Below are 72089 nucleotides of genomic sequence, written 5' to 3' on the forward strand. Positions count from 1 at the left end.
TTAGATTCTTTAGATTCTTTAGATTCTTTAGATTCTTTAGATTCTTTAGATTCCTTAGATTCTTTAGATTCTTTAGATTCTTTAGATTCTTTAGATTCTTTAGATTCTTTAGATTCTTTAGATTCTTTAGATTCTTTAGATTCTTTAGATTCTTTAGATTCTTTATATTCTTTAGATTCTTTAGATTCTTTAGATTCTTTAGATTCTTTAGATTCTTTAGATTCTTTAGATTCTTTAGATTCTTTAGATTCTTTAGATTCTTTAGATTCTTTAGATTCTTTAGATTCTTTAGATTCTTTAGATACTTTAGATTCTTTAGATTCTTTAGATTCTTTAGATTCTTTAGATTCTTTAGTTTCTTTAGATTTTTTAGATTCTTTAGATTCTTTAGATTCTTTATATTCTTTAGATTCTTTAGATTCTTTAGATTTTTTAGATTCTTTAGATTCTTTAGATTCTTTAGATTCTTTAGATTCTTTAGATTCTTTAGAATCTTTAGATTCTTTAAAATCTTTAGATTCTCTAGATTCTTTAGATTCTTTAGATCCTTTAGATTCTTTAGATTCTTTAGATTCTTTAGATTCTTTAGATTCTTTAGATTCTTTAGATTCTTTAGATTCTTTAAATTCTTTAGATTCTTTATATTCTTTAGATTCTTTAGATTCTTTAGATTCTTTAGATTCTTTAGATTCTTTAGATTCTTTAGATTCTTTAGATTCTTTAGATTCTTTAGATTCTTTAGATTCTTTAGATTCTTTAGATCCTTTAGATTTTTTAGATTCTTTAGATTCTTTAGATTCTTTAGATTCTCTAGATACTTTAGATTCTTTAGATCCTTTAGATTCTTTAGATTCTTTATATTCTTTAGATTCTTTAGATTCTTTAGATTCTTTAGATTCTTTAGATTCTTTAGATACTTTAGATTCTTTAGATTCTTTAGATTCTTTAGATTCTTTAGATTCTTTAGTTTCTTTAGATTTTTTAGATTCTTTAGATTCTTTAGATTCTTTAGATTCTTTAGAATCTTTAGATTCTTTAGATTCGTTAGATTTTTTAGATTTTTTAAATACTTTATATTCTTTAGATTTTTTAGATTCTTTAGATTCTTCAGATTCTTTAGATTGTTTAGATTCTTTAGATTTTTTAGATTATTTAGATTCTTTAGATTATTTAGATTCTTTAGATTCTTTAGATTTTTTAGATTCTTTAGATTCTTTAGATTTTTAGATTCTTCAGATACTTTAGATTTTTTAGATTCTTTAGATTCTTTAGATTCTTTAGATTCTTGAGATTCTTTAGATTCTTTAGATTCTTTAGATTCTTTAGATTCTTTAGATTCTTTAGATTCTTTAGATTCTTTAGATTCTTTAGATTCTTTAGATTATTTAGATTCTTTAGATTATTTAGATTCTTTAGATTCTTTAAATTCTTTAGATTCTTTAGATTCTTTAGATTCTTTAGATTTTTTAGATTCTTTAGATTCTTTAGATTCTTTAGATTCTTTAGATTCTTTAGATTCTTTGGATTCTTTAGATTCTTTAGATTCTTTAGATTCTTTAGATTCTTTAGATTCTTTAGATTCTTTAGATTCTTTAGATTCTTTAGATTCTTTAGATTCTTTAGATTCTTTAGATTCTTTAGATTCTTTAGATTCTTTAGATTCTTTAGATTCTTTAGATTCTTTAGATTCTTTAGATTCTTTAGATTCTTTAGATTCTTTAGATTCTTTAGATCCTTTAGATTCTTTAGATTCTTTAGATTCTTTAGATTCTTTAGATTCTTTAGATTCTTTAGATTCTTTAGATTCTTTAGATTCTTTAGATTCTTTAGATTCTTTAGATTCTTTAGATTCTTTAGATTCTTTAGATTCTTTAGATTCTTTAGATTCTTTAGACTCTTTAGATTCTTTATATTCTTTAGATTTTTTAGATTCTTTAGATTCTTTAGATTCTTTAGATTCTTTAGATTCTTTAGATTCTTTAGATTCTTTAGATTCTTTAGATTCTTTAGATTCTTTAGATTCTTTAGATTCTTTAGATTCTTTAGATTCTTTAGATTCTTTAGATTCTTTAGATTCTTTAGATACTTTAGATTCTTTAGATTCTTTAGATTCTTTAGATTCTTTAGATTCTTTAGTTTCTTTAGATTTTTTAGATTCTTTAGATTCTTTAGATTCTTTAGATTCTTTAGATTCTTTAGATTCTTTAGATTCTTTAGATTTTTTAGATTCTTTAGATTCTTTAGATTCTTTAGAATCTTTAGATTCTTTAAAATCTTTAGATTCTCTAGATTCTTTAGATTCTTTAGATCCTTTAGATTCTTTAGATTCTTTAGATTCTTTAGATTCTTTAGATTCTTTAGATTCTTTAGATTCTTTAGATTCTTTAGATTCTTTAGATTCTTTAGATTCGTTAGATTCTTTAGATTCTTTAGATTCTTTATATTCTTTAGATTCTTTAGATTCTTTAGATTCTTTAGATTCTTTAGATTCTTTAGATTCTTTAGATTCTTTAGATTCTTTAGATTCTTTAGATTCTTTAGATTCTTTAGATCCTTTAGATTTTTTAGATTCTTTAGATTCTTTAGATTCTTTAGATTCTCTAGATACTTTAGATTCTTTAGATCCTTTAGATTCTATAGATTCTTTAAATTCTTTAGATTCTTTAGATTCTTTAGATATTTTAGATTCTTTAGATTCTTTAGATTCTTTAGATTCTTTAGATTCTTTAGATTCTTTAGATTCTTTAGATTCTTTGGATTCTCTATATTCTTTAGATTCTTTAGATTCTTTTGATTCTTTAGATTTCTTTAGATTCTTTAGATTCTTTAGATTCTTTAGATTCTTTAGATTCTTTAGATTCTTTAGATTCTTTAGATTCTTTAGATTCTTTAGATTCTTTAGATTCTTTAGATTCTTTAGATTCTTTAGATTCTTTAGATTCTTTAGATTCTTTAGATTCTTTAGATTCTTTAGATTCTTTAGATTCTTTAGATTCTTTAGATTCTTTAGATTCTTTAGATTCTTTAGATTCTTTAGATTCTTTAGATTCTTTAGATTCTTTAGATTCTTTAGATTTTTTAGATTCTTTAGATTCTTTAGATTCTTTAGATTCTTTAGATTCTTTAGATTCTTTAGATTCTTTAGATTCTTTAGATTCTTTAGATTTTTTAGATTCTTTAGATTCTTTAGATTCTTTAGATTTTTTCGATTCTTTAGATTCTTTAGATTCTTTAGATTCTTTAGATTCTTTAGATTCTTTAGATTCTTTAGATTCTTTAGATTCTTTAGATTCTTTAGATTCTTGAGATTCTTTAGATTCTTTAGATTCTTTAGATTCTTTAGATTCTTTAGATTCTTTAGATTATTTAGATTTTTTAGATTATTTAGATTTTTTAGATTATTTAGATTATTTAGATTCTTTAGATTCTTTAGATTCTTTAGATTCTTTAGATTCTTTAGATTCTTTAGATTCTTTAGATTCTTTAGATTCTTTAGATTCTTTAGATTCTTTAGATTCTTTAGATTCTTTAGATTCTTTAGATTCTTTAGATTCTTTAGATTCTTTAGATTCTTTAGATTCTTTAGATTCTTTAGATTCTTTAGATTCTTTAGATTCTTTAGATTCTTTAGATTCTTTAGATTCTTAAATTCTTTAGATTCTTTAAATTCTTTAGATTCTTTAGATTCTTTAGATTCTTTAGATTCTTTAGATTCTTTAGATTCTTTAGATTCTTTAGATTCTTTAGATTCTTTAGATTCTTTAGATTCTTTAGATTATTTAGATTCTTTAGATTCTTTAGATTCTTTAGATTCTTTAGATTCTTTAGATTCTTTAGATTCTTTAGATTTTTTATATTCTTTAGATTCTTTATATTCTTTAGATTCTTCAGATTCTTTAGTTTCTTTAGATTCTTTAGATTCTTTAAATGCTTTAGATTCTTTAGATTCTTTAGATTCTTTAGATTCTTTAGAATCTTTAGATTCTTTAGATTCGTTAGATTTTTTAGATTTTTTAAATACTTTAAATTCTTTAGATTTTATAGATTCTTTAGATTCTTCAGATTCTTTAGATTGTTTAGATTCTTTAGATTTTTTAGATTATTTAGATTCTTTAGATTATTTAGATTCTTTAGATTCTTTAGATTTTTTAGATTCTTTAGATTCTTTAGATTTTTAGATTCTTCAGATACTTTAGATTTTTTAGATTCTTTAGGTTCTTTAGATTCTTGAGATTTTTTAGATTCTTTAGATTCTTTAGATTCTTTAGATTCTTTAGATTCTTTAGATTCTTTAGATTCTTTAGATTCTTTAGATTCTTTAGATTCTTTAGATTCTTTAGATTCTTTAGATTCTTTAGATTCTTTAGATTATTTAGATTCTTTAGATTATTTAGATTCTTTAGATTCTTTAAATTCTTTAGTTTCTTTAGATTCTTTAGATTCTTTAGATTCTTTAGATTCTTTAGATTCTTTAGATTCTTTAGATTCTTTAGATTCTTTAGATTCTTTAGATTCTTTCTTTAGATTCTTTAGATTCTTTAGATTCTTTAGATTCATTAGATTCATTAGATTCTTTAGATTCTTTAGATTCTTTAGATTCTTTAGATTCTTTAGATTCTTTAGATTCTTTAGATTCTTTAGATTCTTTAGATTCTTTAGATTCTTTAGATTCTTTAGATTCTTTAGATTCTTTAGATTCTTTAGATTCTTTAGATTCTTTAGATTCTTTAGATTCTTTAGATACTTTAGATTCTTTAGATTCTTTAGATTCTTTAGATTCTTTAGATTCTTTAGATTCTTTAAATGCTTTAGATTCTTTAGATTCTTTAGATTATTTAGATTCTTTAGATTCTTTAGATTCGTTAGATTTTTTAGATTTTTTAAATACTTTAAATTCTTTAGATTTTTTAGATTCTTTAGATTATTTAGATTCTTTAGATTATTTAGATTCTTTAGATTCTTTAAATTCTTTAGATTCTTTAGATTCTTTAGATTCTTTAGATTCTTTAGATTCTTTAGAATCTTTAGATTCTTCAAAATTCTTTAGATTCTTTAGATTCTTTAGATTCTTTAGATTTTTTAGATTATTTAGATTCTTTAGATTATTTAGATTCTTTAGATTCTTTAGATTTTTTAGATTCTTTAGATTCTTTAGATTTTTAGATTCTTCAGATACTTTAGATTTTTTAGATTCTTTAGATTCTTTAGATTCTTTAGATTCTTGAGATTTTTTAGATTCTTTAGATTCTTTAGATTCTTTAGATTCTTTAGATTATTTAGATTCTTTAGATTCTTTAGATTCTTTAGATTCTTTAGATTCTTTAGATTCTTTAGATTCTTTAGATTCTTTAGATTCTTTAGATTCTTTAGATTCTTTAGATTCTTTAGATTCTTTAGATTCTTTAGATTCTTTAGATTCTTTAGATTCTTTAGATTCTTTAGATTCTTTAGATTCTTTAGATTCTTTAGATTCTTTAGATTCTTTAGATTCTTTAGATTCTTTAGATTCTTTAGATTCTTTAGATTCTTTAGATTCTTTAGATTCTTTAGATTATTTAGATTCTTTAGATTATTTAGATTCTTTAGATTCTTTAAATTCTTTAGATTCTTTAGATTCTTTAGATTCTTTAGATTCTATAGATTCTTTAGATTTTTTAGATTCTTTAGATTCTTTAGATTCTTTAGATTCTTTAGATTCTTTAGATTCTTTAGATTCTTTAGATTCTTTAGATTCTTTAGATTCTTTAGATTCTTTAGATTCTTTAGATTCTTTAGATTCTTTAGATTCTTTAGATCCTTTAGATTCTTTAGATCCTTTAGATTTTTTAGATTCTTTAGATTCTTTAGATTCTTTAGATTCTTTAGATTCTCTAGATACTTTAGATTCTTTAGATCCTTTAGATTCTTTAGATTCTTTAAATTCTTTAGATTCTTTAGATTTTTTAGATTCTTTAGAGTCTTTAGTTTCTTTAGATTTTATAGATTCTTTAGATTATTTAGATTCTTTAGATTCTTTAGATTCTTTAGATTCTTTAGATTCTTTGGATTCTTTAGGTTCTTTAGATTCTTTAGATTCTTTAGATTTTTTAGATTCTTTAGATTCTTTAGATTTTTTAGATTCTTTAGATTCTTTAGATTCTTTAGATTCTTTAGATTCTTTAGATTCTTTAGATTCTTTAGATTCTTTAGATTCTTTAGATTCTTTAGATTCTTTAGATTCTTTAGATTCTTTAGATTCTTTAGATTCTTTAGATTCTTTAGATTCTTTAGATCCTTTAAATTTTTTAGATTCTTTAGATACTTTAGATTCTTTAGATTCTTTAGATATTTTAGATTCTTTAGATTCTTTAGATTCTTAAGATTCTTTAGATTCTTTAGATTCTTTAGATTCTTTATATTCTTTAGATCCGTTAGATTCTTTAGATTCTTTAGATTCTTTAGATTCTTTAGATTCTTTAGATCCTTTAGATTCTTTAGATCATTTAGATTTTTTAGATTCTTTAGATTCTTTAGATTCTTTAGATTCTCTAGATACTTTAGATTCTTTAGATCCTTTAGATTCTTTAGATTCTTTAAATTCTTTAGATTCTTTAGATTTTTTAGATTCTTTAGAGTCTTTAGTTTCTTTAGATTTTTTAGATTCTTTAGATTATTTAGATTCTTTAGATTCTTTAGATTCTTTAGATTCTTTAGATTCTTTGGATTCTTTAGATTCTTTAGATTCTTTAGATACTTTAGATTCTTTAGATTCTTTAGATTCTTTAGATTGTTTAGATTCTTTAGATTTTTTAGATTATTTAGATTCTTTAGATTATTTAGATTCTTTAGATTCTTTAGATTTTTTAGATTCTTTAGATTCTTTAGATTTTTAGATTCTTCAGATACTTTAGATTTTTTAGATTCTTTAGATTCTTTAGATTCTTTAGATTCTTGAGATTTTTTAGATTCTTTAGATTCTTTAGATTCTTTAGATTCTTTAGATTCTTTAGATTCTTTAGATTCTTTAGATTCTTTAGATTCTTTAGATTCTTTAGATTCTTTAGATTCTTTAGATTCTTTAGATTCTTTAGATTATTTAGATTCTTTAGATTCTTTAGATTCTTTAGATTCTTTAAATTCTTTAGTTTCTTTAGATTCTTTAGATTCTTTAGATTCTTTAGATTCTTTAGATTCTTTAGATTCTTTAGATTCTTTAGATTCTTTAGATTCTTTCTTTAGATTCTTTAGATTCTTTAGATTCTTTAGATTCTTTAGATTCTTTAGATTCTTTAGATTCTTTAGATTCTTTAGATTCTTTAGATTCTTTAGATTCTTTAGATTCTTTAGATTCTTTAGATTCTTTAGATTCTTTAGATTCTTTAGATTCTTTAGATTCTTTAGATTCTTTAGATTCTTTAGATTCTTTAGATATTTTAGATTCTTTAGATTCTTTAGATTCTTTAGATTCTTTAGATTCTTTAAATGCTTTAGATTCTTTAGATTCTTTAGATTATTTAGATTCTTTAGATTCTTTAGATTCGTTAGATTTTTTAGATTTTTTAAATACTTTAAATTCTTTAGATTTTTTAGATTCTTTAGATTCTTCAGATTCTTTAGATTGTTTAGATTCTTTAGATTTTTTAGATTATTTAGATTCTTTAGATTATTTAGATTCTTTAGATTCTTTAGATTTTTTAGATTCTTTAGATTCTTTAGATTTTTAGATTCTTCAGATACTTTAGATTTTTTAGATTCTTTAGATTCTTTAGATTCTTTAGATTCTTGAGATTTTTTAGATTCTTTAGATTCTTTAGATTCTTTAGATTCTTTAGATTATTTAGATTCTTTAGATTCTTTAGATTCTTTAGATTCTTTAGATTCTTTAGATTCTTTAGATTCTTTAGATTCTTTAGATTCCTTAGATTCTTTAGATTCTTTAGGTTCTTTAGATTCTTTAGATTCTTTAGATTATTTAGATTCTTTAGATTATTTAGATTCTTTAGATTCTTTAAATTCTTTAGATTCTTTAGATTCTTTAGATTCTTTAGATTCTTTAGATTCTTTAGATTCTTTAGAATCTTTAGATTCTTCAAAATTCTTTAGATTCTTTAGATTCTTTAGATTCTTTAGATTTTTTAGATTTTTTAGATTCTTTAGATTCTTTAGATTCTCTAGATTCTTTTGATTTTTCAAATTCTTTATATTCTTTAGATTCTTTAGATTCTTTAGATTCTTTAGATTCTTTAGATTTTTTAGATTCTTTAGATTCTTTAGATTCTTTAGATTCTTTAGATTCTTTAGATTCTTTAGATTCTCTAGATTCTTTAGATTCTTTAGATTCTTTATATTCTTTAGATTCTTTAGATTCTTTAGATTCTTTAGATTCTTTAGATTCTTAAGATTCTTTAGATTCTTTAGATTCTTTAGATTCTTTAGATTCTTTAGATTCCTTAGATCCTTTAGATTCTTTAGATATTTAGATTCTTTAGATTATTTAGATTCTTTAGATTCTTTAGATTTTTTAGATTCTTTAGATTCTTTAGATTTTTAGATTCTTCAGATACTTTAGATTTTTTAGATTCTTTAGATTCTTTAGATTCTTTAGATTCTTGAGATTTTTTAGATTCTTTAGATTCTTTAGATTCTTTAGATTCTTTAGATTATTTAGATTCTTTAGATTCTTTAGATTCTTTAGATTCTTTAGATTCTTTAGATTCTTTAGATTCTTTAGATTCTTTAGATTCCTTAGATTCTTTAGATTCTTTAGATTCTTTAGATTCTTTAGATTCTTTAGATTCTTTAGATTATTTAGATTCTTTAGATTATTTAGATTCTTTAGATTCTTTAAATTCTTTAGATTCTTTAGATTCTTTAGATTCTTTAGATTCTTTAGATTCTTTAGATTCTTTAGAATCTTTAGATTCTTCAAAATTCTTTAGATTCTTTAGATTCTTTAGATTCTTTAGATTTTTTAGATTTTTTAGATTCTTTAGATTCTTTAGATTCTCTAGATTCTTTTGATTTTTCAAATTCTTTATATTCTTTAGATTCTTTAGATTCTTTAGATTCTTTAGATTCTTTAGATTTTTTAGATTCTTTAGATTCTTTAGATTCTTTAGATTCTTTAGATTCTTTAGATTCTTTAGATTCTTTAGATTCTTTAGATTCTTTAGATTCTTTATATTCTTTAGATTCTTTAGATTCTTTAGATTCTTTAGATTCTTTAGATTCTTAAGATTCTTTAGATTCTTTAGATTCTTTAGATTCTTTAGATTCTTTAGATTCCTTAGATCCTTTAGATTCTTTAGATATTTAGATTCTTTTAATACTATAGATTCTTTAGTTACTTTAGAATATTTAGATTCCTTAGACTTTTTATATTCTTCAGATCCTTTAGATTCTTTAGATTCTTTAAATTCATTAGATTCTTTAGATTCTTTATATACTTTAGATTCTTTAGATTCGTTAGATTCTTTAGATTCTTTAGATTCTTTAGATTCTTTAGATTCTTTAGATTCTTTAGAATCTTTAGATTCTTTAGATTCTTTAGATTCTTTATATTCTTTAGATTCTTTAGATTCTTTAGATTCTTTAGATTCTTTAGATTCTTAAGATTCTTTAGATTCTTTAGATTCTTTAGATTCTTTATATTCTTTAGATCCTTTAGATTCTTTAGATTCTTTAGATTCTTTAGATACTTTAGATTCTTTAGATCCTTTAGATTCTTTAGATCCTTTAGATTTTTTAGATTCTTTAGATTCTTTAGATTCTTTAGATTCTCTAGATACTTTAGATTCTTTAGATCCTTTAGATTCTTTAGATTCTTTAAATTCTTTAGATTCTTTAGATTTTTTAGATTCTTTAGAGTCTTTAGTTTCTTTAGATTTTTTAGATTCTTTAGATTCTTTAGATTTTTTAGATTTTTTAGATTCTTTAGATTCTTTAGATTCTCTAGATTCTTTTGATTTTTCAAATTCTTTATATTCTTTAGATTCTTTTGATTCTTTAGATTCTTTAGATTCTTTAGATTTTTTAGATTCTTTAGATTCTTTAGATTCTTTAGATTCTTTAGATTCTTTAGATTCTTTAGATTCTTTAGATTCTTTAGATTCTTTAGATTCTTTAGATTCTTTATATTCTTTAGATTCTTTAGATTCTATAGATTCTTTAGATTTTTTAGATTCTTTAGATTCTTTAGATTCTTTAGATTCTTTAGATTCTTTAGATTCTTTAGATTCTTTAGATTCTTTAGATTCTTTAGATTCTTTAGATTCTTTAGATTCTTTAGATTCTTTAGATCCTTTAGATTCTTTAGATCCTTTAGATTTTTTAGATTCTTTAGATTCTTTAGATTCTTTAGATTCTTTAGATTCTCTAGATACTTTAGATTCTTTAGATCCTTTAGATTCTTTAGATTCTTTAAATTCTTTAGATTCTTTAGATTTTTTAGATTCTTTAGAGTCTTTAGTTTCTTTAGATTTTATAGATTCTTTAGATTATTTAGATTCTTTAGATTCTTTAGATTCTTTAGATTCTTTAGATTCTTTGGATTCTTTAGGTTCTTTAGATTCTTTAGATTCTTTAGATTTTTTAGATTCTTTAGATTCTTTAGATTTTTTAGATTCTTTAGATTCTTTAGATTCTTTAGATTCTTTAGATTCTTTAGATTCTTTAGATTCTTTAGATTCTTTAGATTCTTTAGATTCTTTAGATTCTTTAGATTCTTTAGATTCTTTAGATTCTTTAGATTCTTTAGATTCTTTAGATTCTTTAGATCCTTTAAATTTTTTAGATTCTTTAGATACTTTAGATTCTTTAGATTCTTTAGATATTTTAGATTCTTTAGATTCTTTAGATTCTTTAGATTCTTTAGATTCTTTAGATTCTTTAGATTCTTTAGATTCTTTAGATTCTTTAGATTCTTTAGATTCTTTAGATTCTTTAGATTCTTTACATTCTTTAGATTCTTTAGATTTTTTAGATTCTTTAGATTCTTTAGATTATTTAGATTCTTTAGATTATTTAGATTCTTTAGATTCTTTAGATTCTTTAGATTCTTTAGATTCTTAAGATTCTTTAGATTCTTTAGATTCTTTAGATTCTTTAGATTCTTTAGATTCTTTAGATTCTTTAGATTCTTTAGATTCTTTAGATTCTTTAGATTCTTTAGATACTTTAGATTCTCTAGATACTTTAGATTTTTTAGATTCTTTAGATTCTTTAGATTCTTTAGATTCTTTAGATTCTTTAGATCCTTTAGATACTTTAAATTCTCTAGATACTTTAGATTCTTTAGATTCTTTAGATTCTTTAGATTCTTTAGATTCTTTAGATTCTTTAGATTCTTTAGATTCTTTAGATTCTTTAGATTCTTTAGATTCTTTAGATTCCTTAGACTTTTTATATTCTTCAGATCCTTTAGATTCTTTAGATTCTTTAAATTCTTTAGATTCTTTAGATTCTTTAGATTCTTTAGATTTTTTAGATTCTTTAGAGTCTTTAGTTTCTTTAGATTTTTTAGATTCTTTAGATTATTTAGATTCTTTAGATTCTTTAGATTCTTTAGATTCTTTAGATTCTTTGGATTCTTTAGATTCTTTAGATTCTTTAGATTCTTTAGATTCTTTAGATTTTTTAGATGCTTTAGATTCTTTAGATTCTTTAGATTCTTTAGATTCTTTAGATTCTTTAGATTCTTTAGATTCTTTTGATTCTTTAGATTCTTTAGATTCTTTAGATTCTTTAGATTCTTTAGATTCTTTAGATTCTTTAGATTCTTTAGATCTTTTAGATTTTTTAGATTCTTTAGATTCTTTAGATTCTTTAGATATTTTAGATTCTTTAGATTCTTTAGATTCTTTAGATTCTTTAGATTCTTTAGATACTTTAGATTCTTTAGATTCTTTAGATTCTTTAGATTCTTTAGATTCTTTAGATTCTTTAGATTCTTTAGATTTTTTAGATTCTTTAGATTTTTTAGATTCTTTAGATTCTTTAGATTCTTTAGATTCTTTAGATTCTTTAGATTCTTTAGATTCTTTAGATTCTTTAGATTCTTTAGATTCTTTAGATTCTTTAGATTGTTTAGATTCTTTAGATTCTTTAGATCCTTTGGATACTTTAAATTCTCTAGATACTTTAGATTCTTTAGATTCTTTAGATTCTTTAGATTCTTTAGATTCTTTAGATTCTTTAGATTCTTTAGATTCTTTAGATTCTTTAGATTCTTTAGATTCTTTAGATTCTTTAGATTCTTTAGATTCTTTAGATTTTTTAGATTCTTTAGATATTTAGATTCTTTAGATACTTTAGATTCTTTAGTTACTTTAGATTATTTAGATTCCTTAGACTTTTTATATTCTTCAGATCCTTTAGATTCTTTAGATTCTTTAAATTCATTAGATTTTTTAGATTCTTTAGATTTTTTAGATTCTTTAGATTCTTTAGATTCTTTAGATTCTTTAGATTCTTTAGATTCTTTAGATTCTTTAGATTCTTTAGTTTCTTTAGATTCTTTAGATTCTTTAGATTTTTTAGATTCTTTTGATATTTCAAATTCTTTACATTCTTTAGATTCTTTAGATTCTTTAGATTCTTTAGATTCTTTAGATTCTTTAGATTTTTTAGATTCTTTAGATTCTTTAGATTCTTTGGATTCTTTAGATTCTTTAGATTCTTTAGATTCTTTAGATTCTTTAGATTCTTTAGATTCTTTAGATTCTTTAGATTCTTTAGATTCTTTAGATTCTTTAGATTCTTTAGATTCTTTAGATTCTTTAGATTCTTTAGATTCTTTAGATTCTTTAGATACTTTAGATTCTTTAGATTCTTTAGATTCTTTAGATTCTTAAGATACTTTAGATTTTTTAGATTCTTTAGATTCTTTAGATTCTTTAGATTCTTTAGATTCTTTAGATACTTTAGATTCCTTAGATCCTTTAGATTCTTTAGATATTTAGATTCTTTAGATACTTTAGATTCTTTAGTTACTTTAGATTATTTAGATTCCTTAGACTTTTTATATTCTTCAGATCCTTTAGATTCTTTAGATTCTTTAAATTCATTAGATTCTTTAGATTATTTAGATACTTTAGATTCTTTAGATTCGTTAGATTCTTTAGATTCTTAAGATTCTTTAGATTCTTTAGATTCTTTAGATTCTTTAGATTCTTTAGATTCTTTAGATTCTTTAGATTCCTTAGATCCTTTAGATTCTTTAGATATTTAGATTCTTTTAATACTATAGATTCTTTAGTTACTTTAGAATATTTAGATTCCTTAGACTTTTTATATTCTTCAGATCCTTTAGATTCTTTAGATTCTTTAAATTCATTAGATTCTTTAGATTCTTTATATACTTTAGATTCTTTAGATTCGTTAGATTCTTTAGATTCTTTAGATTCTTTAGATTCTTTAGATTCTTTAGATTCTTTAGATTCTTTAGATTCTTTAGATTCTTTAGATTCTTTATATTCTTTAGATTCTTTAGATTCTTTAGATTCTTTAGATTCTTTAGATTCTTTAGATTCTTAAGATTCTTTAGATTCTTTAGATTCTTTAGATTCTTTATATTCTTTAGATCCTTTAGATTCTTTAGATTCTTTAGATTCTTTAGATTCTTTAGATTCTTTAGATCCTTTAGATTCTTTAGATCCTTTAGATTTTTTAGATTCTTTAGATTCTTTAGATTCTTTAGATTCTCTAGATACTTTAGATTCTTTAGATCCTTTAGATTTTTTAGATTCTTTAAATTCTTTAGATTCTTTAGATTTTTTAGATTCTTTAGAGTCTTTAGTTTCTTTAGATTTTTTAGATTCTTTAGATTATTTAGATTCTTTAGATTCTTTAGATTCTTTAGATTCTTTAGATTCTTTGGATTCTTTAGATTCTTTAGATTCTTTAGATACTTTAGATTCTTTAGATTCTTTAGATTCTTTAGATTGTTTAGATTCTTTAGATTTTTTAGATTATTTAGATTCTTTAGATTATTTAGATTCTTTAGATTCTTTAGATTTTTTAGATTCTTTAGATTCTTTAGATTTTTAGATTCTTCAGATACTTTAGATTTTTTAGATTCTTTAGATTCTTTAGATTCTTTAGATTCTTGAGATTTTTTAGATTCTTTAGATTCTTTAGATTCTTTAGATTCTTTAGATTCTTTAGATTCTTTAGATTCTTTAGATTCTTTAGATTCTTTAGATTCTTTAGATTCTTTAGATTCTTTAGATTCTTTAGATTCTTTAGATTATTTAGATTCTTTAGATTATTTAGATTCTTTAGATTCTTTAAATTCTTTAGTTTCTTTAGATTCTTTAGATTCTTTAGATTCTTTAGATTCTTTAGATTCTTTAGATTCTTTAGATTCTTTAGATTCTTTAGATTCTTTCTTTAGATTCTTTAGATTCTTTAGATTCTTTAGATTCTTTAGATTCTTTAGATTCTTTAGATTCTTTAGATTCTTTAGATTCTTTAGATTCTTTAGATTCTTTAGATTCTTTAGATTCTTTAGATTCTTTAGATTCTTTAGATTCTTTAGATTCTTTAGATTCTTTAGATTCTTTAGATTCTTTAGATTCTTTAGATTCTTTAGATTCTTTAGATTCTTTAGATTCTTTAGATATTTTAGATTCTTTAGATTCTTTAGATTCTTTAGATTCTTTAGATTCTTTAAATGCTTTAGATTCTTTAGATTCTTTAGATTCTTTAGATTCGTTAGATTTTTTAGATTTTTTAAATACTTTAAATTCTTTAGATTTTTTAGATTCTTTAGATTCTTCAGATTCTTTAGATTGTTTAGATTCTTTAGATTTTTTAGATTATTTAGATTCTTTAGATTATTTAGATTCTTTAGATTCTTTAGATTTTTTAGATTCTTTAGATTCTTTAGATTTTTAGATTCTTCAGATACTTTAGATTTTTTAGATTCTTTAGATTCTTTAGATTCTTTAGATTCTTGAGATTTTTTAGATTCTTTAGATTCTTTAGATTCTTTAGATTCTTTAGATTATTTAGATTCTTTAGATTCTTTAGATTCTTTAGATTCTTTAGATTCTTTAGATTCTTTAGATTCTTTAGATTCTTTAGATTCCTTAGATTCTTTAGATTCTTTAGATTCTTTAGATTCTTTAGATTCTTTAGATTATTTAGATTCTTTAGATTATTTAGATTCTTTAGATTCTTTAAATTCTTTAGATTCTTTAGATTCTTTAGATTCTTTAGATTCTTTAGATTCTTTAGATTCTTTAGAATCTTTAGTTTCTTCAAAATTCTTTAGATTCTTTAGATTCTTTAGATTCTTTAGATTTTTTAGATTTTTTAGATTCTTTAGATTCTTTAGATTCTCTAGATTCTTTTGATTTTTCAAATTCTTTATATTCTTTAGATTTTTTAGATTCTTTAGATTCTTTAGATTTTTTAGATTCTTTAGATTCTTTAGATTCTTTAGATTCTTTAGATTCTTTAGATTCTTTAGATTCTTTAGATTCTTTAGATTCTTTAGATTCTTTATATTCTTTAGATTCTTTAGATTCTTTAGATTCTTTAGATTCTTTAGATTCTTAAGATTCTTTAGATTCTTTAGATTCTTTAGATTCTTTAGATTCTTTAGATTCCTTAGATCCTTTAGATTCTTTAGATATTTAGATTCTTTTAATACTATAGATTCTTTAGTTACTTTAGAATATTTAGATTCCTTAGACTTTTTATATTCTTCAGATCCTTTAGATTCTTTAGATTCTTTAAATTCATTAGATTCTTTAGATTCTTTATATACTTTAGATTCTTTAGATTCGTTAGATTCTTTAGATTCTTTAGATTCTTTAGATTCTTTAGATTCTTTAGATTCTTTAGAATCTTTAGATTCTTTAGATTCTTTAGATTCTTTATATTCTTTAGATTCTTTAGATTCTTTAGATTCTTTAGATTCTTTAGATTCTTAAGATTCTTTAGATTCTTTAGATTCTTTAGATTCTTTATATTCTTTAGATCCTTTAGATTCTTTAGATTCTTTAGATTCTTTAGATACTTTAGATTCTTTAGATCCTTTAGATTCTTTAGATCCTTTAGATTTTTTAGATTCTTTAGATTCTTTAGATTCTTTAGATTCTCTAGATACTTTAGATTCTTTAGATCCTTTAGATTCTTTAGATTCTTTAAATCCTTTAGATTCTTTAGATTTTTTAGATTCTTTAGAGTCTTTAGTTTCTTTAGATTTTTTAGATTCTTTAGATTCTTTAGATTTTTTAGATTCTTTAGATTCTTTAGATTCTTTAGATTCTTTAGATTTTTTAGATTTTTTAGATTCTTTAGATTCTTTAGATTCTCTAGATTCTTTTGATTTTTCAAATTCTTTATATTCTTTAGATTCTTTAGATTCTTTAGATTCTTTAGATTCTTTAGATTTTTTAGATTCTTTAGATTCTTTAGATTCTTTAGATTCTTTAGATTCTTTAGATTCTTTAGATTCTTTAGATTCTTTAGATTCTTTAGATTCTTTAGATTCTTTAGATTCTTTATATTCTTTAGATTCTTTAGATTCTTTAGATTCTTTAGATTTTTTAGATTCTTTAGATTCTTTAGATTCTTTAGATTCTTTAGATTCTTTAGATTCTTTAGATTCTTTAGATTCTTTAGATTCTTTAGATTCTTTAGATTCTTTAGATTCTTTAGATTCTTTAGATCCTTTAGATTCTTTAGATCCTTTAGATTTTTTAGATTCTTTAGATTCTTTAGATTCTTTAGATTCTCTAGATACTTTAGATTCCTTAGATCCTTTAGATTCTTTAGATTCTTTAAATTCTTTAGATTCTTTAGATTTTTTAGATTCTTTAGAGTCTTTAGTTTCTTTAGATTTTATAGATTCTTTAGATTATTTAGATTCTTTAGATTCTTTAGATTCTTTAGATTCTTTAGATTCTTTGGATTCTTTAGGTTCTTTAGATTCTTTAGATTCTTTAGATTCTTTAGATTTTTTAGATTCTTTAGATTCTTTAGATTTTTTAGATTCTTTAGATTCTTTAGATTCTTTAGATTCTTTAGATTCTTTAGATTCTTTAGATTCTTTAGATTCTTTAGATTCTTTAGATTCTTTAGATTCTTTAGATTCTTTAGATTCTTTAGATTCTTTAGATCCTTTAAATTTTTTAGATTCTTTAGATACTTTAGATTCTTTAGATTCTTTAGATATTTTAGATTCTTTAGATTCTTTAGATTCTTTAGATTCTTTAGATTCTTTAGATTCTTTAGATTCTTTAGATTCTTTAGATTCTTTAGATTCTTTAGATTCTTTAGATTCTTTAGATTCTTTAGATTCTTTAGATTCTTTAGATTCTTTAGATTCTTTAGATTCTTTAGATTCTTTAGATTCTTTAGATTCTTTACATTCTTTAGATTCTTTAGATTTTTTAGATTCTTTAGATTCTTTAGATTATTTAGATTCTTTAGATTATTTAGATTCTTTAGATTCTTTAGATTCTTTAGATTCTTTAAATTCTTAAGATTCTTTAGATTCTTTAGATTCTTTAGATTCTTTAGATTCTTTAGATTCTTTAGATTCTTTAGATTCTTTAGATTCTTTAGATTCTTTAGATTCTTTAGATACTTTAGATTCTCTAGATACTTTAGATTCTTTAGATTCTTTAGATTCTTTAGATTCTTTAGATTCTTTAGATTCTTTAGATTCTTTAGATTCTTTAGATTCTTTAGATTCTTTGGATTCTTTAGATTCTTTAGATTCTTTAGATTCTTTAGATTCTTTAGATTCTTTAGATTCTTTAGATTCTTTAGATTCTTTAGATTCTTTAGATTTTTTAGATTCTTTAGATATTTAGATTCTTTAGATACTTTAGATTCTTTAGTTACTTTAGATTATTTAGATTCCTTAGACTTTTTATATTCTTCAGATCCTTTAGATTCTTTAGATTCTTTAAATTCTTTAGATTCTTTAGATTCTTTAGATTCTTTAGATTTTTTAGATTCTTTAGAGTCTTTAGTTTCTTTAGATTTTTTAGATTCTTTAGATTATTTAGATTCTTTAGATTCTTTAGATTCTTTAGATTCTTTAGATTTTTTGGATTCTTTAGATTCTTTAGATTCTTTAGATTCTTTAGATTCTTTAGATTTTTTAGATGCTTTAGATTCTTTAGATTCTTTAGATTCTTTAGATTCTTTAGATTCTTTAGATTCTTTAGATTCTTTTGATTCTTTAGATTCTTTAGATTCTTTAGATTCTTTAGATTCTTTAGATTCTTTAGATTCTTTAGATTCTTTAGATCTTTTAGATTTTTTAGATTCTTTAGATTCTTTAGATTCTTTAGATATTTTAGATTCTTTAGATTCTTTAGATTCTTTAGATTCTTTAGATACTTTAGATTCTTTAGATTCTTTAGATTCTTTAGATTCTTTAGATTCTTTAGATTTTTTAGATTCTTTAGATTTTTTAGATTCTTTAGATTCTTTAGATTCTTTAGATTCTTTAGATTCTTTAGGTTTTTTAGATTCTTTAGATTCTTTAGATTCTTTAGATTCTTTAGATTCTTTAGATTCTTTAGATTCTTTAGATTCTTTAGATCCTTTAGATACTTTAAATTCTCTAGATACTTTAGATTCTTTAGATTCTTTAGATTCTTTAGATTCTTTAGATTCTTTAGATTCTTTAGATTCTTTAGATTCTTTAGATTCTTTAGATTCTTTAGATTCTTTAGATTCTTTAGATTCTTTAGATTCTTTAGATTCTTTAGATTCTTTAGATTCTTTAGATTCTTTAGATTTTTTAGATTCTTTAGATATTTAGATTCTTTAGATACTTTAGATTCTTTAGTTACTTTAGATTATTTAGATTCCTTAGACTTTTTATATTCTTCAGATCCTTTAGATTCTTTAGATTCTTTAAATTAATTAGATTTTTTAGATTCTTTAGATTTTTTAGATTCTTTAGATTCTTTAGATTCTTTAGATTCTTTAGATTCTTTAGATTCTTTAGATTCTTTAGATTCTTTAGATTCTTTAGTTTCTTTAGATTCTTTAGATTCTTTAGATTTTTTAGATTCTTTTGATATTTCAAATTCTTTACATTCTTTAGATTCTTTAGATTCTTTAGATTCTTTAGATTCTTTAGATTTTTTAGATTCTTTAGATTCTTTAGATTCTTTGGATTCTTTAGATTCTTTAGATTCTTTAGATTCTTTAGATTCTTTAGATTCTTTAGATTCTTTAGATTCTTTAGATTCTTTAGATTCTTTAGATTCTTTAGATTCTTTAGATTCTTTAGATTCTTTAGATTCTTTAGATTCTTTAGATTCTTTAGATACTTTAGATTCCTTAGATCCTTTAGATTCTTTAGATATTTAGATTCTTTAGATACTTTAGATTCTTTAGTTACTTTAGATTATTTAGATTCCTTAGACTTTTTATATTCTTCAGATCCTTTAGATTCTTTAGATTCTTTAAATTCATTAGATTCTTTAGATTATTTAGATACTTTAGATTCTTTAGATTCGTTAGATTCTTTAGATTCTTTAGATTCTTTAGATTCTTTAGATTCTTTAGATTCTTTAGATTCTTTAGATTCTTTAGATTCTTTAGATTCTTTAGATTATTTAGATTATTTAGATTTTTTAGATTTTTTAGATTCTTTAGATTCTTTAGATTCTTTAGATTCTTTAGATTCTTTAGATTCTTTAGATTCTTTAGATTCTTTAGATTCTTTAGATTCTTTAGATTCTTTAGATTCTTTAGATTATTTAGATTATTTAGATTCTTTAGATTCTTTAGATTCTTTAGATTCTTTATATTCTTTAGATTCTTTAGATTCTTTAGATTCTTTAGATTCTTTAGATTCTTTAGATTCTTTAGATTCTTTAGATTCTTTAGATTCTTTAGATTCTTTAGATTCTTTAGATTCTTTAGATTCTTTAGATTCTTTAGATTCTTTAGATTCTTTAGATTCTTTAGATTCTTTAGATTCTTTAGATTCTTTAGATTCTTTAGATTCTTTAGATCCTTTAGATTCTTTAGATTCGTTAGATTCTTTAGATTCTTTAGATTCTTTAGATTTTTTAGATTCTTTAGATTCTTTAGATTCTTTAGATTCTCTAGATACTTTAGATTCTTTAGATACTTTAGATTCTTTAGATTCTTTAAATTCTTTAGATTCTTTAGATTCTTTAGATTTTTTAGATTCTTTAGAGTCTTTAGTTTCTTTAGATTTTTTAGATTCTTTAGATTATTTAGATTCTTTAGATTCTTTAGATTCTTTAGATTCTTTGGATTCTTTAGATTCTTTAGATTATTTAGATTCTTTAGATTCTTTAGATTCTTTAGATTCTTTAGATTCTTTAGATTCTTTAGATTCTTTAGATTCTTTAGATTCTTTAGATTCTTTAGATTCTTTAGATTCTTTAGATTCTTTAGATTCTTTAGATTCTTTAGATTCTTTAGATTCTTTAGATTCTTTAGATTCTTTAGATTCTTTAGATTCTTTAGATTCTTTAGATTCTTTAGATTCTTTAGATTCTTTAGATTCTTTAGATTCTTTAGATTCTTTAGATTCTTTAGATTCTTTAGATCCTTTAGATTTTTTAGATTCTTTAGATTCTTTAGATATTTTAGATTCTTTAGATTCTTTAGATTCTTTAGATTCTTTAGATTCTTTAGAATCTTTAGATTTTTTAGATTCTCTAGATTCTTTAGATTCTTTAGATTCTTTAGATTCTTTAGATTCTTTAGATTCTTTAGATTCTTTAGATTCTTTAGATTCTTTAGATTCTTTAGATTCTTTAGATTCTTTAGATTCTTCAGATTCTTTAGATTCTTTAGATTCTTTAGATCCTTTAGATTCTTTAGAATCTTTAGATTCTTTAGATTCGTTAGATTTTTTAGATTTTTTAAATACTTTAAATTCTTTAGATTTTTTAGATTCTTTAGATTCTTCAGATTCTTTAGATTGTTTAGATTCTTTAGATTCTTTAGATTATTTAGATTATTTAGATTCTAGAGATTCTTTAGATTCTTTAGATTCTTTAGATTCTTTAGATTATTTAGATTATTTAGATTATTTAGATTCTTTAGATTATTTAGATTCTTTAGATTCTTTAGATTCTATAGATTCTTTAGATTCTTTAGATTCTTTAGATTCTTTAGATTCTTTAGATTCTTTAGATTCTTTAGATTCTTTAGATTCTTTGGATTCTTTAGATTCTTTAGATTCTTTAGATTCTTTAGATTCTTTAGATTTTTTAGATTCTTTTGATTTTTTAGATTCTTTACATTCTTTAGATTCTTTAGATTCCTTAGATTCTTTAGATTCTTTAGATTTATTAGATTCTTTAGATTCTTTAGATTCTTTAGATTCTTTAGATTCTTTAGATTCTTTAGATTCTTTAGATTCTATAGATTCTTTAGATTCTTTAGATTCTTTAGATTCTTAAGATTATTTAGATTCTTTAGATTCTTTAGATTCGTTAGATTTTTTAGATTTTTTAAATACTTTAAATTCTTTAGATTTTTTAGATTCTTTAGATTCTTCAGATTCTTTAGATTGTTTAGATTCTTTAGATTTTTTAGATTATTTAGATTCTTTAGATTATTTAGATTCTTTAGATTCTTTAGATTTTTTAGATTCTTTAGATTCTTTAGATTTTTAGATTCTTCAGATACTTTAGATTTTTTAGATTCTTTAGATTCTTTAGATTCTTTAGATTCTTGAGATTTTTTAGATTCTTTAGATTCTTTAGATTCTTTAGATTCTTTAGATTATTTAGATTCTTTAGATTCTTTAGATTCTTTAGATTCTTTAGATTCTTTAGATTCTTTAGATTCTTTAGATTCTTTAGATTCTTTAGATTCTTTAGATTCTTTAGATTCTTTAGATTCTTTAGATTCTTTAGATTCTTTAGATTCTTTAGATTCTTTAGATTCTTTAGATTCTTTAGATTATTTAGATTCTTTAGATTATTTAGATTCTTTAGATTCTTTAAATTCTTTAGATTCTTTAGATTCTTTAGATTCTTTAGATTCTTTAGATTCTTTAGAATCTTTAGATTCTTCAAAATTCTTTAGATTCTTTAGATTCTTTAGATTCTTTAGATTTTTTAGATTCTTTAGATTCTTTAGATTCTTTAGATTCTCTAGATTCTTTTGATTTTTCAAATTCTTTACATTCTTTAGATTCTTTAGATTCTTTAGATTCTTTAGATTTTTTAGATTCTTTAGATTCTTTAGATTCTTTAGATTCTTTAGATTCTTTAGATTCTTTAGATTCTTTAGATTCTTTAGATTCTTTAGATTCTTTAGATTCTTTATATTCTTTAGATTCTTTAGATTCTTTAGATTCTTTAGATTCTTAAGATTCTTTAGATTCTTTAGATTCTTTAGATTCTTTAGATTCTTTAGATTCTTTAGATTCTTTAGATTCTTTAGATTCTTTAGATTCTTTAGATTCCTTAGAACCTTTAGATTCTTTAGATATTTAGATTCTTTAGATACTATAGATTCTTTAGTTACTTTAGAATATTTAGATTCCTTAGACTTTTTATATTCTTCAGATCCTTTAGATTTTTTAGATTCTTTAAATTCATTAGATTCTTTAGATTCTTTATATACTTTAGATTCTTTAGATTCGTTAGATTCTTTAGATTCTTTAGATTCTTTAGATTCTTTGGATTCTTTAGATTCTTTAGATTCTTTAGATTCTTTAGATTCTTTAGATTCTTTAGATTCTTTAGATTCTTTAGATTCTTTAGATTCTTTAGATTCTTTAGATTCTTTAGATTCTTTAGATTCTTTAGATTCTTTAGATTCTTTAGATTCTTTAGATTCTTTAGATTCTTTAGATTCTTTAGATTCTTTAGATTCTTTAGATTCTTTAGATTCTTTAGATTCTTTAGATTCTTTAGATTCTTTAGATTCTTTAGATTCTTTAGATTCTTTAGATTCTTTAAATACTTTAGATTCTTTAGATTCTTTAGATTATTTAGATTATTTAGATTCTTTAGATTCTTTAGTTTCTTTAGATTCTTTAGATTCTTTAGATTCTTTAGATTCTTTAGATTCTTTAGATTCTTTGGATTCTTTAGATTCTTTAGATTCTTTATATTCTTTATATCCTTTAGATTCTTTAGATTCTTTAGATTCTTTAGATTCTTTAGATTCTTTAGATCCTTTAGATTCTTTAGATCCTTTAGATTTTTTAGATTCTTTAGATTCTTTAGATTCTTTAGATTCTCTAGATACTTTAGATTCTTTAGATCCTTTAGATTCTTTAGATTCTTTAAATTCTTTAGATTCTTTAGATTTTTTAGATACTTTAGAGTCTTTAGTTTCTTTAGATTTTTTAGATTCTTTAGATTATTTAGATTCTTTAGATTCTTTAGATTCTTTAAATTCTTTAGATTCTTTGGATTCTTTAGATTCTTTAGATTCTTTAGATTCTTTAGATTTTTTAGATTCTTTAGATTCTTTAGATTCTTTAGATTCTTTAGATTCTTTAGATTCTTTAGATTCTTTAGATTCTTTAGATTCTTTAGATTCTTTAGATTCTTTAGATTCTTTAGATTCTTTAGATTTTTTAGATTCTTTAGATCCTTTAGATTCTTTAGATCCTTTAGATTTTTTAGATTCTTTAGATTCTTTAGATTCTTTAGATTCTCTAGATACTTTAGATTCTTTAGATCCTTTAGATTCTTTAGATTCTTTAAATTCTTTAGATTCTTTAGATTTTTTAGATTTTTTAGAGTCTTTAGTTTCTTTAGAATTTATAGATTCTTTAGATTATTTAGATTCTTTAGATTCTTTAGATTCTTTAGATTCTTTAGATTCTTTAGATTCTTTAGATTCTTTAGATTCTTTAGATTCTTTACATTCTTTAGATTCTTTAGATTTTTTAGATTCTTTAGATTATTTAGATTCTTTAGATTCCTTAGACTTTTTATATTCTTCAGATCCTTTAGATTCTTTAGATATTTAGATTCTTTAGATACTTTAGATTCTTTAGTTACTTTAGATTATTTAGATTCCTTAGACTTTTTATATTCTTCAGATCCTTTAGATTCTTTAGATTCTTTAAATTCTTTAGATTCTTTAGATTCTTTAGATTTTTTAGATTCTTTAGAGTCTTTAGTTTCTTTAGATTTTTTAGATTCTTTAGATTATTTAGATTCTTTAGATTCTTTAGATTCTTTAGATTCTTTGGATTCTTTAGATTCTTTAGATTCTTTAGATTCTTTAGATTCTTTAGATGTTTTAGATTCTTTAGATTCTTTAGATTCTTTAGATTCTTTAGATTCTTTAGATTCTTTAGATTCTTTAGATTCTTTAGATTCTTTAGATTCTTTAGATTCTTTAGATTCTTTAGATTCTTTAGATTCTTTAGATTCTTTAGATTCTTTAGATTCTTTAGATTCTTTAGATTCTTTAGATTCTTTAGATTCTTTAGATCTTTTAGATTTTTTAGATTCTTTAGATTCTTTAGATTCTTTAGATATTTTAGATTCTTTAGATTCTTTAGATTCTTTAGATTCTTTAGATTCTTTAGATTCTTTAGATTCTTTAGATTCTTTAGATTCTTTAGATTCTTTAGATTCTTTAGATTCTTTAGATTCTTTAGATTCTTTAGATTCTTTAGATTATTTAGATTATTTAGATTTTTTAGATTTTTTAGATTCTTTAGATTCTTTAGATTCTTTAGATTCTTTAGATTCTTTAGATTCTTTAGATTCTTTAGATTCTTTAGATTCTTTAGATTCTTTAGATTATTTAGATTATTTAGATTCTTTAGATTCTTTAGATTCTTTAGATTCTTTATATTCTTTAGATTCTTTAGATTCTTTAGATTCTTTAGATTCTTTAGATTCTTTAGATTCTTTAGATTCTTTAGATTCTTTAGATTCTTTAGATTCTTTAGATTCTTTAGATTCTTTAGATTCTTTAGATTCTTTAGATTCTTTAGATTCTTTAGATTCTTTAGATTCTTTAGATTCTTTAGATTCTTTAGATTCTTTAGATTCTTTAGATTCTTTAGATTCTTTAGATCCTTTAGATTCTTTAGATTCGTTAGATTCTTTAGATTCTTTAGATTCTTTAGATTTTTTAGATTCTTTAGATTCTTTAGATTCTTTAGATTCTCTAGATACTTTAGATTCTTTAGATACTTTAGATTCTTTAGATTCTTTAAATTCTTTAGATTCTTTAGATTCTTTAGATTTTTTAGATTCTTTAGAGTCTTTAGTTTCTTTAGATTTTTTAGATTCTTTAGATTATTTAGATTCTTTAGATTCTTTAGATTCTTTAGATTCTTTGGATTCTTTAGATTCTTTAGATTATTTAGATTCTTTAGATTCTTTAGATTCTTTAGATTCTTTAGATTTTTTAGATTCTTTAGAGTCTTTAGTTTCTTTAGATTTTTTAGATTCTTTAGATTATTTAGATTCTTTAGATTCTTTAGATTCTTTAGATTCTTTGGATTCTTTAGATTCTTTAGATTATTTAGATTCTTTAGATTCTTTAGATTCTTTAGATTCTTTAGATTCTTTAGATTCTTTAGATTCTTTAGATTCTTTAGATTCTTTAGATTCTTTAGATTCTTTAGATTCTTTAGATTCTTTAGATTCTTTAGATTCTTTAGATTCTTTAGATTCTTTAGATTCTTTAGATTCTTTAGATTCTTTAGATTCTTTAGATTCTTTAGATTCTTTAGATTCTTTAGATTCTTTAGATTCTTTAGATTCTTTAGATTCTTTAGATTCTTTAGATCCTTTAGATTTTTTAGATTCTTTAGATTCTTTAGATATTTTAGATTCTTTAGATTCTTTAGATTCTTTAGATTCTTTAGAATCTTTAGATTTTTTAGATTCTCTAGATTCTTTAGATTCTTTAGATTCTTTAGATTCTTTAGATTCTTTAGATTCTTTAGATTCTTTAGATTCTTTAGATTCTTTAGATTCTTTAGATTCTTTAGATTCTTCAGATTCTTTAGATTCTTTAGATTCTTTAGATCCTTTAGATTCTTTAGAATCTTTAGATTCTTTAGATTCGTTAGATTTTTTAGATTTTTTAAATACTTTAAATTCTTTAGATTTTTTAGATTCTTTAGATTCTTCAGATTCTTTAGATTGTTTAGATTCTTTAGATTCTTTAGATTAATTAGATTATTTAGATTCTAGAGATTCTTTAGATTCTTTAGATTCTTTAGATTCTTTAGATTATTTAGATTATTTAGATTATTTAGATTCTTTAGATTATTTAGATTCTTTAGATTCTTTAGATTCTATAGATTCTTTAGATTCTTTAGATTCTTTAGATTCTTTAGATTCTTTAGATTCTTTAGATTCTTTAGATTCTTTAGATTCTTTGGATTCTTTAGATTCTTTAGATTCTTTAGATTCTTTAGATTCTTTAGATTTTTTAGATTCTTTTGATTTTTTAGATTCTTTACATTCTTTAGATTCTTTAGATTCCTTAGATTCTTTAGATTCTTTAGATTTATTAGATTCTTTAGATTCTTTAGATTCTTTAGATTCTTTAGATTCTTTAGATTCTTTAGATTCTATAGATTCTTTAGATTCTTTAGATTCTTTAGATTCTTAAGATTATTTAGATTCTTTAGATTCTTTAGATTCGTTAGATTTTTTAGATTTTTTAAATACTTTAAATTCTTTAGATTTTTTAGATTCTTTAGATTCTTCAGATTCTTTAGATTGTTTAGATTCTTTAGATTTTTTAGATTATTTAGATTCTTTAGATTATTTAGATTCTTTAGATTCTTTAGATTTTTTAGATTCTTTAGATTCTTTAGATTTTTAGATTCTTCAGATACTTTAGATTTTTTAGATTCTTTAGATTCTTTAGATTCTTTAGATTCTTGAGATTTTTTAGATTCTTTAGATTCTTTAGATTCTTTAGATTCTTTAGATTATTTAGATTCTTTAGATTCTTTAGATTCTTTAGATTCTTTAGATTCTTTAGATTCTTTAGATTCTTTAGATTCTTTAGATTCTTTAGATTCTTTAGATTCTTTAGATTCTTTAGATTCTTTAGATTCTTTAGATTCTTTAGATTCTTTAGATTCTTTAGATTCTTTAGATTATTTAGATTCTTTAGATTATTTAGATTCTTTAGATTCTTTAAATTCTTTAGATTCTTTAGATTCTTTAGATTCTTTAGATTATTTAGATTCTTTAGAATCTTTAGATTCTTCAAAATTCTTTAGATTCTTTAGATTCTTTAGATTCTTTAGATTTTTTAGATTCTTTAGATTCTTTAGATTCTTTAGATTCTCTAGATTCTTTTGATTTTTCAAATTCTTTACATTCTTTAGATTCTTTAGATTCTTTAGATTCTTTAGATTTTTTAGATTCTTTAGATTCTTTAGATTCTTTAGATTCTTTAGATTCTTTAGATTCTTTAGATTCTTTAGATTCTTTAGATTCTTTAGATTCTTTAGATTCTTTATATTCTTTAGATTCTTTAGATTCTTTAGATTCTTTAGATTCTTAAGATTCTTTAGATTCTTTAGATTCTTTAGATTCTTTAGATTCTTTAGATTCTTTAGATTCTTTAGATTCTTTAGATTCTTTAGATTCTTTAGATTCCTTAGAACCTTTAGATTCTTTAGATATTTAGATTCTTTAGATACTATAGATTCTTTAGTTACTTTAGAATATTTAGATTCCTTAGACTTTTTATATTCTTCAGATCCTTTAGATTTTTTAGATTCTTTAAATTCATTAGATTCTTTAGATTCTTTATATACTTTAGATTCTTTAGATTCGTTAGATTCTTTAGATTCTTTAGATTCTTTGGATTCTTTAGATTCTTTAGATTCTTTAGATTCTTTAGATTCTTTAGATTCTTTAGATTCTTTAGATTCTTTAGATTCTTTAGATTCTTTAGATTCTTTAGATTCTTTAGATTCTTTAGATTCTTTAGATTCTTTAGATTCTTTAGATTCTTTAGATTCTTTAGATTCTTTAGATTCTTTAGATTCTTTAGATTCTTTAGATTCTTTAGATTCTTTAGATTCTTTAGATTCTTTAGATTCTTTAGATTCTTTAGATTCTTTAGATTCTTTAGATTATTTAGATTATTTAGATTCTTTAGATTCTTTAGTTTCTTTAGATTCTTTAGATTCTTTAGATTCTTTAGATTCTTTAGATTCTTTAGATTCTTTGGATTCTTTAGATTCTTTAGATTCTTTATATTCTTTATATCCTTTAGATTCTTTAGATTCTTTAGATTCTTTAGATTCTTTAGATTCTTTAGATCCTTTAGATTCTTTAGATCCTTTAGATTTTTTAGATTCTTTAGATTCTTTAGATTCTTTAGATTCTCTAGATACTTTAGATTCTTTAGATCCTTTAGATTCTTTAGATTCTTTAAATTCTTTAGATTCTTTAGATTTTTTAGATACTTTAGAGTCTTTAGTTTCTTTAGATTTTTTAGATTCTTTAGATTATTTAGATTCTTTAGATTCTTTAGATTCTTTAAATTCTTTAGATTCTTTGGATTCTTTAGATTCTTTAGATTCTTTAGATTCTTTAGATTTTTTAGATTCTTTAGATTCTTTAGATTCTTTAGATTCTTTAGATTCTTTAGATTCTTTAGATTCTTTAGATTCTTTAGATTCTTTAGATTCTTTAGATTCTTTAGATTCTTTAGATTCTTTAGATTTTTTAGATTCTTTAGATCCTTTAGATTCTTTAGATCCTTTAGATTTTTTAGATTCTTTAGATTCTTTAGATTCTTTAGATTCTCTAGATACTTTAGATTCTTTAGATCCTTTAGATTCTTTAGATTCTTTAAATTCTTTAGATTCTTTAGATTTTTTAGATTTTTTAGAGTCTTTAGTTTCTTTAGATTTTATAGATTCTTTAGATTATTTAGATTCTTTAGATTCTTTAGATTCTTTAGATTCTTTAGATTCTTTAGATTCTTTAGATTCTTTAGATTCTTTAGATTTTTTAGATTCTTTACATTCTTTAGATTCTTTAGATTTTTTAGATTCTTTAGATTATTTAGATTCTTTAGATTCCTTAGACTTTTTATATTCTTCAGATCCTTTAGATTCTTTAGATATTTAGATTCTTTAGATACTTTAGATTCTTTAGTTACTTTAGATTATTTAGATTCCTTAGACTTTTTATATTCTTCAGATCCTTTAGATTCTTTAGATTCTTTAAATTCTTTAGATTCTTTAGATTCTTTAGATTTTTTAGATTCTTTAGAGTCTTTAGTTTCTTTAGATTTTTTAGATTCTTTAGATTATTTAGATTCTTTAGATTCTTTAGATTCTTTAGATTCTTTGGATTCTTTAGATTCTTTAGATTCTTTAGATTCTTTAGATTCTTTAGATGTTTTAGATTCTTTAGATTCTTTAGATTCTTTAGATTCTTTAGATTCTTTAGATTCTTTAGATTCTTTAGATTCTTTAGATTCTTTAGATTCTTTAGATTCTTTAGATTCTTTAGATTCTTTAGATTCTTTAGATTCTTTAGATTCTTTAGATTCTTTAGATCTTTTAGATTTTTTAGATTCTTTAGATTCTTTAGATAATTTAGATTCTTTAGATTCTTTAGATTCTTTAGATTCTTTAGATTCTTTAGATTCTTTAGATTCTTTAGATTCTTTAGATTCTTTATATTCTTTAGATTCTTTAGATTCTTTAGATTCTTTAGATTCTTTAGATTTTTTAGATTCTTTAGATATTTAGATTCTTTAGATACTTTAGATTCTTTAGTTACTTTAGATTATTTAGATTCCTTAGACTTTTTATATTCTTCAGATCCTTTAGATTCTTTAGATTCTTTAAATTCATTAGATTTTTTAAATTCTTTAGATTTTTTAGATTCTTTAGATTCTTTAGATTCTTTAGATTCTTTAGATTCTTTAGATTCTTTAGATTCTTTAGATGTTTTAGATTCTTTAGATTCTTTAGATTCTTTAGATTCTTTAGATTCTTTAGATCTTTTAGATTTTTTAGATTCTTTAGATTCTTTAGATTCTTTAGATATTTTAGATTCTTTAGATTCTTTAGATTCTTTAGATTCTTTAGATTCTTTAGATTCTTTAGATTCTTTAGATTCTTTAGATTTTTTAGATTCTTTTGATTTTTCAAATTCTTTACATTCTTTAGATTCTTTAGATTCTTTAGATTCTTTAGATTCTTTAGATTCTTTAGATTCTTTAGATTTTTTAGATTCTTTAGATTCTTTAGATTCTTTGGATTCTTTAGATTCTTTAGATTCTTTAGATTCTTTAGATTCTTTAGATTCTTTAGATTCTTTAGATTCTTTAGATTCTTTAGATTCTTTAGGTTCTTTAGATTCTTTAGATTCTTTAGATTCTTTAGATTCTTTAGATTCTTTAGATTCTTTAGATTCTTTAGATTCTTTAGATACTTTAGATTTTTTAGATTCTTTAGATCTTTTAGATTTTTTAGATTCTTTAGATTCTTTAGATTCTTTAGATATTTTAGATTCTTTAGATTCTTTAGATTCTTTAGATTCTTTAGATTCTTTAGATTCTTTAGATTCTTTAGATTCTTTAGATTCTTTAGATTCTTTAGATTTTTTAGATTCTTTAGATATTTAGATTCTTTAGATACTTTAGATTCTTTAGTTACTTTAGATTATTTAGATTCCTTAGACTTTTTATATTCTTCAGATCCTTTAGATTCTTTAGATTCTTTAAATTCATTAGATTTTTTAGATTCTTTAGATTTTTTAGATTCTTTAGATTCTTTAGATTCTTTAGATTCTTTAGATTCTTTAGATTCTTTGGATTCTTTAGATTCTTTAGATTCTTTAGATTCTTTAGATTCTTTAGTTTCTTTAGATTCTTTAGATTCTTTAGATTTTTTAGATTCTTTTGATTTTTCAAATTCTTTACATTCTTTAGATTCTTTAGATTCTTTAGATTCTTTAGATTCTTTAGATTCTTTAGATTTTTTAGATTCTTTAGATTCTTTAGATTCTTTGGATTCTTTAGATTCTTTAGATTCTTTAGATTCTTTGGATTCTTTAGATTCTTTAGATTCTTTAGATTCTTTAGATTCTTTAGATTCTTTAGATTCTTTAGATTCTTTAGATTCTTTAGATTCTTTAGATTCTTTAGATTCTTTAGATTCTTTAGATTCTTTAGATTCTTTAGATTCTTTAGATTCTTTAGATTCTTTAGATTCTTTAGATTCTTTAGATTCTTAAGATTCTTTAGATTTTTTAGATTCTTTAGATTCTTTAGATTCTTTAGATTCTTTAGATTCTTTAGATTCTTTAGATTCTTTAGATTCTTTAGATTCTTTAGATTCTTTAGATTCTTTAGATACTTTAGATTCCTTAGATCCTTTAGATTCTTTAGATATTTAGATTCTTTAGATACTTTAGATTCTTTAGTTACTTTAGATTATTTAGATTCCTTAGACTTTTTATATTCTTCAGATCCTTTAGATTCTTTAGATTCTTTAAATTCATTAGATTCTTTAGATTATTTAGATACTTTAGATTCTTTAGATTCGTTAGATTCTTTAGATTCTTTAGATTCTTTAGATCCTTTAGATTCTTTAGATTCTTTAGATTCTTTAGATTATTTAGATTATTTAGATTTTTTAGATTCTTTAGATTCTTTAGATTTTTTAGATTCTTTGGATTCTTTAGATTCTTTAGATTCTTTAGATTCTTTAGATTCTTTAGATTCTTTAGATTCTTTAGATTCTTTAGATTATTTAGATTATTTAGATTCTTTAGATTCTTTAGATTCTTTAGATTCTTTAGATTCTTTAGATTCTTTAGATTCTTTAGATTCTTTAGATTCTTTAGATTCTTTAGATTCTTTAGATTCTTTAGATTCTTTAGATTCTTTAGATTCTTTAGATTCTTTAGATTCTTTAGATTCTTTAGATTCTTTAGATTCTTTAGAATCTTTAGATTCTTTAGATTCTTTAGATTCTTTAGATTCTTTAGATTCTTTAGATTCTTTAGATTCTTTAGATTCTTTAGATTCTTTAGATTCTTTAGATTCTTTAGATTCTTTAGATCCTTTAGATTCTTTAGATTCTTTAGATTCTTTAGATTCTTTAGATTCTTTAGATTCTTTAGATTTTTTAGATTCTTTAGATTCTTTAGATTCTTTAGATTCTCTAGATACTTTAGATTCTTTAGATCCTTTAGATTCTTTAGATTCTTTAAATTCTTTAGATTCTTTAGATTCTTTAGATTTTTTAGATTCTTTAGAGTCTTTAGTTTCTTTAGATTTTTTAGATTCTTTAGATTATTTAGATTCTTTAGATTCTTTAGATTCTTTAGATTCTTTGGATTCTTTAGATTCTTTAGATTATTTAGATTCTTTAGATTCTTTAGTTTCTTTAGATTCTTTAGATTCTTTAGATTCTTTAGATTCTTTTGATTCTTTAGATTCTTTAGATTCTTTAGATTCTTTAGATTCTTTAGATTCTTTAGATTCTTTAGATTTTTTAGATTCTTTAGATTCTTTAGATTCTTTAGATTCTTTAGATTCTTTAGATTCTTTAGATTCTTTAGATTCTTTAGATTCTTTAGATTCTTTAAATTCTTTAGATTCTTTAGATTCTTTAGATTCTTTAGATCCTTTAGATTTTTTAGATTCTTTAGATTCTTTAGATATTTTAGATTCTTTAGATTCTTTAGATTCTTTAGGTTCTTTAGATTCTTTAGATTCTTTAGATTCTTTAGATTCTTTAGATTCTTTAGATTCTTTAGATTCTTTAGATTCTTTAGATTCTTTAGATTCTTTAGATTCTTTAGATTCTTTAGATTCTTTAGATTCTTTAGATTCTTTAGATTCTTTAGATCCTTTAGATTCTTTAGAATCTTTAGATTCTTTAGATTCGTTAGATTTTTTAGATTTTTTAAATACTTTAAATTCTTTAGATTTTTTTGATTCTTTAGATTCTTCAGATTCTTTAGATTGTTTAGATTCTTTAGATTCTTTAGATTATTTAGATTATTTAGATTCTTGAGATTCTTTAGATTATTTAGATTCTTTAGATTCTTTAGATTATTTAGATTATTTAGATTATTTAGATTCTTTAGATTATTTAGATTCTTTAGATTCTTTAGATTCTATAGATTCTTTAGATTCTTTAGATTCTTTAGATTCTTTAGATTCTTTAGATTCTTTAGATTCTTTGGATTCTTTAGATTCTTTAGATTCTTTAGATTCTTTAGATTCTTTAAATTTTTTAGATTCTTTTGATTTTTTAGATTCTTTACATTCTTTAGATTCTTTAGATTCCTTAGATTCTTTAGATTCTTTAGATTTATTAGATTCTTTAGATTCTTTAGATTCTTTAGATTCTTTAGATTCTTTAGATTCTTTAGATTCTATAGATTCTTTAGATTCTTTAGATTCTTTAGATTCTTTAGATTCTTTAGATTCTTTAGATTCTTTAGATTCTTTAGATTCTTTAGATTCTTTAGAATCTTTAGATTCTTTAGATTCTTTAGATTCTTTAGATTATTTAGATTATTTAGATTTTTAGATTCCTTAGATTCTTTAGATACTTTAGATTCTTTAGATTCTTTAGATTCTTTAGATTCTTTAGATTCTTTAGATTATTTAGATTCATTAGATTCTTTAGATTCTTTAGATTCTTTAGATTCTTTAGACTCTTTAGATTCTTTAGATTCTTTAGATTCTTTAGATTCTTTAGATTCTTTAGATTCTTTAGATTCTTTAGATTCTTTAGATTTTTTAGATTCTTTAGATTCTTTAGTTTCTTTAGATTCTTTAGATTCTTTAGATTCTTTAGATTCTTTAGATTCTTTAGATTCTTTAGATTCTTTAGATTCTTTAGATTCTTTAGATTCTTTAGATTCTTTAGATTCTTTAGATTCTTTAGATTTTTTAGATTCTTTTGATTTTTTAGATTCTTTACATTCTTTAGATTCTTTAGATTCCTTAGATTCTTTAGATTCTTTAGATTTATTAGATTCTTTAGATTCTTTAGATTCTTTAGATTCTTTAGATTCTTTAGATTCTTTAGATTCTTTAGATTCTTTAGATTCTTTAGATTCTTTAGATTCTTTAGATTCTTTAGATTCTTTAGATTCTTTAGATTCTTTAGATTCTTTAGATTCTTTAGAATCTTTAGATTCTTTAGATTCTTTAGATTCTTTAGATTCTTTAGATTATTTAGATTATTTAGATTTTTAGATTCCTTAGATTCTTTAGATACTTTAGATTCTTTAGATTCTTTAGATTCTTTAGATTCTTTAGATTATTTAGATTCATTAGATTCTTTAGATTCTTTAGATTCTTTAGATTCTTTAGATTCTTTAGATTCTTTAGATTCTTTAGATTCTTTAGTTTCTTTAGATTCTTTAGATTCTTTAGATTCTTTAGATTCTTTATATTTTTTAGATTCTTTAGATTCTTTAGTTTCTTTAGATTCTTTAGATTCTTTAGATTCTTTAGATTCTTTAGATTCTTTAGATTCTTTAGATTCTTTAGATTCTTTAGATTCTTTAGATTCTTTAGATTCTTTAGATTCTTTAGATCCTTTAGGTTCTTTAGATTTTTAGATCCTTTAGATTTTTTAGATTCTTTAGATTCTTTAGATTCTTTAGATTCTCTAGATACTTTAGATTCTTTAGATCCTTTAGATTCTTTAGATTCTTTAAATTCTTTAGATTCTTTAGATTCTTTAGATTTTTTAGATTCTTTAGATTCTTTAGTTTCTTTAGATTTCTTAGATTCTTTAGATTCTTTAGATTTTTTAGATTCTTTAGATTCTTTAGATTTTTAGATTCTTTGGATTCTTTAGATTCTTTAGATTCTTTAGATTCTTTAGATTCTTTAGATTCTTTAGATTCTTTAGATTCTTTAGATTCTTTAGATTCTTTAGATTCTTTAGATTCTTTAGATTCTTTAGATTCTTTAGATTCTTTAGTTTCTTTAGATTCTTTAGATTCTTTAGATTCTTTAGATTCTTTAGATTCTTTAGATCCTTTAGATTCTTTAGATTCTTTAGATTCTTTAGATTCTTTAGATTCTTTAGATTCTTTAGATTCTTTAGATTCTTTAGATTCTTTAGATTCTTTAGATTCTTTAGATTCTTTAGATTCTTTAGATTATTTAGATTCTTTAGATTCTTTAGATTCTTTAGATTCTTTAGTTTCCTTAGATTTTTTAGATTCTTTAGATTCTTTAGATTCTTTAGATTCTTTAGATTCTTTAGATTCTTTAGATTTTTTAGATTCTTTAGATTCTTTAGATTCTTTAGATTCTTTAGATTCTTTAGATTCTTTAGATTCTTTAGATTCTTTAGATTCTTTAGATTCTTTAGATTCTTTAGATTCTTTAGATTCTTTAGATTCTTTAGATTCTTTAGATTCTTTAGATTCTTTAGATTCTTTAGATTCTTTAGATTCTTTAGATTCTTTAGATTTTTTAGATTCTTTTGATTTTTTAGATTCTTTACATTCTTTAGATTCTTTAGATTCCTTAGATTCTTTAGATTCTTTAGATTTATTAGATTCTTTAGATTCTTTAGATTCTTTAGATTCTTTAGATTCTTTAGATTCTTTAGATTCTTTAGATTCTTTAGATTCTTTAGATTCTTTAGATTCTTTAGATTCTTTAGATTCTTTAGATTCTTTAGATTCTTTAGATTCTTTAGATTCTTTAGAATCTTTAGATTCTTTAGATTCTTTAGATTCTTTAGATTCTTTAGATTATTTAGATTATTTAGATTTTTAGATTCCTTAGATTCTTTAGATACTTTAGATTCTTTAGATTCTTTAGATTCTTTAGATTCTTTAGATTATTTAGATTCATTAGATTCTTTAGATTCTTTAGATTCTTTAGATTCTTTAGATTCTTTAGATTCTTTAGATTCTTTAGATTCTTTAGTTTCTTTAGATTCTTTAGATTCTTTAGATTCTTTAGATTCTTTATATTTTTTAGATTCTTTAGATTCTTTAGTTTCTTTAGATTCTTTAGATTCTTTAGATTCTTTAGATTCTTTAGATTCTTTAGATTCTTTAGATTCTTTAGATTCTTTAGATTCTTTAGATTCTTTAGATTCTTTAGATTCTTTAGATCCTTTAGGTTCTTTAGATTTTTAGATCCTTTAGATTTTTTAGATTCTTTAGATTCTTTAGATTCTTTAGATTCTCTAGATACTTTAGATTCTTTAGATCCTTTAGATTCTTTAGATTCTTTAAATTCTTTAGATTCTTTAGATTCTTTAGATTTTTTAGATTCTTTAGATTCTTTAGTTTCTTTAGATTTCTTAGATTCTTTAGATTCTTTAGATTTTTTAGATTCTTTAGATTCTTTAGATTTTTAGATTCTTTGGATTCTTTAGATTCTTTAGATTCTTTAGATTCTTTAGATTCTTTAGATTCTTTAGATTCTTTAGATTCTTTAGATTCTTTAGATTCTTTAGATTCTTTAGATTCTTTAGATTCTTTAGATTCTTTAGATTCTTTAGTTTCTTTAGATTCTTTAGATTCTTTAGATTCTTTAGATTCTTTAGATTCTTTAGATCCTTTAGATTCTTTAGATTCTTTAGATTCTTTAGATTCTTTAGATTCTTTAGATTCTTTAGATTCTTTAGATTCTTTAGATTCTTTAGATTCTTTAGATTCTTTAGATTCTTTAGATTCTTTAGATTATTTAGATTCTTTAGATTCTTTAGATTCTTTAGATTCTTTAGTTTCCTTAGATTTTTTAGATTCTTTAGATTCTTTAGATTCTTTAGATTCTTTAGATTCTTTAGATTCTTTAGATTTTTTAGATTCTTTAGATTCTTTAGATTCTTTAGATTCTTTAGATTCTTTAGATTCTTTAGATTCTTTAGAATCTTTAGATTCTTTAAAATCTTTAGATTCTCTAGATTCTTTAGATTCTTTAGATTCTTTAGTTTCTTTAGATTCTTTAGATTCTTTAGATTCTTTAGTTTCTTTAGATTCTTTAGATTCTTTAGATTCTTTAGATTCTTTAGATTCTTTAGATTCTTTAGATTCTTTAGATTCTTTAGATTCTTTAGATTCTTTAGATTCTTTAGATTCTTTAGATTCTTTAGATTCTTTAGATTCTTTAGATTCTTTAGATTCTTTAGATCCTTTAGTTTTTTAGATTCTTTAGATTCTCTAGATTCTTTAGATTCTTTAGATTCTTTAGATACTTTAGATTCTTTAGATTCTTTAGATTCTTTAGATTCTTTAGATTCTTTAGATTCTTTAAATTCTTTAGATTTTTTAGATTCTTTAGATTCTTTAGATTCTTTAGATTCTTTAGATTCTTTAGATTCTTTAGATTCTTTAGATTCTTTAGATTCTTTAGATTCTTTAGATTCTTTAGATTCTTTAGATTCTTTAGATTATTTAGATTCTTTAGATTCTTTGGATTTTTTAGATTCTTTAGATTCTTTAGATTTTTAGATTCTTCAGATTCTTTAGATTTTTTAGATTCTTTAGATTCTTTAGATTCTTTAGATTCTTTAGATTCTTGAGATTCTTTAGATTCTTTAGATTCTTTAGATTCTTTAGTTTATTTAGATTCTTTAGATTATTTAGATTCTTTAGATTATTTAGATTTTTTAGATTCTTTAGATTCTTTAGATTCTTTAGATTCTTTAGATTCTTTAGATTCTTTAGATTCTTTAGATTCTTTAGATTCTTTAGATTCTTTAGATTCTTTAGATTCTTTAGATTCTTTAGATTCTTTAGATTCTTTAGATTCTTTAGATTCTTTAGATTCTTTAGATTCTTTAGATTCTTTAGATTCTTTAGATTCTTTAGATTCTTTAGATTCTTTAGATTCTTTAGATTCTTTAGATTCTTTAGATTCTTTAGATTATTTAGATTCTTTAGATTCTTTAGATTCTTTAGATTCTTTAATTTCTTTAGATTTTTTAGATTCTTTAGATTCTTTAGATTCTTTAGATTCTTTAGATTCTTTAGATTTTTTAGATTCTTTAGATTCTTTAGATTCTTTAGATTTTTTAGATTCTTTAGATTCTTTAGATCCTATAGATTCTTTAGATTCTTTATATTCTTTAGATTCTTCAGATTCTTTAGATTCTTTAGATTCTTTAGATTCTTTAGATTCTTTAAATTCTTTAGATTTTTTAGATTCTTTAGATTCTTTAGATTCTTTAGATTCTTTAGATTCTTTAGATTCTTTAGATTCTTTAGATTCTTTAGATTCTTTAGATTCTTTAGATTCTTTAGATTCTTTAGATTCTTTAGATTCTTTAGATTCTTTAGATTCTTTAGATTCTTTAGATTCTTTAGATTCTTTAGATTCTTTAGATTCTTTAAATTCTTTAGATTCTTTAGATTCTTTAGATTCTTTAGATTCTTTAGATTCTTTAGATTCTTTAGATTCTTTAGATTCTTTAGATTCTTTAGATTCTTTAGATTCTTTAGATTCTTTAGATTCTTTAGATTCTTTAGATCCTTTAGATTCTTTAGATTCTTTAGATTCTTTAGATTCTTTAGATTCTTTAGATTCTTTAGATTCTTTAGATTCTTTAGATTCTTTAGATTCTTTAGATTCTTTAGATTCTTTAGATTCTTTAGTTTCTTTAGATTCTTTAGATTCTTTAGATTCTTTAGATTCTTTAGATTCTTTAGATTCTTTAGATCCTTTAGATTCTTTAGATTCTTTAGATTCTTTAGATTCTTTAGATTCTTTAGATTCTTTAGATTCTTTAGATTCTTTAGATTATTTAGATTCTTTAGATTCTTTAGATTCTTTAGATTCTTTAGTTTCTTTAGATTTTTTAGATTCTTTAGATTCTTTAGATTCTTTAGATTCTTTAGATTCTTTAGATTCTTTAGATTTTTTAGATTCTTTAGATTCTTTAGATTCTTTAGATTCTTTAGATTCTTTAGATTCTTTAGAATCTTTAGATTCTTTAAAATCTTTAGATTCTCTAGATTCTTTAGATTCTTTAGATTCTTTAGTTTCTTTAGATTCTTTAGATTCTTTAGATTCTTTAGATTCTTTAGATTCTTTAGATTCTTTAGATTCTTTAGATTCTTTAGATTCTTTAGATTCTTTAGATTCTTTAGATTCTTTAGATTCTTTAGATTCTTTAGATTCTTTAGATTCTTTAGATTCTTTAGATTCTTTAGATTCTTTAGATTCTTTAGATTCTTTAGATTCTTTAGATTCTTTAGATTCTTTAGATTCTTTAGATCCTTTAGTTTTTTAGATTCTTTAGATTCTCTAGATTCTTTAGATTCTTTAGATTCTTTAGATTCTTTAGATTCTTTAGATTCTTTAGATTCTTTAGATTCTTTAGATTCTTTAGATTCTTTAAATTCTTTAGATTTTTTAGATTCTTTAGATTCTTTAGATTCTTTAGATTCTTTAGATTCTTTAGATTCTTTAGATTCTTTAGATTCTTTAGATTCTTTAGATTCTTTAGATTCTTTAGATTCTTTAGATTCTTTAGATTCTTTAGATTCTTTAGATTCTTTAGATTATTTAGATTCTTTAGATTCTTTGGATTTTTTAGATTCTTTAGATTCTTTAGATTTTTAGATTCTTCAGATTCTTTAGATTTTTTAGATTCTTTAGATTCTTTAGATTCTTTAGATTCTTTAGATTCTTGAGATTCTTTAGATTCTTTAGATTCTTTAGATTCTTTAGTTTATTTAGATTCTTTAGATTATTTAGATTCTTTAGATTCTTTAGATTCTTTAGATTCTTTAGATTCTTTAGATTCTTTAGATTCTTTAGATTCTTTAGATTCTTTAGATTCTTTAGATTCTTTAGATTCTTTAGATTCTTTAGATTCTTTAGATTCTTTAGATTCTTTAGATTCTTTAGATTCTTTAGATTCTTTAGATTCTTGAGATTCTTTAGATTCTTTAGATTCTTTAGATACTTTAGATTCTTTAGATTCTTTAGATTATTTAGATTCTTTAGATTCTTTAGATTCTTTAGATTCTTTAAATTCTTTAGATTTTTTAGATTCTTTAGATTCTTTAGATTCTTTAGATTCTTTAGATTCTTTAGATTTTTTAGATTCTTTAGATTCTTTAGAATCTTTAGATTCTTTAGATTTTTTAGATTCTTTAGATTCTTTAGATTCTATAGATTCTTTAGATTCTTTATTTTCTTTAGATTCTTCAGATTCTTTAGATTCTTTAGATTCTTTAGATTCTTTAGATTCTTTAAATTCTTTAGATTTTTTAGATTCTTTAGATTCTTTAGACTCTTTAGATTCTTTAGATTCTTTAGATTCTTTAGATTCTTTAGATTCTTTAGATTCTTTAGATTCTTTAGATTCTTTAGATTCTTTAGATTCTTTAGATTCTTTAGATTCTTTAGATTCTTTAGATTCTTTAGATTCTTTAGTTTCTTTAAATTCTTTAGATTTTTTAGATTCTTTAGATTTTTTAGATTCTTTAGATTCGTTAGATTTTTTACATTTTTTAAATACTTTAAATTCTTTAGATTTTTTAGATTCTTTAGATTCTTCAGATTCTTTAGATTGTTTAGATTCTTTAGATTCTTTAGATTCTTTAGATTCTTTAGATTCTTTAGATTCTTTAGATTCTTTAGATTCTTTAGATTCTTTAGATTCTTTAGTTTCTTTAGATTTCTTAGATTCTTTAGATTCTTTAGATTTTTTAGATTCTTTAGATTCTTTAGATTTTTAGATTCTTTGGATTCTTTAGATTCTTTAGATTCTTTAGATTCTTTAGATTCTTTAGATTCTTTAGATTCTTTAGATTCTTTAGATTCTTTAGATTCTTTAGATTCTTTAGATTCTTTAGATTCTTTAGATTCTTTAGATTCTTTAGATTCTTTAGTTTCTTTAGATTCTTTAGATTCTTTAGATTCTTTAGATTCTTTAGATCCTTTAGATTCTTTAGATTCTTTAGATTCTTTAGATTCTTTAGATTCTTTAGATTCTTTAGATTCTTTAGATTCTTTAGATTCTTTAGATTCTTTAGATTCTTTAGATTCTTTAGATTCTTTAGATTATTTAGATTCTTTAGATTCTTTAGATTCTTTAGATTCTTTAGTTTCCTTAGATTTTTTAGATTCTTTAGATTCTTTAGATTCTTTAGATTCTTTAGATTCTTTAGATTTTTTAGATTCTTTAGATTCTTTAGATTCTTTAGATTCTTTAGATTCTTTAGATTCTTTAGATTCTTTAGAATCTTTAGATTCTTTAAAATCTTTAGATTCTCTAGATTCTTTAGATTCTTTAGATTCTTTAGTTTCTTTAGATTCTTTAGATTCTTTAGATTCTTTAGTTTCTTTAGATTCTTTAGATTCTTTAGATTCTTTAGATTCTTTAGATTCTTTAGATTCTTTAGATTCTTTAGATTCTTTAGATTCTTTAGATTCTTTAGATTCTTTAGATTCTTTAGATTCTTTAGATTCTTTAGATTCTTTAGATTCTTTAGATTCTTTAGATCCTTTAGTTTTTTAGATTCTTTAGATTCTCTAGATTCTTTAGATTCTTTAGATTCTTTAGATACTTTAGATTCTTTAGATTCTTTAGATTCTTTAGATTCTTTAGATTCTTTAGATTCTTTAGATTCTTTAAATTCTTTAGATTTTTTAGATTCTTTAGATTCTTTAGATTCTTTAGATTCTTTAGATTCTTTAGATTCTTTAGATTCTTTAGATTCTTTAGATTCTTTAGATTCTTTAGATTCTTTAGATTCTTTAGATTATTTAGATTCTTTAGATTCTTTGGATTTTTTAGATTCTTTAGATTCTTTAGATTTTTAGATTCTTCAGATTCTTTAGATTTTTTAGATTCTTTAGATTCTTTAGATTCTTTAGATTCTTTAGATTCTTGAGATTCTTTAGATTCTTTAGATTCTTTAGATTCTTTAGTTTATTTAGATTCTTTAGATTATTTAGATTCTTTAGATTATTTAGATTCTTTAGATTCTTTAGATTCTTTAGATTCTTTAGATTCTTTAGATTCTTTAGATTCTTTAGATTCTTTAGATTCTTTAGATTCTTTAGATTCTTTAGATTCTTTAGATTCTTTAGATTCTTTAGATTCTTTAGATTCTTTAGATTCTTTAGATTCTTTAGATTCTTTAGATTCTTTAGATTCTTTAGATTCTTTAGATTCTTTAGATTCTTTAGATTCTTTAGATTCTTTAGATTCTTTAGATTCTTTAGATTCTTTAGATTATTTAGATTCTTTAGATTCTTTAGATTCTTTAGATTCTTTAAATTCTTTAGATTTTTTAGATTCTTTAGATTCTTTAGATTCTTTAGATTCTTTAGATTCTTTAGATTTTTTAGATTCTTTAGATTCTTTAGATTCTTTAGATTTTTTAGATTCTTTAGATTCTTTAGATCCTATAGATTCTTTAGATTCTTTATATTCTTTAGATTCTTCAGATTCTTTAGATTCTTTAGATTCTTTAGATTCTTTAGATTCTTTAAATTCTTTAGATTTTTTAGATTCTTTAGATTCTTTAGATTCTTTAGATTCTTTAGATTCTTTAGATTCTTTAGATTCTTTAGATTCTTTAGATTCTTTAGATTCTTTAGATTCTTTAGATTCTTTAGATTCTTTAGATTCTTTAGATTCTTTAGATTCTTTAGATTCTTTAGATTCTTTAGATTCTTTAAATTCTTTAGATTCTTTAGATTCTTTAGATTCTTTAGATTCTTTAGATTCTTTAGATTCTTTAGATTCTTTAGATTCTTTAGATTCTTTAGATTCTTTAGATTCTTTAGATTCTTTAGATTCTTTAGATTCTTTAGATTCTTTAGATTCTTTAGATTCTTTAGATTCTTTAGATTCTTTAGATTCTTTAGATTCTTTAGATTCTTTAGATTCTTTAGATTCTTTAGATTCTTTAGATTCTTTAGATTCTTTAGATTCTTTAGATTCTTTAGATTCTTTAGATTCTTTAGTTTCTTTAGATTCTTTAGATTCTTTAGATTCTTTAGATTCTTTAGATTCTTTAGATTCTTTAGATCCTTTAGATTCTTTAGATTCTTTAGATTCTTTAGATTCTTTAGATTCTTTAGATTCTTTAGATTCTTTAGATTCTTTAGATTATTTAGATTCTTTAGATTCTTTAGATTCTTTAGATTCTTTAGTTTCTTTAGATTTTTTAGATTCTTTAGATTCTTTAGATTCTTTAGATTCTTTAGATTCTTTAGATTCTTTAGATTTTTTAGATTCTTTAGATTCTTTAGATTCTTTAGATTCTTTAGATTCTTTAGATTCTTTAGATTCTTTAGAATCTTTAGATTCTTTAAAATCTTTAGATTCTCTAGATTCTTTAGATTCTTTAGATTCTTTAGTTTCTTTAGATTCTTTAGATTCTTTAGATTCTTTAGATTCTTTAGATTCTTTAGATTCTTTAGATTCTTTAGATTCTTTAGATTCTTTAGATTCTTTAGATTCTTTAGATTCTTTAGATTCTTTAGATTCTTTAGATTCTTTAGATTCTTTAGATTCTTTAGATTCTTTAGATTCTTTAGATTCTTTAGATTCTTTAGATTCTTTAGATTCTTTAGATTCTTTAGATTCTTTAGATCCTTTAGTTTTTTAGATTCTTTAGATTCTCTAGATTCTTTAGATTCTTTAGATTCTTTAGATTCTTTAGATTCTTTAGATTCTTTAGATTCTTTAGATTCTTTAGATTCTTTAGATTCTTTAAATTTTTTAGATTTTTTAGATTCTTTAGATTCTTTAGATTCTTTAGATTCTTTAGATTCTTTAGATTCTTTAGATTCTTTAGATTCTTTAGATTCTTTAGATTCTTTAGATTCTTTAGATTCTTTAGATTCTTTAGATTCTTTAGATTCTTTAGATTCTTTAGATTATTTAGATTCTTTAGATTCTTTGGATTTTTTAGATTCTTTAGATTCTTTAGATTTTTAGATTCTTCAGATTCTTTAGATTTTTTAGATTCTTTAGATTCTTTAGATTCTTTAGATTCTTTAGATTCTTGAGATTCTTTAGATTCTTTAGATTCTTTAGATTCTTTAGTTTATTTAGATTCTTTAGATTATTTAGATTCTTTAGATTCTTTAGATTCTTTAGATTCTTTAGATTCTTTAGATTCTTTAGATTCTTTAGATTCTTTAGATTCTTTAGATTCTTTAGATTCTTTAGATTCTTTAGATTCTTTAGATTCTTTAGATTCTTTAGATTCTTTAGATTCTTTAGATTCTTTAGATTCTTTAGATTCTTTAGATTCTTTAGATTCTTTAGATTCTTTAGATACTTTAGATTCTTTAGATTCTTTAGATTATTTAGATTCTTTAGATTCTTTAGATTCTTTAGATTCTTTAAATTCTTTAGATTTTTTAGATTCTTTAGATTCTTTAGATTCTTTAGATTCTTTAGATTCTTTAGATTTTTTAGATTCTTTAGATTCTTTAGAATCTTTAGATTCTTTAGATTTTTTAGATTCTTTAGATTCTTTAGATTCTATAGATTCTTTAGATTCTTTATTTTCTTTAGATTCTTCAGATTCTTTAGATTCTTTAGATTCTTTAGATTCTTTAGATTCTTTAAATTCTTTAGATTTTTTAGATTCTTTAGATTCTTTAGACTCTTTAGATTCTTTAGATTCTTTAGATTCTTTAGATTCTTTAGATTCTTTAGATTCTTTAGATTCTTTAGATTCTTTAGATTCTTTAGATTCTTTAGATTCTTTAGATTCTTTAGATTCTTTAGTTTCTTTAAATTCTTTAGATTTTTTAGATTCTTTAGATTTTTTAGATTCTTTAGATTCGTTAGATTTTTTACATTTTTTAAATACTTTAAATTCTTTAGATTTTTTAGATTCTTTAGATTCTTCAGATTCTTTAGATTGTTTAGATTCTTTAGATTTTTTAGATTATTTAGATTCTTTAGATTATTTAGATTCTTTAGATTCTTTAGATTTTTTAGATTCTTTAGATTCTTTAGATTTTTAGATTCTTCAGATTCTTTAGATTTTTTAGATTCTTTAGATTCTTTAGATTCTTTAGATTCTTGAGATTTTTTAGATTCTTTAGATTCTTTAGATTCTTTAGATTCTTTAGATTCTTTAGATTCTTTAGATTCTTTAGATTCTTTAGATTCTTTAGATTCTTTAGATTCTTTAGATTCTTTAGATTCTTTAGATTCTTTAGATTATTTAGATTCTTTAGGTTATTTAGATTCTTTAGATTCTTTAAATTCTTTAGATTCTTTAGATTCTTTAGATTCTTTAGATTCTTTAGATTCTTTAGATTCTTTAGATTCTTTAGATTCTTTAGATTCTTTAGATTCTTTAGATTCTTTAGATTCTTTAGATTCTTTAGATTCTTTAGATTCTTTAGATTCTTTAGATTCTTTAGATTCTTTAGATTCTTTTGATTCTTTAGATTCTTTAGATTCTTTAGATTCTTTAGATTCTTTAGATTCTTTAGATTCTTTAGATTCTTTAGATTCTTTAGATTCTTTAGATTCTTTAGATTCTTTAGATTTTTTAGATTCTTTAGATTCTTTAGATTCTTTAGATTCTTTAGATTCTTTAGATTCATTAGATTCTTTAGATTCTTTAGATTCTTTAGATTCTTTAGATTCTTTAGATTCTTTAGATTCTTTAGATTCTTTAGATTCTTTAGATTCTTTAGATTCTTTAGATTCTTTAGATTCTTTAGATACTCTAGATTCTTTAGATTCTTTAGATTCTTTAGATTCTTTAGATTCTTTAGATTCTTTAGATTCTTTAGATTCTTTAGATTCGTTAGATTCTTTAGATTCTTTAGATTCTTTAGATTCTTTAGATTCTTTAGATTCTTTAGATTCTTTAGATTCTTTAGATTCTTTAGATTCTTTAGATTCTTTAGATTCTTTAGATTCTTTAGATTCTTTAGATTCTTTAGATTCTTTAGATTCTTTAGATTCTTTAGATTCTTTAGATTCTTTTGATTCTTTAGATTCTTTAGATTCTTTAGATTCTTTAGATTCTTTAGATTCTTTAGATTCTTTAGATTCTTTAGATTCTTTAGATTCTTTAGATTCTTTAGATTCTTTAGATTCTTTAGATTTTTTAGATTCTTTAGATTCTTTAGATTCTTTAGATTCTTTAGATTCTTTAGATTCTTTAGATTCTTTAGATTCTTTAGATTCTTTAGATTCTTTAGATTCTTTAGATTCTTTAGATTCTTTAGATTCTTTAGATTCTTTAGATTCTTTAGATTCTTTAGATTCTTTAGATACTCTAGATTCTTTAGATTCTTTAGATTCTTTAGATTCTTTAGATTCTTTAGTTTCTTTAGATTTTTTAGATTCTTTAGATTCTTTAGATTCTTTAGATTCTTTAGATTCTTTAGATTCTTTGGATTCTTTAGATTTTTTAGATTCTTTAGATTCTTTAGATTCTTTAGAATCTTTAGATTCTTTAAAATCTTTAGATTCTCTAGATTCTTTAGATTCTTTAGATCCTTTAGATTCTTTAGATTCTTTAGATTCTTTAGATTCTTTAGATTCTTTAGATTCTTTAGATTCTTTAGATTCTTTAGATTCTTTAGATTCTTTAGATTCTTTAGATTCTTTAGATTCTTTAGATTCTTTAGAATCTTTAGATTCTTTAGATTCTTTAGATTCTTTAGATCCTTTAGTTTTTTAGATTCTTTAGATTCTCTAGATTCTTTAGATTCTTTAGATTCTTTAGATTCTTTAGATTCTTTAGATTCTTTAGATTCTTTAGATTCTTTAAATTCTTTAGATTTTTTAGATTCTTTAGATTCTTTAGATTCTTTAGATTCTTTAGATTCTTTAGATTCTTTAGATTCTTTAGATTCTTTAGATTCTTTAGATTCTTTAGATTCTTTAGATTCTTTAGATTCTTTAGATTCTTTAGATTCTTTAGATTCTTTAGATTCTTTAGATTATTTAGATTCTTTAGATTCTTTGGATTTTTTAGATTCTTTAGATTCTTTAGATTTTTAGATTCTTCAGATTCTTTAGATTTTTTAGATTCTTTAGATTCTTTAGATTCTTTAGATTCTTTAGATTCTTGAGATTCTTTAGATTCTTTAGATTCTTTAGATTCTTTAGTTTATTTAGATTCTTTAGATTATTTAGATTCTTTAGATTATTTAGATTCTTTAGATTCTTTAGATTCTTTAGATTCTTTAGATTTTTTAGATTCTTTAGATTCTTTAGATTCTTTAGATTCTTTAGATTCTTTAGATTCTTTAGATTCTTTAGATTCTTTAGATTCTTTAGATTCTTTAGATTCTTTAGATTCTTTAGATTCTTTAGATTCTTTAGATTCTTTAGATTCTTTAGATTCTTTAGATTCTTTAGATTCTTTAGATTATTTAGATTCTTTAGATTCTTTAGATTCTTTAGATTCTTTAAATTCTTTAGATTTTTTAGATTCTTTAGATTCTTTAGATTCTTTAGATTCTTTAGATTCTTTAGATTTTTTAGATTCTTTAGATTCTTTAGATTCTTTAGATTCTTTAGATTTTTTAGATTCTTTAGATTCTTTAGATTCTATAGATTCTTTAGATTCTTTATATTCTTTAGATTCTTCAGATTCTTTAGATTCTTTAGATTCTTTAGATTCTTTAGATTCTTTAAATTCTTTAGATTTTTTAGATTCTTTAGATTTTTTAGATTCTTTAGATTCGTTAGATTTTTTACATTTTTTAAATACTTTAAATTCTTTAGATTTTTTAGATTCTTTAGATTCTTCAGATTCTTTAGATTGTTTAGATTCTTTAGATTTTTTAGATTATTTAGATTCTTTAGATTATTTAGATTCTTTAGATTCTTTAGATTTTTTAGATTCTTTAGATTCTTTAGATTTTTAGATTCTTCAGATTCTTTAGATTTTTTAGATTCTTTAGATACTTTAGATTCTTTAGATTCTTGAGATTTTTTAGATTCTTTAGATTCTTTAGATTCTTTAGATTCTTTAGATTCTTTACATTCTTTAGATTCTTTAGATTCTTTAGATTCTTTAGGTTCTTTAGATTCTTTAGATTCTTTAGATTCTTTAGATTCTTTAGATTCTTTAGATTCTTTAGATTCTTTAGATTCTTTAGATTCTTTAGATTATTTAGATTCTTTAGGTTATTTAGATTCTTTAAATTCTTTAGATTCTTTAGATTCTTTAGATTCTTTAGATTCTTTAGATTCTTTAGATTCTTTAGATTTTTTAGATTCTTTAGATTCTTTAGATTCTTTAGATTCTTTAGATTCTTTAGATTCTTTAGATTCTTTAGATTCTTTAGATTCTTTAGATTCTTTAGATTCTTTAGATTCTTTAGATTCTTTAGATTCTTTAGATTCTTTAGATTCTTTAGATTCTTTAGATTCTTTAGATTCTTTAGATTCTTTAGATTCTTTAGATTCTTTAGATTCTTTAGATTCTTTAGATTCTTTAGATTCTTTAGATTCTTTAGATTCTTTAGATTCTTTAGATTCTTTAGATTCTTTAGATTCTTTAGATTCTTTAGATTCTTTAGATTCTTTAGATTCTTTAGATTCTTTAGATTCTTTAGATTCTTTAGATTCTTTAGATTCTTTAGATTCTTTAGATTCTTTAGATTCTTTAGATTTTTTAGATTCTTTAGATTCTTTAGATTCTTTAGATTCTTTAGATTCTTTAGATTCTTTAGATTTTTTAGATTCTTTAGATTCTTTAGATTCTTTAGATTCTTTAGATTCTTTAGATTCTTTAGATTCTTTAGATTCTTTAGATTCTTTAGATTCTTTAGATTCTTTAGATACTCTAGATTCTTTAGATTCTTTAGATTCTTTAGATTCTTTAGATTCTTTAGATTCTTTAGTTTCTTTGGATTTTTTAGATTCTTTAGATTCTTTAGATTCTTTAGATTCTTTAGATTCGTTAGATTCTTTAGATTCTTTGGATTCTTTAGATTTTTTAGATTCTTTAGATTCTTTAGATTCTTTAGATTCTTTAGAATCTTTAGATTCTTTAAAATCTTTAGATTCTCTAGATTCTTTAGATTCTTTAGATCCTTTAGATTCTTTAGATTCTTTAGATTCTTTAGATTCTTTAGATTCTTTAGATTCTTTAGATTCTTTAGATTCTTTAGATTCTTTAGATTCTTTAGATTCTTTAGATTATTTAGATTCTTTAGATTCTTTAGATTCTTTAGATTCTTTAGATTCTTTAGATTCTTTAGATTCTTTAGATTCTTTAGATTCTTTAGATTCTTTAGATTCTTTAGATTCTTTAGATTCTTTAGATTCTTTAGATTCTTTAGATTCTTTAGATTCTTTAGATTCTTTAGATTCTTTAGATTCTTTAGATTCTTTAGATTCTTTAGATTCTTTAGATTCTTTAGATTCTTTAGATTCTTTAGATTCTTTAGATCCTTTAGATTATTTAGATTCTTTAGATTCTTTAGATTCTTTAGATTCTTTAGATTCTCTAGATACTTTAGATTCTTTAGATCCTTTAGATTCTATAGATTCTTTAAATTCTTTAGATTCTTTAGATTTTTAGATTCTTTAGATACTTTAGATTCTTTAGATTCTTTAGATTATTTAGATTCCTTAGACTTTTTATATTCTTCAGATCCTTTGGATTTTTTAGATTCTTTAGATTCTTTAGATTCATTAGATTCTCTAGATTCTTTAGATACTTTAGATTCTTTAGATTCTTTAGATTCTTTAGATTCTTTAGATTCTTTAGATTCTTTAGATTCTATAGATTCTTTAGATTCTTGAGATTCTTTAGATTTGTTAGATTTTTTAGATTTTTTAAATACTTTAGATTATTTAGATCCTTTAGATTCTTTAGATTCTTTAGATCCTTCAGATACTTTAGATTTATTAGATTCTTTAGATACTTTAGATTCTTTAGATTTTTAGATTCTTTAAATTCTTTAGATTCTTTAGATTCTTTAGATTCTTTAGATTCTTTAGATTCCTTAGTTTCTTTAGATTCTTTAAATACTTTAGATTCTTTAGATTCTTTAGATTCTTTAGATTCTTCAGATTCTTTAGATTTTTTAGATTCTTTAGATTCTTTAGATTCTTTAGATTTTTAGATTCTTTAGATACTTTAGATTCTTTAGATTCTTTAGATTATTTAGATTCCTTAGACTTTTTATATTCTTCAGATCCTTTAGATTCTTTAGATTTTTTAGATACTTTAAATTCTTTAGATTCTTTAGATTCTTTGGATTCTTTAGATTCTTTAGATTCTTTAGATTCTTTAGATTCTTTAGATTCTTTAGATTCTTTAGATTCTTTAGATTCTTTAGATTTTTATATTCTTTAGATACTTTAGATTTTTTAGATTCTTTAGATTATTTAGATTCCTTAGACTTTTTATATTCTTCAGATCCTTTAGATTCTTTAGATTCTTTAGATTCTTTAGATTCATTAGATTCTTTAGATTCTTTAGATTCTTTAGATTCATTAGATTCTTTAGATTCTTTAGATATTTTAGATTCTTTAGATTCTTTAGATTCTTTAGATTCTTTAGATTCTTTAGATTCTTTAGATTCTTTAGATTCTTTAGATTCATTAGATTCTTTAGATTCTTTAGATTCTTTAGATTCTTTAGATTCTTTAGATTCTTTAGATTCTTTAGATTCTTTAGATTGTTTAGATTATTTAGATTCTTTAGATTCTTTAGATTATTTACAATCTTTAGATTCTTTAGATTCCTTAGATTCTTTAGGTTCTTCAGATTCTTTAGATTCTTTAGTTTCTTTAGATTCTTTAGATTCTTTAGATTCTTTAGATTCTTTAGATTCTTTAGATTCTTTAGATTCTTTAGATTCTTTAGTTTCTTTAGATTCTTTAGATTTTTTAGATTCTTTAGATTCATTAGATTCTTTAGATTCTTTAGATTCTTTAGATTCTTTAGGTTCTTTAGATTCTTTAAATTCTTTAGATTCTTTAGATTCTTTAGATTCTTTAGATTCTTTAGATTCTTTAGATTCTTTAGATTCTTTAGATTCTTTAGATTCTTTAGATTCTTTAGATTCTTTGGATTCTTTAGATTCTTTAGATTCATTAGATTCTTTAGATTCTTTAGATATTTTAGATTCTTTAGATTCTTTAGATTCTTTAGATTCTTTAGATTCTTTAGATTCTTTAGATTCTTTAGATTCTTTAGATTCTTTAGATTCTTTAGATTCTTTAGATTCTTTAGATTCCTTAGATTATTTAGATTCTTTAGATTTTTTAGATTCTTTACATTCTTTAGATTCTTTAGATTCTTTAGATTCTTTAGGTTCTTCAGATTCTTTAGATTCTTTAGATTCTTTAGATTCTTTAGATTCTTTAGATACTTTAGATTCTTTAGATTCTTTAGATTCTTTAGATTCTTTAGATTCTTTAGATTCTTTAGATTCTTTAGATTCTTTAGATTCTTTAGATTCTTTAGATTATTTAGATTATTTAGATTCTTCAGATTCTTTAGATTCTTTAGATACTTTAGATCCTTTAGATTCTTTAGATTCTTTAGATTCTTTAGGTTCTTTAGATTCTTTAAATTCTTTAGATTCTTTAGATTCTTTAGATTCTTTAGATTCTTTAGATTCTTTAGATTCTTTAGATTCTTTAGATTCTTTAGATTCTTTAGATTCTTTGGATTCTTTAGATTCTTTATTTTCTTTCGATTCTTTAGATTTTTTAGATTCTTTAGATTCTTTAGATTCTTTAAATTTTTAGATTCTTTAGATACTTTAGATTCTTTAGATTCTTTAGATTCTTTAGATTCTTTAGATTCTTTAGATTCTTTAGATTCTTTAGATTCTTTAGATTCTTTAGATTCTTTAGATTCTTTAGATTCTTTAGATTCTTTAGATTCTTTAGATTCTTTAGAATCTTTAGATTCTTTAGATTCTTTAGATCCTTTAGATTCTTTAGATTCTTTCGATTCTTTAGATTTTTTAGATTCTTTAGATTCTTTAGATTCTTTAAATTTTTAGATTCTTTAGATACTTTAGAATCTTTAGATTCTTTAGATTCATTAGATTCTTTAGATTCTTTAGATATTTTAGATTCTTTAGATTCTTTAGATTCTTTAGATTCTTTAGATTCTTTAGATTCTTTAGATTCTTTAGATTCTTTAGATTCTTTAGATTCTTTAGATTCTTTAGATTCCTTAGATTATTTAGATTCTTTAGATTTTTTAGATTCTTTACATTCTTTAGATTCTTTAGATTCCTTAGATTCTTTAGGTTCTTCAGATTCTTTAGATTCTTTAGATTCTTTAGATTCTTTAGATTCTTTAGATTCTTTAGATTTTTAGATTCTTTAGATACTTTAGAATCTTTAGATTCTTTAGATTCATTAGATTCTTTAGATTCTTTAGATATTTTAGATTCTTTAGATTCTTTAGATTCTTTAGATTCTTTAGATTCTTTAGATTCTTTAGATTCTTTAGATTCTTTAGATTCTTTAGATTCTTTAGATTCTTTAGATTCTTTAGATTCCTTAGATTATTTAGATTCTTTAGATTTTTTAGATTCTTTACATTCTTTAGATTCTTTAGATTCCTTAGATTCTTTAGGTTCTTCAGATTCTTTAGATTCTTTAGATTCTTTAGATTCTTTAGATTCTTTAGATTCTTTAGATTCTTTAGATTCTTTAGATTCTTTAGATTCTTTAGATTCTTTAGAATCTTTAGATTCTTTAAATTCATTAGATTTTTTAGATTTTCTAAATACTTTAGATTCTTTAGATTCTTTAGATTCTTCAGATTCTTTAGATTCTTTAGATTCTTTAGATTCTTTAGATTCTTTAGATTCTTTAGATTCTTTAGATTCTTAAAAATCTTTAGATTCTTTAGATTCATTAGATTTTTTAGATTTTCTAAATACTTTAGATTCTTTAGATTCTTTAGATTCTTCAGATTCTTTAGATTTTTTATATTCTTTAGATTCTTTAGATTCTTTAAATTTTTAGATTCTTTAGATACTTTAGATTCTTTAGATTCTTTAGATTATTTAGATTCCTTAGACTTTTTATATTCTTCAGATCCCTTAGATATTTTAGATCCTTTAGATTCTTTAGATTCATTAGATTCTCTAGATTCTTTAGATACTTTAGATTCTTTAGATTCTTTAGATTCTTTAGATCCTTTAGATTCTTTAGATTCTTTAGATTCTTTAGATTCTTTAGATTCTTCAAATTCTTTAGATTTTTTAGATTCTTTAGATTCTTTAGTTTCTTTGGATTCCTTAGATTCTTTAGATTCTTTAGATTCTTTAGATTCTTTAGATTCTTTAGATTCTTTAGATTCTTTAGATTCTTTAGATTTTTTAGATTCTTTAGATTTTTTAGATCCTTTGGATTCTTTAGATTCTTTGGATTCTTTAGATTCTTTAGATTATTTAGATTCCTTAGACTTTTTATATTCTTCAGATCCTTTAGATTCTTTAGATTCTTTAGATTCTTTAGATTCTTTAGATTCTTTAGATTCTTTAGATTCTTTAGATTCATTAGATTCTTTAGATCCTTTAGATACTTTAGATTCTTTAGATTCTTTAGATTCTTTAGATTATTTGGATTTTTTAGATTCTTTAGATTCGTTAGATTTTTTAGATTTTTTAAATACTTTAGATTATTTAGATCCTTTAGATTATTTAGATTCTTTAGATTCGTTAGATTCTTTAGATTTTTTAGATTCTTTAGATTCTTTAGATTTTTTAGATTCATTAGATTCTTTAGATACTTTAGATTTTTAGATTCTTTAGATTATTTAGATTCCTTAGTCTTTTTATATTCTTCAGATCCTTTAGATTCTTTAGATTCTTTAGATTCTTTAGATTCATTAGATTCTTTAGATTCTTTAAATACTTTAGATTCTTTAGATTCTTTAGATTCTTTAGATTCTTTAGATTCTTTAGATTCTTTAGATTCTTTAGATTCTTTAGATTCTTTAGATTCTTTAGATTCTTTAGATTATTTAGATTCTTTAGATTCGTTAGATTCTTTAGATTTTTTAGATTCTTTAGATTCTTTAGATTTTTTAGATTCTTTAGGTTCTTTAGATTCTTTAAATTCTTTAGATTCTTTAGATTCTTTAGATTCTTTAGATTCTTTAGATCCTTTAGATTCTTTAGATTTTTTAGATTCTTTAGATTCTTTAGATTCTTTAGGTTCTTTAGATTCTTTAAATTCTTTAGATTCTTTAGATTCTTTAGATTCTTTAGATTCTTTAGATTATTTAGATTCCTTAGACTTTTTATATACTTCAGATCCTTTAGATTATTTAGATTCTTTAGATACTTTAGATTCTTTAGATCCATTAGATTCTTTAGATACTTTAGATTCTTTAGATTCTTTAGATTCTTTAGATTCTTTAGATTCTTTAGATTCTTTAGATTCTTTAGATTCTTTAGATTATTTAGATTATTTAGATTCTTTAGATTCTTTAGATTCTTTAGATCCTTTAGATTCTTTAGATTCTTTAGATTCTTTAGATTCTTTAGATTCTTTAGATTCTTTAGATTCTTTAGATTCTTTAGATTCTTTAGATTCTTTAGATTATTTAGATTCTTTAGATTCGTTAGATTCTTTAGATTCTTTAGATTCTTTAGATTCATTAGATTCTTTAGATTCTTTAAATACTTTAGATTCTTTAGATTCTTTAGATTCTTTAGATTCTTTAGATTCTTTAGATTCTTTAGATTCTTTAGATTCTTTAGATTCTTTAGATTATTTAGATTCTTTAGATTCGTTAGATTCTTTAGATTTTTTAGATTCTTTAGATTCTTTAGATTTTTCAGATTCTTTAGGTTCTTTAGATTCTTTAAATTCTTTAGATTCTTTAGATTCTTTAGATTCTTTAGATTCTTTAGATTCTTTAGATTCTTTAGATTCTTTAGATTCTTTAGATTCTTTAGATTCTTTAGATTCTTTATATTCTTTAGATTCTTTAGATTCTTTAGATTCTTTGGATTCTTTAGATTCTTTAGATTCTTACGATTCTTTAGATTTTTTAGATTCTTTAGATTCTATAGATTCTTTAAATTTTTAGATTCTTTAGATACTTTAGATTCTTTAGATTCTTTAGATTCTTTAGATTCTTTAGATTCTTTAGATTCTTTAGATTCTTTAGATTTTTAGATTCTTTAGATACTTTAGATTCTTTAGATCATTTAGATTCCTTAGACTTTTTATATACTTCAGATCCTTTAGATTATTTAGATTCTTTAGATACTTTAGATTCTTTAGATCCATTAGATTCTTTAGATACTTTAGATTCTTTAGATTCTTTAGATTCTTTAGATTCTTTAGATTCTTTAGATTCTTTAGATTCTTTAGATTCTTTAGATTCTTTAGATTCTTTAGATTCTTTAGATTATTTAGATTATTTAGATTCTTTAGATTCTTTAGATTCTTTAGATTCTTTAGATCCTTTAGATTCTTTAGATTCTTTAGATTCTTTAGATTCTTTAGGTTCTTTAGATTCTTTAAATTCTTTAGATTCTTTAGATTCTTTAGATTCTTTAGATTCTTTAGATTCTTTAGATTCTTTAGATTCTTTAGATTCTTTAGATTCTTTAGATTCTTTAGATTCTTTAGATTCTTTAGAATCTTTAGATTCTTTAGATTCTTTAGATTCTTTAGATTCTTTAGATTCTTTAGATTCTTTCGATTCTTTAGATTTTTTAGATTCTTTAGATTCTTTAGATTCTTTAAATTTTTAGATTCTTTAGATACTTTAGAATCTTTAGATTCTTTAGATTCATTAGATTCTTTAGATTCTTTAGATATTTTAGATTCTTTAGATTCTTTAGATTCTTTAGATTCTTTAGATTCTTTAGATTCTTTAGATTCTTTAGATTCTTTAGATTCTTTAGATTCTTTAGGTTCTTTAGATTCTTTAGATTCTTTAGATTCTTTAGATTCTTTAGATTCTTTAGATTCTTTAGATTCTTTAGATTCCTTAGATTATTTAGATTCTTTAGATTTTTTAGATTCTTTACATTCTTTAGATTCTTTAGATTCCTTAGATTCTTTAGGTTCTTCAGATTCTTTAGATTCTTTAGATTCTTTAGATTCTTTAGATTCTTTAGATTCTTTAGATTCTTTAGATTCTTTAGATTCTTTAGATTCTTTAGATTCTTTAGATTCTTTAGAATCTTTAGATTCTTTAAATTCATTAGATTTTTTAGATTTTCTAAATACTTTAGATTCTTTAGATTCTTTAGATTCTTCAGATTCTTTAGATTCTTTAGATTCTTTAGATTCTTTAGATTCTTTAGATTCTTTAGATTCTTTAGATTCTTTAGATTCTTTAGATTCTTTAGATTCTTAAAAATCTTTAGATTCTTTAGATTCATTAGATTTTTTAGATTTTCTAAATACTTTAGATTCTTTAGATTCTTTAGATTCTTCAGATTCTTTAGATTTTTTATATTCTTTAGATTCTTTAAATTTTTAGATTCTTTAGATACTTTAGATTCTTTAGATTCTTTAGATTATTTAGATTCCTTAGACTTTTTATATTCTTCAGATCCCTTAGATTTTTTAGATCCTTTAGATTCTTTAGATTCATTAGATTCTCTAGATTCTTTAGATACTTTAGATTCTTTAGATTCTTTAGATTCTTTAGATCCTTTAGATTCTTTAGATTCTTTAGATTCTTTAGATTCTTTAGATTCTTCAAATTTTTTAGATTTTTTAGATTCTTTAGATTCTTTAGATTCTTTGGATTCCTTAGATTCTTTAGATTCTTTAGATTCTTTAGATTCTTTAGATTCTTTAGATTCTTTAGATTCTTTAGATTCTTTAGATTCTTTAGATTCTTTAGATTTTTTAGATTCTTTAGATTTTTTAGATCCTTTGGATTCTTTAGATTCTTTGGATTCTTTAGATTCTTTAGATTATTTAGATTCCTTAGACTTTTTATATTCTTCAGATCCTTTAGATTCTTTAGATTCTTTAGATTCTTTAGATTTTTTAGATTCTTTAGATTCTTTAGATTCATTAGATTCTTTAGATCCTTTAGATACTTTAGATTCTTTAGATTCTTTAGATTCTTTAGATTATTTGGATTTTTTAGATTCTTTAGATTCGTTAGATTTTTTAGATTTTTTAAATACTTTAGATTATTTAGATCCTTTAGATTCTTTAGATTCTTTAGATTCTTCAGATTCTTTAGATTTTTTAGATTCATTAGATTCTTTAGATACTTTAGATTTTTAGATTCTTTAGATTATTTAGATTCCTTAGTCTTTTTATATTCTTCAGATCCTTTAGATTCTTTAGATTCTTTAGATTCTTTAGATTCATTAGATTCTTTAGATTCTTTAAATACTTTAGATTCTTTAGATTCTTTAGATTCTTTAGATTCTTTAGATTCTTTAGATTCTTTAGATTCTTTAGATTCTTTAGATTCTTTAGATTCTTTAGATTATTTAGATTCTTTAGATTCGTTAGATTCTTTAGATTTTTTAGATTCTTTAGATTCTTTAGATTTTTTAGATTCTTTAGGTTCTTTAGATTCTTTAAATTCTTTAGATTCTTTAGATTCTTTAGATTCTTTAGATTCTTTAGATCCTTTAGATTCTTTAGATTTTTTAGATTCTTTAGATTCTTTAGATTCTTTAGGTTCTTTAGATTCTTTAAATTCTTTAGATTCTTTAGATTCTTTAGATTCTTTAGATTCTTTAGATTCTTTAGATTATTTAGATTCCTTAGACTTTTTATATACTTCAGATCCTTTAGATTATTTAGATTCTTTAGATACTTTAGATTCTTTAGATCCATTAGATTCTTTAGATACTTTAGATTCTTTAGATTCTTTAGATTCTTTAGATTCTTTAGATTCTTTAGATTCTTTAGATTCTTTAGATTCTTTAGATTCTTTAGATTATTTAGATTATTTAGATTCTTTAGATTCTTTAGATTATTTAGATTCTTTAGATCCTTTAGATTCTTTAGATTCTTTAGATTCTTTAGATTCTTTAGATTCTTTAGATTCTTTAGATTCTTTAGATTCTTTAGATTCTTTAGATTCTTTAGATTCTTTAGATTATTTAGATTCTTTAGATTCGTTAGATTCTTTAGATTCTTTAGATTCTTTAGATTCATTAGATTCTTTAGATTCTTTAAATACTTTAGATTCTTTAGATTCTTTAGATTCTTTAGATTCTTTAGATTCTTTAGATTCTTTAGATTCTTTAGATTCTTTAGATTCTTTAGATTCTTTAGATTCTTTAGATTCTTTAGATTATTTAGATTCTTTAGATTCGTTAGATTCTTTAGATTTTTTAGATTCTTTAGATTCTTTAGATTTTTCAGATTCTTTAGGTTCTTTAGATTCTTTAAATTCTTTAGATTCTTTAGATTCTTTAGATTCTTTAGATTCTTTAGATTCTTTAGATTCTTTAGATTCTTTAGATTCTTTAGATTCTTTAGATTCTTTATATTCTTTAGATTCTTTAGATTCTTTAGATTCTTTAGATTCTTTGGGTTCTTTAGATTCTTTAGATTCTTACGATTCTTTAGATTTTTTAGATTCTTTAGATTCTATAGATTCTTTAAATTTTTAGATTCTTTAGATACTTTAGATTCTTTAGATTCTTTAGATTCTTTAGATTCTTTAGATTCTTTAGATTCTTTAGATTTTTAGATTCTTTAGATACTTTAGATTCTTTAGATTATTTAGATTCCTTAGACTTTTTATATACTTCAGATCCTTTAGATTATTTAGATTCTTTAGATACTTTAGATTCTTTAGATCCATTAGATTCTTTAGATACTTTAGATTCTTTAGATTCTTTAGATTCTTTAGATTCTTTAGATTCTTTAGATTCTTTAGATTCTTTAGATTCTTTAGATTCTTTAGATTATTTAGATTATTTAGATTCTTTAGATTCTTTAGATTCTTTAGATTCTTTAGATCCTTTAGATTCTTTAGATTCTTTAGATTCTTTAGATTCTTTGGATTCTTTAGATTCTTTAGATTCTTTAGATTCTTTAGATTCTTTAGATTCTTTAGATTCTTTAGATTCTTTAGATTCTTTAGATTCTTTAGATTCTTTAGATTCTTTAGATTCTTTAGATTCTTTAGATTCTTTAGAATCTTTAGATTCTTTAGATTCTTTAGATTCTTTAGATTCTTTAGATTCTTTAGATTCTTTAGATTCTTTCGATTCTTTAGATTTTTTAGATTCTTTAGATTCTTTAGATTCTTTAAATTTTTAGATTCTTTAGATACTTTAGAATCTTTAGATTCTTTAGATTCATTAGATTCTTTAGATTCTTTGGATATTTTAGATTCTTTAGATTCTTTAGATTCTTTAGATTCTTTAGATTCTTTAGATTCTTTAGATTCTTTAGATTCTTTAGATTCTTTAGATTCTTTAGATTCTTTAGATTCTTTAGATTCTTTAGATTCTTTAGATTCTTTAGATTCTTTAGATTCTTTAGATTCTTTAGATTCTTTAGATTCTTTAGATTATTTAGATTCTTTAGATTTTTTAGATTCTTTACATTCTTTAGATTCCTTAGATTCTTTAGGTTCTTCAGATTCTTTAGATTCTTTAGATTCTTTAGATTCTTTAGATTCTTTAGATTCTTTAGATTCTTTAGATTCTTTAGATTCTTTAGATTCTTTAGATTCTTTAGAATCTTTAGATTCTTTAAATTCATTAGATTTTTTAGATTTTCTAAATACTTTAGATTCTTTAGATTCTTTAGATTCTTCAGATTCTTTAGATTCTTTAGATTCTTTAGATTCTTTAGATTCTTTAGATTCTTTAGATTCTTTAGATTCTTTAGATTCTTTAGATTCTTTAGATACTTTGGATTCTTTCGAATATTTAGATTTTTTAGATTCGTTAGATTTTTTAGATTTTTTAAATACTTTAGATTCTTTAGATCCTTTAGATTCTTTAGATTCTTTAGATACTTCAGATTCTTTAGATTTTTTAGATACTTTAGATTCTTTAGACTCTTTAGATTCTTTGGATTCTTTAGATTCTTTAGATTCTTTAGATTCTTTAGATTCTTTAGATTCTTTAGATTCTTTAGATTCTTTAGATTCTTTAGATTCTTTAGATTCTTTAGATTCTTTAGATTTTTATATTCTTTAGATCCTTTAGATTTTTTAGATTCTTTAGATTATTTAGATTCCTTAGACTTTTTATATTCTTCAGATCCTTTAGATTCTTTAGATTCTTTAGATTCATTAGATTTTTTAGATTCTTTAGATTCTTTAGATTCTTTAGATTCATTAGATTCTTTAGATTCTTTAGATATTTTAGATTCTTTAGATTCTTTAGATTCTTTAGATTCTTTAGATTCTTTAGATTCTTTAGATTCTTTAGATTCTTTAGATTCTTTAGATTCTTTAGATTCTTTAGATTCTTTAGATTCTTTAGATTCTTTAGATTCTTTAGATTCTTTAGATTCTTTAGATTCTTTAGATTCTTTAGATTCTTTAGATTCTTTAGATTCTTTAGATTCTTTAGATTCTTTAGATTCTTTAGATTCTTTAGATTCTTTAGATTCTTTAGATTCTTTAGATTCTTTAGATTCTTTAGATTCTTTAGATTCTTTAGATTCTTTAGATTTTTTAGATTCTTTAGATTATTTAGATTCTTTAGATTCTTTAGATTATTTACAATCTTTAGATTCTTTAGATTCCTTAGATTCTTTAGGTTCTTCAGATTCTTTAGATTCTTTAGTTTCTTTAGATTCTTTAGATTCTTTAGATTCTTTAGATACTTTAGATTCTTTAGATTCTTTAGATTCTTTAGATTCTTTAGATTCTTTAGATTCTTTAGATTCATTAGATTCTTTAGATTCTTTAGATTCTTTAGGTTCTTTAGATTCTTTAAATTCTTTAGATTCTTTAGATTCTTTAGATTCTTTAGATTCTTTAGATTCTTTAGATTCTTTAGATTCTTTAGATTCTTTAGATTCTTTAGATTCTTTAGATTCTTTAGATTCTTTAGATTTTTTAGATTCTTTAGATTCTTTGGATTCTTTAGATTTTTAGATTCTTTAGATACTTTAGATTCTTTAGATTATTTAGATTCCTTAGACTTTTTATATACTTCAGATCCTTTAGATTATTTAGATTCTTTAGATTCTTTAGATTCTTTAGATTCTTTAGATTCTTAAAAATCTTTAGATTCTTTAGATTCATTAGATTTTTTAGATTTTCTAAATACTTTAGATTCTTTAGATTCTTTAGATTCTTTAGATTCTTTAGATTCTTTAGATTCTTTAGATTCTTTAGATTCTTTAGATTCTTTAGATTCTTTAGATTCTTTAGATACTTTAGATTCTTTCGAATGTTTAGATTCTTTAGATTCGTTAGATTTTTTAGATTTTTTAAATACTTTAGATTCTTTAGATCCTTTAGATTCTTTAGATTCTTTAGATACTTCAGATTCTTTAGATTTTTTAGATACTTTAGATTCTTTAGATTCTTTAGATTTTTAGATTCTTTAGATACTTTAGATTCTTTAGATTATTTAGATTCCTTAGACTTTTTATATACTTCAGATCCTTTAGATTATTTAGATTCTTTAGATACTTTAGATTCTTTAGATTCATTAGATTATTTAGATCCTTTAGATACTTTAGATTCTTTAGATTCTTTAGATTCTTTAGATTCTTTAGATTCTTTAGATTATTTAGATTATTTAGATTCTTTAGATTCTTTAGATTCTTTAGATTCTTTAGATTCTATAGATTCTTTAGATTCTTTAGATTCTTTAGATTCTTTAGATTCTTTAGATTCTTTAGGTACTTTAGCTTCTTTAAATTCTTTAGATTCTTTAGATTATTTAGATTCTTTAGATTCTTTAGATTCTTTAGATTCTTTAGATTCTTTAGATTATTTAGATTCTTTAGATTTTTTAGATTCTTTAGATTCTTTAGATTCTTTAGATTCTTTAGATTTTTAGATTCTTTAGATTCTTTAGATTCTTTAGATTCCTTAGATTCTTTGGATTCTTTACATTCTTTAGATTCTTTAGATACTTTAGATTCTTTAGTTTCTTTAGATTCTTTAGATTCATTAGATTCTTTAGATTCTTTAGATATTTTAGATTCTTTAGATTCTTTAGATCCTTTAGATTCTTTAGATTCTTTAGATTCTTTAGATTCTTTAGATTCTTTAGATTCTTTAGATTCTTTAGATTCTTTAGATTCTTTAGATTCTTTAGATTCTTTAGATTCTTTAGATTCTTTAGATTCTTTAGATTCTTTAGATTCTTTAGATTCTTTAGATTCTTTAGATTCTTTAGATTCTTTAGATTCTTTAGATTCTTTAGATTCTTTAGATTCTTTAGATTCTTTAGATTCTTTAGATTATTTAGATTATTTAGATTCTTTAGATTCTTTAGATTATTTACAATCTTTAGATTCTTTAGATTCCTTAGATTCGTTAGTTTCTTCAGATTCTATAGATTCTTTAGTTTCTTTAGATTCTTTAGATTCTTTAGATTCTTTAGATTCTTTAGATTCTTTAGATTCTTTAGATTCTTTAGATTCTTTAGATTCTTTAGATTCTTTAGATTCTTTAGATTCTTTAGATTCTTTAGATTCTTTAGATTCTTTAGAATCTTTAGATTCTTTAAATTCATTAGATTTTTTAGATTTTCTAAATACTTTAGATTCTTTAGATTATTTAGATTCTTCAGATTCTTTAGATTCTTTAGATTCTTTAGATTCTTTAGATTCTTTAGATTCTTTAGATTCTTTAGATTCTTTAGATTCTTTAGATTATTTAGATTCTTTAGATTCTTTAGATTATTTACAATCTTTAGATTCTTTAGATTCCTTAGATTCTTTAGGTTCTTCAGATTCTTTAGATTCTTTAGTTTCTTTAGATTCTTTAGATTCTTTAGATTCTTTAGATTCTTTAGATTCTTTAGATTCTTTAGATTCTTTAGATTCTTTAGATTCTTTAGATTCTTTAGAATCTTTAGATTCTTTAAATTCATTAGATTTTTTAGATTTTCTAAATACTTTAGATTCTTTAGATTATTTAGATTCTTCAGATTCTTTAGATTCTTTAGATTCTTTAGATTCTTTAGATTCTTTAGATTCTTTAGATTCTTTAGATTCTTTAGATTCTTTAGATTCTTTAGATTCTTTAGATTCTTTAGATTCTTTAGATTCTTTAGATTCTTTAGATTCTTTAGATTCTTTAGATTCTTTAGTTTCTTTAGATTCTTTAGATTCTTTAGATTCTTTAGATTCTTTAGAATCTTTAGATTCTTTAAATTCACTAAATTTTTTAGATTTTCTAAATACTTTAGATTCTTTAGATTCTTTGGATTCTTCAGATTCTTTAGATTCTTTAGATTCTTTAGATTCCTTAGATTCATTAGATTCTTTAGATTCTTTAGAATCTTTAGATTCTTTAGATTCATTAGATTTTTTAGATTTTCTAAATACTTTAGATTCTTTAGATTCTTTAGATTCTTCAGATTCTTTAGATTTTTTAGATTCTTTAGATTCTTTAGATTCTTTAGATTTTTAGATTCTTTAGATACTTTAGATTCTTTAGATTCTTTAAATTATTTAGATTCCTTAGACTTTTTATATTCTTCAGATCCTTTAGATTCTTTAGATTCTTTAGATTCTTTAGATTCTTTAGATTCATTAGATTCTTTAGATTCTTTAGATATTTTAGATTCTTTAGATTCTATAGATTTTTAGATTCTTGAGATTCTTTAGATTTGTTAGATTTTTTAGATTTTTTAAATACTTTAGATTATTTAGATCCTTTAGATTCTTTAGATTCTTTAGATCCTTCAGATACTTTAGATTTATTAGATTCTTTAGATACTTTAGATTCTTTAGATTTTTAGATTCTTTAAATTCTTTAGATTCTTTAGATTTTTTAGATTCCTTAGATTCTTTAGATTCTTTAGATTCTTTAGATTCTTTAGATTATTTAGATTCCTTAGACTTTTTATATTCTTCAGATCCTTTAGATTCTTTAGATTCTTCAAATTCTTTAGATTTTTTAGATTCTTTAGATTCTTTAGATTCTTTAGATTCTTTAGATTCCTTAGATTCTTTAGATTCTTTAGATTCTTTAGATTCTTTAGATTTTTTAGATTCTTTAGATTCTTTAGATTTTTTAGATTCTTTAGATTCTTTAGATTTTTTAGATCCTTTAGATTCTTTAGATTCTTTAGATTCTTTAGATTCTTTAGATTCTTTAGATTCTTTAGATTCTTTAGATTCTTTAGATTCTTTAGATTCTTTAGATTATTTAGATTCCTTAGACTTTTTATATTCTTCAGATCTTTTAGATTCTTTAGATTCTTTAGATTCTTTAGATTCTTTAGATTCTTTAGATTCTTTAGATTCTTTAGATTCTTTAGATTCTTTAGATTCTTTAGATTCTTTAGATTCATTAGATTTTTTAGATCCTTTAGATACTTTAGATTCTTTAGATTCTTTAGATTCTTTAGATTATTTGGATTCTTTAGATTCTTTAGATTCTTTAGATTCGTTAGATTTTTTAGATTTTTTAAATACTTTAGATTATTTAGATCCTTTAGATTCTTTAGATTCTTTAGATTCTTCAGATTCTTTAGATTTTTTAGATTCATTAGATTCTTTAGATACTTTAGATTTTTAGATTCTTTAGATACTTTAGATTCTTTAGATTCTTTAGATTCTTTAGATTCTTTAGATTCTTTAGATTCTTTAGATTCTTTAGATTCTTTAGATTCTTTAGATTATTTAGATTCTTTAGATTCGTTAGATTCTTTAGATTTTTTAGATTCTTTAGATTCTTTAGATTTTTTAGATTCTTTAGGTTCTTTAGATTCTTTAAATTCTTTAGATTCTTTGGATTCTTTAGATTCTTTAGATTCTTTAGATTCTTTAGATTCTTTAGATTCTTTAGATTCTTTAGATTCTTTAGATTCTTTAGATTCTTTAGATTCTTTAGATTCTTTAGATTCTTTAGATTCTTTAGATTCTTTAGATTCTTTAGATTCTTTAGATTCTTTAGATTCTTTAGATTCTTTAGATTCTTTAGATTCTTTAGATTATTTAGATTCTTTAGATTCGTTAGATTCTTTAGATTTTTTAGATTCTTTAGATTCTTTAGATTCTTTAGATTCTTTAGATTCTTTAGATTCTTTAGATTCTTTAGATTCTTTAGATTCTTTAGATTCTTTAGATTCTTTAGATTCTTTAGATTCTTTAGATTCTTTAGATTCTTTAGATTCTTTAGATTCTTTAGATTCTTTAGATTCTTTAGATTCTTTAGATTCTTTAGATTCTTTAGATTCTTTAGATTCTTTAGATTCTTCAGATTCTTTAGATTCTTTAGATTCTTTAGATTCTTTAGATTCTTTAGATTCTTTAGATTCTTTAGATTCTTTAGATTCTTTAGATTCTTTAGATTCTTTAGATTCTTTAGATTCTTTAGATTCTTTAGAATCTTTAGATTCTTTAGATTCTTTAGATTCTTTAGATTCTTTAGATTCTTTAGAATCTTTAGATTCTTTAGATTCATTAGATTTTTTAGATTTTTTAAATACTTTAGATCCTTTAGATACTTTAGATTCTTTAGATTTTTAGATTCTTTAGATTCTTTAGGTCCTTTAGATTCTTTAGATTCTTTAGAGTCTTTAGATTCTTTAGATTCTTTATATTCTTTAGATTCTTTAGATTCTTTAGATTCTTCAGATACTTTAGTTTCTTTAGATTCTTTAGATTCTTTAGATTCTTTAGATTCTTTAGATTCTTTAGATTCTTTAGATTCTTTAGATTCTTTAGAATCTTTAGATTCTTTAGATTCTTTAGATTCTTTAGATTCTTTAGATTCTTTAGATTCTTTAGAATCTTTAGATTCTTTAGATTCTTTAGATTCTTTAGATTCTTTAGATTCTTTAGAATCTTTAGATTCTTTAGATTCATTAGATTTTTTAGATTTTTTAAATACTTTAGATCCTTTAGATTCTTCAGATTTTTTAGATTTTTTAGATTCTTTAAATTCTTTAGATTCTTAAGATTCTTTAGATTCCTTAGATTCTTTAGATTCTTTAGATTCTTTAGATTCTTTATATTCTTTAGATTCTTTAGATTCTTTAGATTCTTTAGATTCTTCAGATACTTTAGTTTCTTTAGATTTTTTAGATTCTTTAGATCCTTTAGATTCTTTAGATTCTTTAGATTTTTTAGATTCTTTAGATTCTTTAGATTATTTAGATTCTTTAGATTCGTTAGATTCTTTAGATTTTTTAGATTCTTTAGATTCTTTAGATTCTTTAGATTTTTTAGATTCTTTAGGTTTTTTAGATTGTTTAAATTTTTTAGATACTTTAGATTCTTTAGATTCTTTAGATTCTTTAGATTCTTTACATCCTTTAGATTCTTTAGATTCTTTAGATTCTTTAGATTCTTTAGATTCTTTAGATTCTTTAGATTCTTTAGATTCTTTAGATTCTTTAGATTCTTTAGATTCTTTAGATTCTTTAGATTCTTTAGATTCTTTAGATTCTTTAGATTCTTTAGATTCTTTAGATTCTTTAGATTCTTTAGATTCTTTAGATTCTTTAGATTCTTTAGATTCTTTTGATTCTTTAGATTCTTTAGATTCTTTAGATTCTTTAGATTCTTTAGATTCTTTAGATTCTTTAGATTCTTTAGATTCTTTAGAATCTTTAGAATCTTTAGATTCTTTAGATTCTTTAGATTCTTTAGATTCTTTAGATTCTTTAGATTCTTTAGATTCTTTAGATTCTTTAGATTCTTTATATTCTTTAGATTCTTTAGATTCTTTAGATTCTTTAGATTCTTCAGATACTTTAGTTTCTTTAGATTCTTTAGATTTTTTAGATTCTTTAGATTCTTTAGATTCTTTAGATTCTTTAGATTCTTTAGATTCTTTAGATTTTTTAGATTCTTTAGAATCTTTAGATTCTTTAGATTCTTTAGATTCTTTAGATTCTTTAGATTCTTTAGAATCTTTAGATTCTTTAGATTCATTAGATTTTTTAGATTTTTTAAATACTTTAGATTCTTTAGATTCTTCAGATTTTTTAGATTTTTTAGATTCTTTAAATTCTTTAGATTCTTAAGATTCTTTAGATTCCTTAGATTCTTTAGATTCTTTAGATTCTTTAGATTCTTTATATTCTTTAGTTTCTTTAGATTTTTTAGATTCTTTAGATTCTTTAGATTCTTCAGATGCTTTAGTTTCTTTAGATTTTTTAGATTCTGTAGATTCTTTAGATTTTTTAGATTCTTTAGATCCTTTAGATTCTTTAGATTCTTTAGAATCTTTAGATTCTTTAGATTCTATAGATTTTTTAGATTCTTTAGATTCGTTAGATTCTTTAGATTCTTTAGATCCTTTAGATTCTTTAGATTCTTTAGATTCTTTAGATTCTTTAGATTCTTTAGATTCTTTAGATTCTTTAGATTCTTTAAATTCTTTAGATACTTTAAAAACTTTAGATTTTTAGATTCTTTAGATTCTTTAGGTTCTTTAGATTCTTTAGTATTCTTTAGATTCTTTAGATTCTTTAGATTCTTTAGATTCTTTAGATTCTTTAGATTCTTTAGATTCTTTAGATTCTTTAGATTCTTTAGATTCTTTAGATTCTTTAGATTCTTTAGATTCTTTAGATTCTTTAGATTCTTTAGATTCTTTAGATTCTTTAGATTCTTTAGATTCTTTAGATTCTTTAGATTCTTTAGATTCTTTCGAATATTTAGATTCTTTAGATTCGTTAGATTTTTTAGATTTTTTAAATACTTTAGATTCTTTAGATCCTTTAGGTTCTTTAGATTCTTTAGATATTTCAGATTCTTTAGATTTTTTAGATTCTTTAGATCCTTTAGATTCTTTAGATTTTTAGATTCTTTAGATACTTTAGATTCTTTAGATTATTTAGTTTCCTTAGACTTTTTATATACTTCAGATCCTTTAGATTATTTAGATTCTTTAGATACTTTAGATTCTTTAGATTCTTTAGATTCTTTAGATTCTTTAGGTTCTTTAGATTCTTTAAATTCTTTAGATTCTTTAGATTCTTTAGATTCTTTAGATTCTTTAGATTCTTTAGATTCTTTAGATTCTTTAGATTCTTTAGATTCTTTAGATTCTTTAGATTCTTTAGATTCTTTAGATTCTTTAGATTCTTTAGATTCTTTCGATTCTTTAGATTTTTTAGATTCTTTAGATTCTTTAGATTCTTTAAATTTTTAGATTCTTTAGATACTTTAGATTCTTTAGATTCTTTAGATTCTTTAGATTCTTTAGGTTCTTTAGATTCTTTAAATTCTTTAGATTCTTTAGATTCTTTAGATTCTTTAGATTCTTTAGATTCTTTAGATTCTTTAGATTCTTTAGATTCTTTAGATTCTTTAGATTCTTTAGATTCTTTAGATTCTTTAGATTCTTTAGATTCTTTAGATTCTTTAGATTCTTTCGATTCTTTAGATTTTTTAGATTCTTTAGATTCTTTAGATTCTTTAAATTTTTAGATTCTTTAGATACTTTAGATTCTTTAGATTCTTTAGATTCTTTAGATTCTTTAGATTCTTTAGATTCTTTAGATTTTTAGATTCTTTAGATACTTTAGATTCTTTAGATTATTTAGATTCCTTAGACTTTTTATATACTTCAGATCCTTTAGATTATTTAGATTCTTTAGATACTTTAGATTCTTTAGATCCATTAGATTCTTTAGATACTTTAGATTCTTTAGATTCTTTAGATTCTTTAGATTCTTTAGATTCTTTAGATTCTTTAGATTCTTTAGATTCTTTAGATTCTTTAGATTCTTTAGATTATTTAGATTATTTAGATTCTTTAGATTCTTTAGATTCTTTAGATTCTTTAGATTCTTTAGATTCTTTAGATTCTTTAGATCCTTTAGATTCTTTAGATTCTTTAGATTCTTTAGATTCTTTAGGTTCTTTAGATTCTTTAAATTCTTTAGATTCTTTAGATTCTTTAGATTCTTTAGATTCTTTAGATTCTTTAGATCCTTTAGATTCTTTAGATTCTTTAGATTCTTTAGATTCTTTAGATTCTTTAGATTCTTTAGATTCTTTAGATTCTTTAGATTCTTTAGATTCTTTAGATTCTTTCGATTCTTTAGATTTTTTAGATTCTTTAGATTCTTTATATTCTTTAGATTCTTTAAATTTTTAGATTCTTTAGATACTTTAGAATCTTTAGATTCTTTAGATTCATTAGATTCTTTAGATTCTTTAGATATTTTAGATTCTTTAGATTCTTTAGATTCTTTAGATTCTTTAGATTCTTTAGATCCTTTAGATTCTTTAGATTCTTTAGATTCTTTAGATTCTTTAGATTTTTTAGATTCTTTAGAATCTTTAGATTCTTTAGATTCTTTAGATTCTTTAGATTTTTTAGATTCTTTAGAATCTTTAGATTCTTTAGATTCATTAGATTTTTTAGATTTTTTAAATACTTTAGATTCTTTAGATTCTTCAGATTTTTTAGATTTTTTAGATTCTTTAAGTTCTTAAGATTCTTAAGATTCTTTAGATTCCTTAGATTCTTTAGATTCTTTAGATTCTTTAGATTCTTTATATTCTTTAGTTTCTTTAGATTTTTTAGATTCTTTAGATTCTTTAGATTCTTCAGATGCTTTAGTTTCTTTAGATTTTTTAGATTCTGTAGATTCTTTAGATTTTTTAGATTCTTTAGATCCTTTAGATTCTTTAGATTCTTTAGATTCTTTAGATTCTTTAGATTCTTTAGATTTTTTAGATTCCTTAGATTCGTTAGATTCTTTAGATTCTTTAGATTCTTTAGATTCTTTAGATTCTTTAGATTCTTTAGATTCTTTAGATTCTTTAGATTCTTTAAATTCTTTAGATACTTTAAAAACTTTAGATTTTTAGATTCTTTAGATTCTTTAGGTTCTTTAGATTCTTTAGTATTCTTTAGATTCTTTAGATTCTTTAGATTCTTTAGATTCTTTAGATTCTTTAGATTCTTTAGATTCTTTAGATTCTTTAGATTCTTTAGATTCTTTAGATTCTTTAGATTCTTTAGATTCTTTAGATTCTTTAGATTCTTTAGATTCTTTAGATTCTTTAGATTCTTTAGATTCTTTAGATTCTTTCGAATATTTAGATTCTTTAGATTCGTTAGATTTTTTAGATTTTTTAAATAATTTAGATTCTTTAGATCCTTTAGGTTCTTTAGATTCTTTAGATATTTCAGATTCTTTAGATTTTTTAGATTCTTTAGATTCTTTAGATTCTTTAGATTTTTAGATTCTTTAGATACTTTAGATTCTTTAGATTATTTAGTTTCCTTAGACTTTTTATATACTTCAGATCCTTTAGATTATTTAGATTCTTTAGATACTTTAGATTCTTTAGATTCTTTAGATTCTTTAGATTCTTTAGGTTCTTTAGATTCTTTAAATTCTTTAGATTCTTTAGATTCTTTAGATTCTTTAGATTCTTTAGATTCTTTAGATTCTTTAGATTCTTTAGATTCTTTAGATTCTTTAGATTCTTTAGATTCTTTAGATTCTTTAGATTCTTTAGATTCTTTAGATTCTTTAGATTCTTTAGATTCTTTAGATACTTTCGATTCTTTAGATTTTTTAGATTCTTTAGATTCTTTAGATTCTTTAAATTTTTAGATTCTTTAGATACTTTAGATTCTTTAGATTCTTTAGATTCTTTAGATTCTTTAGGTTCTTTAGATTCTTTAAATTCTTTAGATTCTTTAGATTCTTTAGATTCTTTAGATTCTTTAGATTCTTTAGATTCTTTAGATTCTTTAGATTCTTTAGATTCTTTAGATTCTTTAGATTCTTTAGATTCTTTAGATTCTTTAGATTCTTTAGATTCTTTAGATTCTTTAGATTCTTTAGATTCTTTCGATTCTTTAGATTTTTTAGATTCTTTAGATTCTTTAGATTCTTTAAATTTTTAGATTCTTTAGATACTTTAGATTCTTTAGATTCTTTAGATTCTTTAGATTCTTTAGATTCTTTAGATTTTTAGATTCTTTAGATACTTTAGATTCTTTAGATTATTTAGATTCCTTAGACTTTTTATATACTTCAGATCCATTAGATTATTTAGATTCTTTAGATACTTTAGATTCTTTAGATCCATTAGATTCTTTAGATACTTTAGATTCTTTAGATTCTTTAGATTCTTTAGATTCTTTAGATTCTTTAGATTCTTTAGATTCTTTAGATTCTTTAGATTATTTAGATTATTTAGATTATTTAGATTCTTTAGATTCTTTAGATTCTTTAGATTCTTTAGATTCTTTAGATTCTTTAGATCCTTTAGATTCTTTAGATTCTTTAGATTCTTTAGATTCTTTAGGTTCTTTAGATTCTTTAAATTCTTTAGATTCTTTAGATTCTTTAGATTTTTTAGATTCTTTAGATTCTTTAGATCCTTTAGATTCTTTAGATTCTTTAGATTCTTTAGATTCTTTAGATTCTTTAGATTCTTTAGATTCTTTAGATTCTTTAGATTCTTTAGATTCTTTCGATTCTTTAGATTTTTTAGATTCTTTAGATTCTTTAGATTCTTTAGATTCTTTAAATTTTTAGATTCTTTAGATACTTTAGAATCTTTAGATTCTTTAGATTCATTAGATTCTTTAGATTCTTTAGATATTTTAGATTCTTTAGATTCTTTAGATTCTTTAGATTCTTTAGATTCTTTAGATCCTTTAGATTCTTTAGATTCTTTAGATTCTTTAGATTCTTTAGATTCTTTAGATTCTTTAGATTTTTAGATTATTTAGATTCTTTAGATTCTTTAGATTCTTTACATTCTTTAGATTCTTTAGATTCCTTAGATTCTTTAGGTTCTTCAGATTCTTTAGATTCTTTAGATTCTTTAATTCTTTAAATTCTTTAGATCCTTTAGATTCTTTAAATTCTTTAGATTCTTTAGAATCTTTAGATTCTTTAAATTCATTAGATTTTTTAGATTTTCTAAATACTTTAGATTCTTTAGATTCTTTAGATTCTTCAGATTCTTTAGATTCTATAGATTCTTTAGATTCCTTAGATTCTTTAGATTTTTTATATTCTTTAGATTCTTTAGATTCTTTAAATTTTTAGATTCTTTAGATACTTTAGATTCTTTAGATTCTTTAGATTATTTAGATTCCTTAGACTTTTTATATTCTTCAGATCCCTTAGATTTTTTAGATTCTTTAGATACTTTA

Source organism: Aethina tumida, chromosome 5, assembly GCF_024364675.1.
Source record: "Aethina tumida isolate Nest 87 chromosome 5, icAetTumi1.1, whole genome shotgun sequence".
Taxonomy (NCBI): Eukaryota; Metazoa; Arthropoda; class Insecta; order Coleoptera; family Nitidulidae; genus Aethina; species Aethina tumida.